The 72,089-nt window shown below is 38.6% G+C and overlaps 1 protein-coding gene across 2 annotated transcripts; it reads right to left on the reverse strand.

Moving 5' to 3' along the window:
* Window positions 1-2,467: 2,467 nt before the first annotated feature.
* On the reverse strand, window positions 2,468-37,653 carry plekhf2 (pleckstrin homology domain containing, family F (with FYVE domain) member 2). Of its 2 annotated transcripts, none has more exons than XM_028817256.2 (3): window positions 37,433-37,653; window positions 6,829-6,891; window positions 2,468-5,726 (listed from the first exon to the last, which is right to left on the reverse strand). In XM_028817256.2, the coding sequence occupies exon 3, from the start codon at window positions 5,714-5,716 to the stop codon at window positions 4,967-4,969; it is 750 nt and encodes a 249-aa protein (XP_028673089.1). In that variant the 5' UTR covers window positions 5,717-5,726; window positions 6,829-6,891; window positions 37,433-37,653; the 3' UTR covers window positions 2,468-4,966. The 2 variants fall into 2 exon arrangements, with proteins under 2 accessions (XP_028673089.1, XP_051791708.1); XM_051935748.1 differs by having other exon boundaries at window positions 6,829-6,875; window positions 37,415-37,653.
* Window positions 37,654-72,089: the final 34,436 nt, after the last annotated feature.

The following is a 72,089-nucleotide window of genomic DNA, read 5'->3' on the forward strand; positions in this document are numbered from 1 at the left end:
TATTTTCCATATATTTCATACACGAGAAAGTAAAAATGTACAGCCTTTGCTAACTTTTGAATCTTTCATTGTGTACTGCCTTTCAACAATACTTTTATCATTGCAAAATTTGATTCATGGAAGTGAAAAGAAAGATGTGAAATAAAAGTAATCCACTGCTGGCCAACTAACAGAAGTAGGTTTATCATTCAATAGATCACTTCTGAATTTTATGGAAATGTCTAATTAAATGAACATGTTTTCTTTAATATATGTTACTTGCCCTATGTGGTTTGTAGTGATGGCAAAACTGAAAAAAAATTCAATCTTATAAATTTTTTATTCTGCTGGAATGGAAGTAAACAGTAACCAATGCTGGACAAAAGAAAACAAGATCAAAAACATCCAGAAAAAGTCACACGTTACTGGTGTCACATAATCCACACGTCAAGTCTTCAAATCATAGGTTAATGTGTAAAGTGCATACATTTTTGGCTAAAACATTGTTACACTAACACCTCCTGAAAAAGCAGACCACAACTTGGAAACCCTTTTGACTCTTCCTCGATTCACTGTTCAAGAGCACAGGTCTTTAATTCTAAAGTGCAACTCCATGTGAACATAAACAGCAAATTAAAGTATGAAGGGAAAGACTTGTGGAATTGAAGACCCACCTCTTCCCCTCATTTGCTGATCAACAGTCCTTTCTAAAATTTAAAAAGTCATTCCCAAAATTCTTCAGTTTCCCATTTCTGATTTGTGCTGTTTATTTCAGAACTAACTTACTATTTCTGCAAAACGCATGCATTGTGAGCATACAACTGAGTAACTGACATATGGATTATGCAACACAAGCAACGCGAGATTTTCATTTTCTTTGGACACTTCTTTAATCTCTATCAGAAGCTTTACTCGCTAGCTTTTCTTCACAAAAGCACACTTTCTACGTTATCACTACAAACTACATAGGATAAGTAATATGGGGGGGGGGGGGCAGCGGGGCGAAGTGTTCCTTTAAATCAAAGAGGGTTTTTCTTCCACAACATGTCAGGCTGAGACAGCCTGTTGAAATGAAAACAATTACATTTTACACCACTTACTGCATAGCTAGGAAAGGTGGAGATTGCAAATACTGCATGTTCTGTATACTTGATTGGTGAACGAATCCAAAGATTTTCCAAAGCTCAGCACAGTCCCTTTTGAAAAATTATGCAACAGACAGGAAATATTTTTTTTATAAGCACTGCATTATATTTTTTTCAAAATTAGTAAAATTACAACAATATGCAGGATTACAATCAGATCTCAGCCCTTTTGAAGTGTTTTAAACATAAAAGCACAAAAATGATGACATCCACAAGCAACAACTTAAAATTTAAACAGTAGAAAACAAGAAAATTCTAGTTTTTCATGAGGTGGGATGTAAGTTATATTCCCCAGGATACACGTCCACCTTTTGCACGAATGTGCAACAATCTATTTTGCTTCTATTGAACGCGGCCCTGTTGTAAGCTAGAAAACAATGGGTGGACCTTGAAAACAGAAAGGATCTGTAACAAAGGCAAATGCATGCAATCCAAACAGGTATGTCAAGACACAAGGACACACATAATAAAGAAATTCTCTTCATAACAGTTCAACAATAAAATCAACCATAACTTAAACATAACGTGCTTCAAAATAAATTAAGACCTTAAAGTAAAACCCAATTTCCTATGTCTAGAAAGTCTGCATATGTTAGAACTGTTACGCAGTAAGAGTAATGAAATGTAAAAAGCTGCTGATATTATGTGATATTGATCTGACATTACTGCTCCATTATTTACTTTAACATCTTCAAAAATGTTACCATGGAGAACAGCTCGGGTGTTTAATTCACCTTAAATACAGAACTCTGTAATCATTGTAAAGTGCTGAGTAAATCCAAGTCAAAATGACAGAAGAGGTACACAAAACTGAAAGCCAAATCTGAATACATTTACAGAACATTTTACAATCATGAGCAAAACCTTCCTGAATTTACAACTCATGATAGAATTGTTAAAGAAAAAAAAAAACACGAAGGACAAAACACACACAGAACTGTCAGTTGACAAAAGGATACCATCTTTAATAAAATCTATTCTGTAATTTACGGTATCTGAAAGTGACCTTTTTGTCAATCCCCCCGCCCCCCCAAGCAGATTTAAATTTTTAAGAGCATAGCCAGCTGGAAGCAGGTCAACCTATGTCTGCAAAGTAAAATGATCGGATTTAGAATCTTGAGTAATGTGCCCCGATACATCTCTCAAAACAATGTAGACAATTTTCTTGGAATACAAAGGCCTCTGCTGTGAAAAGAGAGACTGTATTTATGACACATTGTACAAGACCCCAGTAAAGATTAGAAATGATTTAGAAAAAGGCTCTAGATTTATAGAAAATAAGTAGCAAAGTTTTATCCAACGTGCAATTCTGTTGTAATAAAGAGACCAACAAGACAACAGCATATCATGAAAGAGAAAACCGTGTGTTTATTTTCCACGCAAGGAGGAAAATTTTCATTAACATTACTCTGACATCTCAAATCGGATTCCAAAAATTTTAATCTGTAATGATCAATTCTACTACTCTTTCTCGATACCGAAAAATAAGTAATTTTGCTGTATCTACCATTCTCTCTCTCACTCATTGATGAGCGGGCAGAAATGAATGTTCTCATCTCATGAAGTGCGGATTTGTTCTCCAAGTTAGGGGGCAAGAGAGTTTGCGGGGTCTAGTGTTTTTAACGTTTATTAATCCTATTCTGAGAAAAATTCTGAAAAATGTAAATAATAGTCCTTAGCAGACATTGGGGACTAAACGTCTAAACGTAATAAAAGATGTAACAAGCTAAAGACTTTTAGGAGGTGGTACTCTGTTGTGGAGCAAATGTATACCACCCACTGTGTCATATAAATAAGTGAAAAAATTAATGACAGAATCAAATATGGTGAATATTGCAATTCAATTTTTGAACAAAGCATCTGCTAGCATGAGTTCATGCTGTTAAAAATGACAAGTTACCCCACACTTGGGGGGGGGATTCGGATCTATAGTGTCTGATGTTTTCAATTAAATTTTAATGCCTGTCACGATTTTTTTTTAATATATAAATTTAAGATTGCCTTTAAGAAATTTAAATCCTTTTGGGGTTATAAAACAGTATGCTGCTGAATACTGCACACGTGAACTCTACCATTTCCTAATGTAGTGTTAGAAGCGTTTGTAAAGATTAAGGGTGACTTAAAAGTGCTATTCTGATTAAGGCCTTGCTAGGAAAATAAACTTATCAGTTCACATACGGCCAATGTATTAAAGTTAAAAGTGACACTGTTACCATTTTAACTGATATTTATAACTGAAAATGTTTACATGATGGAAAACTAAGCTGAGGAAAAAAAACACGTCCATTTCTAACACTAATTTATGAAACTTAACCATTTTCAACCTATTTATATAAATATTATTTAATTTACACTAGTGGATGGAGCATACAATTAATAGCACAAAAAGAAAGGAAGAAAGAAAAAGCTCTCTCTGTCAAGCTGGATTTTCTGGTTGTTTAAAAATTTTAAGCATGGCCAAACCATGACGGTTTAATGTATTTTTTGACTATGACTTCAGAATACATCTTCCTCAATTCTGCATGCAATGATCTTTACAGAAATATGACATACGCTTAGCTCTTTGGTTGCTTTATTTCAGTTGTGAACAATTTGAAAGCTGTGGCACAGGCCTGCACTGTTCATTGTTCTCTTGTCAGTTCCTTTGGTATAATATTATTATCTATTTTACTTTATTTTTTCCTAGTTTAAAAAAAAAATCTCTGGCAAATAAAAAAAGACTATCATTCAAAACCATTCATGCAATCAGAATAAGCAGAAGAAGGGTTGAAAAGAGGGAAAAAAAAGAAGAATATCGCAACAAGACAATGCAAAGCTGTCATTCCCTACCTGCAAGGTGATAATTAGGGGGAAATAAAGTTGAGATTTACTGCGTGTACGTGTCTTTATTTAACACCAAACTTTTTCATGCAATACCACCTTTTGTGTGTGTCATGTAGACACATGTGCAATTCCTGCTTTAGAGTTGTCTCATTAAGGCACTTTCTAGTTGATAAGGCCTTATATAAAAGGAAGAAACTTTCCAAAGTTATAGTAAAAAGTAGATTTTCTTACTGTATATAAAATAGTTTTTAAGTTTACAAATAGAAAATATTTGACCTGATTTGTCATCAGCAACGCTAGAAAACATAAGATTTTACTTTCAAAAGTGAAAGAAGACCCCATATTCAGCAATGGTAACATGAAAATATACTAGAAATGGACTTTATTTTGCATAATCTGTGAAGAGAGTTTTAAATACTGCTCTGGAAACAACCGGCGGCACTGTACACAAAACCGCCAATTTTAATTCACCTGATACATTGCAATGTGCCTCTGGAAGAAGAGTTCACATGTCCCTGCAGAAAAGTCAAGTTTTAAAAAGGTCAGCTTTGAGGCACATACCTTTCTTTAAGAATCATGGATTGACATACATAGATATAAAATATTCTCAGAAAATACCTTTAATCTTTCTATTTTCAATAAGCAGCTTGATATAAACCAGAGTACGAAATCAGCATGTAGCTTTTAAAAGAGTTATAGGCTTGTATACACCTTGCATGTAGTGACAACCTTCATGGAACTCGGAGATAAAGCAGCAAGATTCCTATTTTCTCCAAAATAAAAAAAAAAGAAGAAGAATTTGGAGAATTAACTTTTAGCATCTTATGTGGGATAAAATACAAACATTGCAAAAATCTGTAAAATATGGACTGAAGTTGTTCATTCTTGGAACAACTATCATTAAATTACAGAATTAAGCAAAACATGAATTTTCAAAGCACCATCCTCCTTATTCTGACACTTCAACCCCTTAACACCCAGACGTTAATATTCTAAATATTAGAATAAGGCCAATTTCCTCAGTCACTGCTATCATCATCGTCGTCATCATCAGACATATTATTTGTTGAAAATTTCGATGCTCTGCTGTAAGAGTCTGATCTTGTCGGTAGGCTTGCACTCAACTGCCCGCTGGAGAGCTGATGATAGCAAAAGTCGCAAACACGCACTGGCTTGGACGACTGGCTAGGAAGGAGGAATTTCTTCTCAGAGCAAGGCCCACATACAACAAAGCCACATTTACGGCAATGATGGCGCCGGTTCACAGGGGTAAACTTTATTTTCTGACAGCGCATGCACACCGAAGCTTCTGAGTCAGGTACCCACACGGCAGCATGTTCATTATTGGGTGCTTTCCCACTTTTTTCAAGTAGATCAGTCACACACTTGCTAATATGATTCATCCATTCAGATTTCTCTGTGGCAGTAGCAGCGTATACAGCAAAAGATTTTGTTGGTGTTTTTATAAGCCACCCATTACGCAGATCTCCTTCATCCTTAATTGAATCAATTGTTACATTTTCAAGGGGTATTATGTGCTGCTTGTTGTACTTCTTTTTCTGAATGACTATATTGCCATACACAAGGATATCATTAAAGAGAAAAAACTGCCTGGCTTTTGGTTTCTTTCGACAGAGTTTTGTAAGAACGCCTTCTCCAATGAGAACTCGACCAGGAATAGCCAGTGGCTGACCAGCTGCTCCAAAACAGCCCTCCACAACCGCAATACGTTTTGAATTTGCTTCGCTGTTAGCAAGTCGATCAACCATCTTCTGTTCCCTGAAAAAGATGGTAAACCATTAAAAACCAAAGCCATGCCAAAATATGCATCAGAATCAACATTTCCATTCAGAAGTGGCTTTATTTAATGTTATATTGGAATTTAGATCAATCATAAAACAAAAAATAAATGATTAACAATAAAGAGCTACAAGATAACAGAACTGAGGTCAACATCACTACTTTTTGAGGTTATTTATTTTAAAGATTTATCTTCTGCACTGTTAATACTGTGTTCAAGCTACAGAGGTATAGTAAATAAAGAAATATATTACAAAATTACATTGTATAAAATGGATTGCCTCTGTAAACTAAAAACATTTGTTTTTCATTTCAAAATTACAAATCCTAACTTTTGGTTAAAAAAAAGTCCACCACTGTAATGGGATTTTATGCATAAGGTGAAGCAAACAACTTCATTTATAGCAGATCCTTGAAAATATGTTGTGATTTCCATGCACTAAAACTGTTCTTCTTACCTACTTTATAATATACAGTAGAAGCAGCATAGGACCCTGGAAATTTATGCAGGTTATCATTATTGCCTACTGCAATTTACACCAAAACTGGTAATCTGTATTGAAACTGGCGCTAGAAACAATTCAAAACCTGACAGATCTATATAAAACAAGACATGGCTGACTGTTACTAGACCAAGCTTTGTTTAGTTGGGAGTCTAATAAAAAGAAATATTTTTAGTAAATGGAATTCAATAAGCAACCAAGACCACTTACATCTTGATTCAAGTGTTAAAGTAAACATTTTCTCAACAAGCATTCTGGCCTACAATAAACACAGCTTCTTGTTTTTGCAGAACTTTGGCACAAAAATACGCCATCGTGTTTTGAGTGACAGTGAACAGACCACTACTACTGACTGGACTCCATCTACAACTAAACATTTCACATACTAGTCAGCAGTTTAACGTTGCCAACTAAAAGCATTTTTCCTTGTAAAACACAGGCCAATCTATCATTTACTTACATAAGTGAATAAATAATAACAAAAAAAAAAACGCTTTGGATAAAAATATGAAGTTAATGTTACTTCACAGCACACAATAATGTAATACTTATAAGCTGAAGCAGACATTTTGCCTTACCTATAGAGACAGACTTCAAACTCTGCTTTGCTGATCAGGAAAATAAACTGTTGCAAAGGCGGCCTACAAGAAGAAAAGAAGGGAAAAAAAGTCAAACAAAACACAGTCAACAATGCTGTTTATAATATTTATTCTAATTACTGCTGGGAGAACCTCACAAAGTAAGCACCAAGTAAATATTAAAGATGTGCTTTATTTACCATAGGAAAAGCTATCAAGCATGAAATATGCAATGGATTTTTTTATTCTTTATTCAACAATACTAGGTAATCTAGTACTTCAATAGTGAAGTTTTTGGTAGGACTTTATATAAATATTGAAAGGTATTATATATAATGTGCATTAACGACTTGGTAGATTATTATTTTAGGTTTATAACCATTTGATTACCATGTACATTACCTAAAACTTTTCATACTGGAAACAATTTATAATTTTCATTAATAAGTTAGCAATAAATATTACATAATGCTTCAACAAATGATTTGTTCATCAGTTATAGATCTTTCTGAATTACTTAATAAAGCTGAAACTATACATCTGGTGAAAATGTTTACTAATAAAAGGTACGGTTTTAAAATATTTCAAAGGATTGTTTGCTTTTTAGGGCGGCAGTGCCGGTGGCACAGTGGTAGCACTGCTGCCTCGCAGTTAGGAGACCTGGGTTCTCTTCCCGGGTGGAGTTTGCATGTTCTCCCCGTGTCTGCGTGGGTTTCCTCTCATAGTGCAAAGACATGCAGATTAGGTGCAATGGCGATCCTAAATTGTCCCTAGTGTGTGTGTGTGTGTGCGTGCCCGCCCTGCGGTGGGCTGGCACCCTGCCCGGGGTTTGTTTCCTGCCTTGCGCCCTGTGTTGGCTGGGATTGGCTCCAGCAGACCCCCATGACCCTGTAGTTAGGATGTAGAAGGTTGGATAATGGATGGATGGCTGTTCACTATTTAGGCTTAATAAGCAATACATTTTCTAACATATAAAATGAAACAAGTCAATGAAATAATCTTAAGCTACTTTACAGAAGAGACGTGTCATCTATTTGACAATCATAAATATGCAAATCTGTCAGTCATACTGGCAAGGAAGAATTTCACATATGTACTCGGCTCCAAGCATAAAAAAATAATAAAGTCTCACCATGATTTATAATATGCAGCATAAATTATTATTATTAAATTATTTTTAATGAAGTTCTCTCTTATTTCTTGTTATACAGTATGAGAATTTTCTTTATAAAAAAAAAAAAAAATCAAGAATCCTTAGTATTGATTAATCCACACATAAGCAAATACATAGCGTACAGTTAAAACAATGCATTAATGAAAATTTTGCAAATTGTTTTTATCTCTCTGTTTTTTGTGGCATTATAATCATACAAGTAATTGAAAGTCCACTGTAGGGAAGTTCTACTTTATAATGAGAGTAACACAAATAGCTCTACTTTATACGTGAGAGTAAGACAAATAGATTGTGCAGAAAACCAAAAACTATTTCTCTGACCCTTCATGGAATGTGTAAACCAGCTAGGGACAAAATAAAACTTATTTTTGAGAAAATAATTCCATGAAACTGTCTATAGGAAACAAGTTGAAAGCTGATAAATCATGTCATTATCTCGCTTGAACTTGTACATAGTCAATAGACCCAAATTGTCAGAAAATTTAAACAACAGATAACTGTGCTATTGATCATAAAAATCACTGAGGCAGCATTTTGAGGAAAGGAGAAGTGTGGTGAATGGTGATTGCAAGGCCTTTGAAATAACACTGAGGATGCCTGCTGTGACTGTAAATGTAAAACATTTCAAGAGAAACTATGTGCAGTCCATTAAAAAAATCTTAAGAATTCATACTGGATGCCACTGATCTACACTTTTATCAATGATCTGAATCCATCTCCACAACTTCCCTCCTAAATTATACACATGAATAACTAGACAGGCACAAATTGCCTTCAGCTGCAGAAAATGTGCAAGATCAACTGCTGAGACGATTTCCACTTACAAAGAAGGACCTCTGCAACTCTATACACCGCCTCTGAATGAAGGTCTTTAGCACTAGAGGTCTTGTTATAAAGCGGCATTGAAACCAAAGTCAGTTGATAAACTTGTATTTCTGGTGTACAGCCTGCAATTGATAACTATCAAATTAAGTTGTTCAGCCCAATTTGAAGAGGCATTGTGCAAGTTTTCCTACATTGTTTTCTTAATTGCATGATGCACACACTTCAGACAATTTTATTTATTACTAGACAGATGTCCTGTCCGCTGCTTGTGCCTTCTGCTAACTCAAAACTCATTTTTATACAACATTAATAAAAACTTACAGCAACAACAAAAAAAAAAAAAAAAAAGAACACTGCAAACGCTGAACAGGACCTTTAAGGCTCTTTAGAAAGGTGAACTGCTTGCCTGATGAAGGGGCCTTAGCTGCCTCGAAAGCTTGCATTTGTAATCTATGTAGTTAGCCAATATAAGGTGTCACTTTACCCTACTTTCTCCTGTAGAAAAATCAGAAATATAGCCCTTACTTTCCTTTGTGTTCCATGAGAAAAAGAAGCCAGCTTTTGATTGCTGGAATATAGGCTTAAAAGTTCTAGCATAAAAGAGTAGCAAGCTTGAGATGTTACTGTCATAAGTGACAAGATAATTACTTTAAATAATATTAGTTATTGCTAGAACTGGTGATCTAAGAGTCATGCCGTGGAGTAGGAAAAAAAAGTCTCAAAATTCATTGTCAAGTTTTATATTTGAAAAGTCAAAGGCTGCCCATTTTACTAACGCTGTTAAAAGCCAACCTTCTTAATAGGCTGGTCCTGGAAGTGATGCATAAAAACAGGTGCAAGTTTCCCAAAAACAAAGATTAACAAGCAATTTTATGATGTATGAGCACGCAGCTTTTTTGTGTGTTGGACAAAACCCCTTTTTATTGGGGTGAGTATATTTCTTTTTTTAACCCTGTCCTCTAGGTCACATAGAAAAAGACATCACAAGCGGACTGAAAAACAACAAATCTTTTTATTACACTAGCTGTGTCAACCCATGCTGTAAAAAGCCCAGGCTCTTAGAAACTATTGAAATGGTCAGAAAAAAAAATTAAAATGCAGAATCGGTGATTTCGTTTTGCGGATGTGCTCGCCCCCCTGGTCTATCAGTGACTAAGCGAGTTTGTCTCTGACTCGTTAAGTTGGGGCCGCTTTGCCAACTCTTTGAGCTTTATTGCTGTAGCCTTGCACTTCCGGACTGGACAGACAAACACTTCCACGAATAGACGTTTATATATAAGATGGTGACATTTTCAGTACTCTGTTGGATGAAATTTGTGAACAGTAAAATGAACTAAACATTATTTAATAACTATCAAGCAAGGCCCTTAACCTTCAATTGCTCTGGCCTGGGTATGATGTTAATCTGCATCCAGGTCCTCCAACTTACAGGAAAAAACTTGGGGGTTTGTGGCAGGATTGGCACTCCAGCCACTGTAAAAAACCTCACACTGTTCCAGCGTGGTGCTGAGGTGTCCACCCACTGCACTTGGGTTTCAATCCTGGTGGCTCAGCGTGTGGTGGGTGTGGCAACATGCTATTAGCACAGGCTCCCACTGTTTTTCTGGTTGCTGTTTACATTCTTCTGCAAACCAACAGCAACAATGCTTTGCAATCTTTATAATGTTATTGTGGAAAACCCTGAGGGATTATTTTTTTTGCTGGGCATTTCAACAAAACAAATGTAAGCAATATTTGTCCTAAATTTCATAAGCATGTCACCGCTGAGCCCTGCTTCATGACTCCTTGTTCATCTAGAACTGTGTGGCCAGACATTGCTTCAACTCGTCCATTAAATCAATCGGGTGACATCTTCATCAAAACGCTGATCACCAACAATGATAAGACAGCTTACAGAGAAGACACATACTTGCTGACACAATGGTTCTAAGGACAACATCCAATCCCACCCTTACTATCAGAAAACCAAGGGGATGTTCACAGGCTTCAGGAAGCAAAAGCAGGCCACACACCCATGGGGTCAACAACAACAACGTTTATTTATATAGCATGTTTTCACGGCTCAAAGTGCTTTACAAGATGAAGAAAGAAAGAAGAAAAAATATAAAAATTAGGCAATACTAATTAACAAAGAATAAAGTAAGGTCTGATGGCCAGAGAGGAGGTCAAGGAGGTAAGCTACTTTAAAATTTCTTGGAATGTACGCAGAGCATATCCCAGCTGTTAAAGGCAACTCACCAATGACTCTAGCTCCTTAAAACTTCTAAGGGAAGTTTGGAACCCTCCATCTGTCCTAATTAACCTGCCCAGGTGCACAGTGGAGTACATCATCAATGGCTGGCCAACATCCTGGTAAGACACCTGCTTGGCTCAAGAACATAAGGCACTGCAGAAGGTGGTGAAGGCAGCAGAGAATATTATTGGCAACCAGCCGTCTTCTTTTCAAGACGTATAGAAATACATGCTGTCTTAGAAAGGCAGAAAGTATTACTAAACACCTCATCCAACCTGGAGAGGCAGATTTCTCATTTCTCCCTCAAATGGTACAGGGTAATTTGTGCTCATACCAGTACATTCGGAAGTAGGAGCTATTCTCTGGTTGCAATGTCACTGAAGAGTTAATCAAATAATGGTGTGTGTTCTTGCAACACATGCATACAAGAACATTGCACCGCGGTCAAATGGAAGGATCAACGATCTGTGATATACGCACATACAGGTCTAACCAGACACACATTTAACAGGGAAACGGTACAAGTAAAATTCAGGGCTAATAATAAAAGTGCAAGAGAGCTGGATGAATCACAGCTATCAAATGAAAACGCTATTAACGGACATTTGGACACGAAACCGGGCATATGTAGGCTTAAAAATAATGCCACCTAAATAATAATAAAAGACTATGACGAACACCGTCTGAACCCCACATTACTGATTCACCTTCACCACCTCATTTGCTATATATTGCCTTTAATTCCTGTGTGTCTAATCATTTTCCTCCGATGATGACACCTGGTAGGTGTCGAAAGTCAGGAATAAAAAATATTTTAAGATGCGATTCATTTTCTCCCTTTGTGGATTACTAGTTACCCATTATATATACACACACACATACATACCTAAACAAATACACACACACACAAGTATGTACGTGGAATTTTCCATATACTGATGAATGCAGTTATCTTTGTGTGTCTATTCTTTGCTGGTATTGTACTAATGTAACTAATCTGTGGAGACATTAAAGGAAGAATTTTGTTATTCTATGCATCAATGACTACCCTGAATAAACTTGGAACCCCTAAATCATTATGTGCTAATTACCCTAGTGCTTAAAGACACACTTTCACCAATACTCTGGATTGTTAATGCACACTGAATTCAAAGCAAATCGGAAAAGGGTTTGTTAAATTATTCAGTGCTTCTGAGAAATCCAGGCAAAAAGTTTTTAAATGCAAGCAATAAATATTTGTTTTTCCCAGTGATATTTCTCTGTGCAGCCAGAGGCCCAGCAATAACGTCATTGTTAGTCTCTCTTTTATTTAATCTTAGCCACTGTGACATTTTACTTGTTTCACAAGTGAAACAATGGAAATGTATTGAAATGTACTGTGTGTATACTGTAGTGATCGGCAATTGCTGGCTTTATATCCAAAACAACCAACCAAAAAAATAAGTCTGAGCAATTATTAAGAAGTGCAAACATATGCTACAAAACAAAATGTTAAAGTGAAGCACATGAAGATTAGCTACAATGTGAGCAGTGGTTTGATAAAAGCAGCAGATGGACACTTGATAAATTTAGACTTCATTCTTTACAGAGCAAGGTTCTGAGTGGAAGTAGTTGGTCAAGAAACAATTTAGGACTAAACTAATCCAGGTGTTTAATAACCACCAACCACCCCTTTCAGGTTGTTGTCTAAAACAAGATAGAACTCATCTAAATCATTACTTTTAATTACAAATTTACTGTTGTAGACAATGTGCCAACACAGCTGCAGGTTTGGATTAGGCATCCAGGAATGCTTCCAACATAGAAAAAACTCTACCAAGATTTGTGTAAAACTGCCTTCTAGCTTAAGTATCTATGAGTAAGCATCACAGTTTGAGTTTGAAAACTCGGATTTTAAACCATTATAAGATATAAGTTAATTATATATCATTTTTGATGGGATTTAAACCAGCTTCTGCTTTGCTTGATGTGATGGATGCTTCTAAAATGTCCCAATATATAACAGAACCATACTTTCAGGATGCAGAAGCAAAATATTTGACTGTCGATTCAGTATGGTGACCGGAAACATTCCAAGAATTCTTTGGGAAGGAGGGAGTTTTCATTAATGACAAACAAGCCCACCAATCAAAACAAAAGGGTGACACTATATAGCATGTCTGAAGGAATACAATGCCCAAATTGGCACAAGATGAAGCAAAACACCATTCTTAGGCATGTGATTATTGGCTGTTGCTTTTTCTTTAATACTTTAAAATTAAATTACAATCTGACAACACTGAAATGTAATAATATTTGTCAAGTTCTAAAACCTGAACTTAATTTTAATTTCACAAATATTCCACTTGCAATACAACATAAAGCAAACCAAAATTGAATTAGGGTCTGTATTTAAACTGTAAATAAATCTAAACCCCAGAAGGATCACAGCTCCGGGAATCTGGGTTCAACTACAAACCCGGGCCTCCAAAAGTCAGGGGTCTACACATTATATTTGCACACTCAAGTTTTGTCCAAGCAATGAGTTTGTTTCTACTGCCCAAATATGGACACTTTAGGAAAACTGAAAACACTAAATCGTCCAAAAATGAACAAGTGTGCAGAACTAACTGTGCCCCGTTTCCTACCCAAGTTTAGTTCCTGCATTATGTCTGATACAGCGATGATAGGCACTGTGATCCAGTGACCCAACAATAGAATAAAGAGTTCAGAAAATTCATGTACTGATGGAAAATCTCTAACCTGGATGCATTACCAAAGAAAGATAACATGTTGCTTAGCATGCAATTCTACAATAAATGGGTCTTCAAAGATATATATTACTATGGATATGCAATTTAACATATTACATTAGTTTCAGTTTGTTAGGTGTAAAAGGGTACAGAGTGCAGTGAAATTTTTACTTGCAGGTCTGATCAGCAGGAAGATGCCACACTGATGAAGCAGCTGATGCTCACCTGTGATGTGATGACTCAGCTTATAAAAAAAGGGTCTCACATTTATGTAAATTTAGCCAACACAAAATGCACCGTTATTTTTGTTTTTTTACAGGTACACTGTGCCGCTTCACAACTTGGTAGGAGACCCTGCTCACATAATCTCCATTAGGCATTCTCATCTCCTGCTTTTACTCAAGAGGGGCAGTGCCCATGAGGTCTATCCACTTAAAATGTAAAATGTAGCCACCTGCTTCAAAATAGATACAGTCATCTAAACACTGGAGTTCCTGTCCTCCAAGTTTCACTATGTCCTCAGCTTTGGACAGAATATGTGAACATAACACACACTAGTCATTATTGTATAAATTCATATGTCTATTTACACAAGAGAGAAGCAAAGTACAGCATTTTCCCAATCATGTTCAATTTTGCTATAAAATGTTTTGAAAAGAATGCACTCTAGCCATTATGCCTCATTATAAAACTTGCCTTTTGTTTAAATCTGTTTTTAAAGTGTGCTTTGCGTTTGGTACTTCATTCAATAAGCATCAAGTAAAGTTAAGAAGTATTATCCCCGACACTTATTTTTAGTAGTCCAAGGGAGCTATGGTGGATCCATGGTTTAAGAGAAACATCAATTAACACAAAAAGCCAACTTCCTGCTGCTTACTCAACATGTGTGCATAATGACACCATATTCTGCACACAATGTTTTCTTCTATGAACTGCAGTAAAAATTGCATTTAAAACTCCAAAAAAAAAAAAAGGAATGAACATTTAATCTGTTAGTAAATCAATGTGTCAAACACAGCAGTAAATAATTCATCCTGCAAGAGTGCTGATAATTTATTAATAACTTGCATTGGTAAAAGGCAAAAAACAGGCTTATTAAAAAGTTGACATGGACTGATTAGGGTTTTTTTATAGAGTACACAGAAAGGACTAAATTGGCAAAAAAAAAAAAAAAACCATTATCAGGACTGAATGTTATTTTCCAACATAATGTTTAATGATTTAATTATTTGTGTGTGCACATGTGTGTAAAATGGAAACTACTCAACATTAATGGACTCCAGTAACTACAAACCAATTAAAATGTATTTAAGGTTGTTAAACCATTAAGCACTTTATTTTATTAAGAATAGGAACGGAAAACGGTGAGAAAGGAATTCAGAAATCAAGAAGAAAAATACTTCTTGAGAGGCGCAGTGTGCATATAGAATTTCCGGCCAAGCAGGATTATATGTGAAAGTGATAAATAGATCAGGCTTTCCGATTTTTACGTACTATGGCCATGGCATCCTGATAGTTTTGTTGCATGTATCTTGGACTTCCTGGAAATGTGGACGGTAATATGATCATTTTGCCTACACATACGTTGTTATTTTCAGCGTTTGCTTGCAGTGCGTCTGATAGATTACATCAACAAGATCTGCGCGTCGAACTGAGATAGTTGAGACGTGCGCCCTCTGTTTTAACATACACATCTACGACGTACTGTTGGAATAGTTTGCCGCTGGAGTGCAAAATACTAAATGTATTCCTCATTGCTAATCTGTATGCGTAAAATTGGCATTGAGTAAGCCTTATTCACTTAGCAGTTCTTTTTATCGGGAACATGTTGTAAATCTTTGTGCCAGCCAATGTCTCCGTAAGGGAATAAAAGTGGGTAAACCATAGGATCGCAATTCATATTGAGCATGGAAATCTGTTTACAGGAGTTGCCTATTGGATAGATGCAAATGCCCCTTTCGGCAAGCGTTTCGCCATCTTCTCCAACGAAAATTGCTGCAACATCGGTGTGACATGTCGGGGCATTGTATCATCGTAATTCCTGCCTAGGGGTTTCCTTGAAAACCATTCGTACAGATGTTGGATTGAACTGAGCGATTTCATGCATGTGTATGATTTAGCGAAGGGGTTGATGGTTCTGAGCATGGAATCTAGCTGGAGAAGTACATTTTCGCTGCATGCAGAATTTGCTTTATTTTGTAAGTGTACTTTAGTAGCTTGTGCCGTGTCAAAAACATACAACTGTCCATATCCTGGAAAGGCAGAAGTGTTAGCATATAGTGGAGAGATTTGGTGATAAATTTGTCCGTGTATTTTAAAACAGTATGGTCCGTGGCCAGGAGGTTGAGTTATCTGTGCACCCATGGAAGCAAACGCTATAGAAGGGTTGTATTCTCTTTTAGCTTCTGATGTTTGCTGTGTAAGAAGCTGTTGTAAAGACACAGGTGGCTCCCGCAAGGGTGGCAAAGCTACTTTACCGTTGTGGCAGCACCCTGAGTACTTGTTGGATGCATTACGCTCAGCAGGCCAGTATAGTGCATGATATGGAAGAGGATGAATAGGAATCGAGAAATGCTGTGTGGGCGGGACCGGTTTTGAAGTGGAAACAGGACGAACCAGAAGAGAAATATATATAAGATGTGTATTGGAAAATTCTCCTTGTAAAGTGTAACACGGACTTACTTTGAGATGTATTGTTCATTTAATAAACAAAACAGTTGGCTTATAGTGATGGATGAAATGATTGGCAATCACCGACTGATTTACAATGCTGATAGACGCTACTTTGCTGATGATTTGAACCACGTGTGACTAGAACTTCCTCTGACTTGGGGGTTAATGTGGTGGGTGAGCCAGAATTTTGAGAACCTTATGCGTTTCTACTGATAATGAGGATCCACAGAAGAACCCAACTGCTGCACATCATTGAGACGAGACAAGAGATGCAGAGGATGTTCTGTAATGGTTTGTCTGTTACAACTTTTGTCAAAGCCACTAGCTTACTGCTGTCATTCTGGATGCATGAAAGGAGACAAGATGGGTAGAATAAAATCCTGCTTTGATTGTTCAATGACTGCGACTGCCTGTCCAATGTCCATATGTATGCTCTCATACTTTTACACATTCTCTGCTAAGAAGGAAAGACAATGTGATTCTCAATCTATACCTGTCCTAAACCCATGTTGTAGTCTTGCTATGCTATCTTGCCCTTGGTGCTCGCTTTAACAACTTATCCAATTCTCAGTTTGATCAACCGTTCCTCTTAACATCACCGACTGACAATGTTACTACCAGCAGGACAGCATCACCATTTTAACGGAGTAAGCCAACATTGCTACTCTGCTACTCCTTTTAACTTGCAATTTAACAGTGACAATACCCCATTGTTAATTGCCACACACTATAACAAGATACAGCACTACCTCACCTAATACAGCAAAGCACAGATGGCCAAATTGGTTGCTATGAAGAACATTACAGTGGAATTCAACAAATTCAAACTTATTATAACATACCAGATACACGCATTTACTTCAAATCAATTACAATGAGAACAAAGCAAAAATAAGAACACAAGGAAAAAACAGCAGCAGAAACAAAAAGACAAAAACAAAAATAAAGATTCAACCTCCACCCATTAAAAAGAGAGACTCTGGCAAAATGAAACAAGAAACAAAACTTAATAATAAAACAGTTAATGACATTAGACAGTCAATCACAAGCTCAGCATTATTATTCTCAAAATATTAATGAATTCTCACTATGTTACAAAAGTGAGAGTTTCATTTTTTTTTTTCTAATTTGAAATAATATAGAACATTGCTTACCCACTGAGTTATACAAGGTGGGTTGGGATTCTTCCAGTTGAGTCTGCTCCGGCATCACTAGGCGACATGCACTATATTAACATCATTTTGGACCAAAACCTTTACATGCTTCTTAAGCAGATTTGGGGTTACAATCACTCCACATCCATTAACAGCCATATTTAGTGTTCTCCCAAATGGCATTAAAGTGCCAATCAATAGTAACAGTCTACACACCACACTATTAGCATGTGGTTCCAGAGTTTCTAAAATGTCTCTGGTTCCTGAGAAAAGTTCCTATGGTGGGAAAGTGTCTAATTAAATTAGATTAGATAAACTTTTTTAATCTCAAGGGGAATGCGCGTTACAAACTATAAATTACTAGTGCTTTGCATCTGGAAAGAGCACAAAATATAAGCAAGACAGGCACAATGCACCACATCTGTTAAACCTTATTTATGTTAATAAATGATGCTTGCTTTAGACACTTTCACTAAAGTGCCGTTTTAAAGCATTTTAAATATTTTTCTTCCTAAGCTGCATATGTCCGCCTTGAACTCCTACCAAATAGCAAACTTATCAATACAGAAAATGATGAGTTGTCGCTTGGAGTACAATTAAGAAATATCCCTTTTGGTTATAATGATCCATGTCAAACCCTTTAAGGGCAGTGATGGGGGATATGTAACACACCAATTCCACCTCGACACTCATAAAATCCTTATTTCCTTTCAATGCCATCCACAATTTCAAAAATTCACTTCCCTTGTACAAGAGTGATGAAACAGTGGCATGCAAAGGTCTGGGCACCCTGGTGAAAATTTGTTATTGTGAATAGTTAAGTGAGTAGAAGATTAACATTTGGTCTTTTGGAGATCAGTTCAAGATGAAACATTCTTTTCAGCATTTTAAGCAAAAATCGTTTATTTTTGTTTTAAACAATTGCATAGTAAAAAAAATAAAATAAAAGGGAAGGAGCACTATGCAAATGATGAGGTCTCAAGATAGCTTTTTACTAATGTGTCAGACTTTAAATTAGCTGGTCAGGTCCCAGAGTCCTCAAACTTTGTCCTAACAATCAGCAACTACTGTCTTTTATTTATTTTACCAACACATTACACTGATTTTAAAAACCCTACACTGGCTGCCGGTTAGCTTCAGAATTGATTTTAAGATACTCCTCTTAACCTATAAGGCACTAAATGGTCTAGCCCCTGCCTACTTGAGTGTCTTGCTCCGTCGTCACAATCCCCCTCGTGTTCTTAGATCCGCAGATCAGCTGCTCCTAACCGTTCCCAAGGCACATTTTAAAGCTCGTGGTGAAAGGGCTTTTTCTGTCTGTGCACCCAGGCTCTGGAACTCCTTACCTTTAGTGGTTAGGCAAGCCACTTCAGTCACCACATTCAAATCACACCTAAAAACGCACTTCTTCTCTTCACATTGGCTTTTAATTCTTAACCTGTCTTATTCCCACTTGCTTTTTGCTATTTCTCTGTTTTATTGGGTCCCCTGACCTGTTTTTAGTGTCTCTGTTTTAATTCTCTCTTAATGTTTGTTTTTAATATTTTGCTTTTAGTCTTGCTTGTTTTAACTGTACAGCGCTTCGGTCAGTTGTAATGCTGTGTTTTTAAGCGCTTAACAAATAAAAATGGTATGGTATGGTATTTATTTTTTTTAAAGAAGAATAACTGTTTCCCATAAGCAGGAGAAGCTACAAAAAGAAAGCAAAGCATTTTTGGGTAGCTGTTCACTCAAGTTAGTAATGTAATTAAGAAATGGCAGTTAACAGGAATGGCGGAGGTGAAGTTGAGGTCTGGAGGACCAAGAAAACATTACCTGAGAGAGCTGCACGTAGGATTGCTAGAAAGTTTTTGCAAAGTCTGGATTGGTGGTGCAAAGTATAACCTTTGTCCTTCAAAGTCTGGATTGGTGGTGCAAAGTATGACCTTTGTCCTTCATGGAAGAGTCATCAGAAGAAAACATTTACTGCATCCTCACCACAAATTTCAGTATCAGAAGTCTGCAAATATGCAACTAAGTAAGTCTAATGCATTTTGGAACAAGTCCTGTGGATTGATGGAAGTCAAAATATAACTTTTTCGCTGAAATGTGCAAGGGTATGTTTGGAGAAAGAGATCAGAATTCCATGAAAAGAACACCTCTCCAACTGTCAAGCATGACCATGCTTTGAGCTTGTTTTGTAGCCAGTGGTACAGGGAACACTTCACTGGTATAGGGAAGAACTGATTTAATTAAATATCAGAAAATTCTGGAAGGATGCATCACACTGTCTGTAAAAAAAAAAAAAAAAAGCTAAAAAGGTAAAGATGATGTCTTCTACAACAAGATGGTGATCCGAAATACACCTCAAAATCCACAATGGACCACGTCAATAGGTACAAGTTAAAGGATACAGAATGGCCCTCACAGCCCCCCAACATAAACATCATTGAATATCTGTGGATTGAGCTCAAAAGAGCAGTGCATGCAAGACAGCCCAAGAATCTCACAGAACTAGAAGCCAATAAAGACAGAAAGTCTCCCGGCTGGAAACAAAAAGCATTTACAAGCTGTGAAACTTGGCAAGGGGGGTGTTATCAAGTACTGACAATGCTGGTGCCCAAACTTTTGCTTCAGGCCTTTTTCTTTATTATTATTATTTTAAAAGCTGCTAATGACGGAAATAATATATTTGTACTTAACATATTAAAGAAATGTGTCATCTTTAACATTCTGCTGTTTGGAAATCAGATGATCTTTTACTTGCTTAGCTATCCACAAACAGAAACAGGAATTTTGACCAGGGGAGCACTATTATATTTGACAACGATTGCCTTTGATATTCTTCCAATTAACAGCACTACAGTGAAATGTGTATTTTGTCTTACCAATTGCATGTACTGTACTCTCTCTCTCTAACTATATATCGATATATTATATATATATATTATATATATTGTACAGTAGAACATTTTGCAGGAAACCATTTTAAACTGAAATTTAGTATTTAATACGGTTTTTATTTTTACAATAAAGATAAAGCATGCTTTAAAAAAAAATTTGTTATAAAGGAAATCAAATATACTTATTTTTTTATTTCAGAATTATTTGTAACACCAACATTCAATTTTTTCCCCCAAAACAAATGCTACTAAAAGAAAAAAAATAAATAAAAAGTCATCACCATCACGTACCACTTAAAATGTAAAAATGCAGAAAAACATTAAACATAAGAGTGTGCTTGGTGTGTGGGTGTGTTTGTGTGTGTCCTGTGGTGGGTTGGCACCCTGCCCGGGATTGGTTCCCTGCCTTGTGCCCTGTGTTAGCTGGGATTGGCTCCAGCAGACCCCTGTGACCCTGTGTTCGGATTCAGCGGGTTGGAAAATGGATGGATGGATGGATGTTAAAATGGGGCTCTATTATATTTGTCTATTAAGAAAACAAAACATGCAGGAGCATGTAAAAATGTATGTACATTATAAAATCTTAAAATAGCAGTAATGGAAGATTAACAAGTGAATATAAACAAACTGATAGTTCTATTATACAGGTATGTAAACACATTAAATGTATTAATATATAACAAGCTGAAGAAATATTTAGATGGTAGCGCACTGTTCAATGCTGCTGCAGAAGCACTGGTGACCGGCCCAGACTCAGTCCAGTCCTTGACAAGTTAGTTGTGTCCCAGTTCTCCTCATTTAAAAAAAGCAGCATTGCAAGCATCTTCTTTTCAGTATAAATTCCTCATCAATACAAAGAAATGTTACACTCACACCTGTTTAACCACAAAGTTTTGTTGCATAAAGCAGAACTTGTTTCAGAGACAATTCTATTTTAAATTTAATAAAGGCAACAACTTTGAAAAATTAGTTGCGGGAGGGGACGATGTTATCTGTTGCCCTGAGTGTTTATTAGTTTTTTATTTTTTTAAACCTTTTGCATGCAGTTATAATTGGAGCCTTGTCTTTGATAAATTACATACAATGTTATTTTATTTGAATCTGCTTTTGATGGATACAGACCTGCATTACAGCATGAACACGTAAATATTATCTGTGTCGCTGTCCTAATGTTACTGGGACTTAATACTGGTGGGTTATCTTTCATGCAGTCACCATTATGAATTATGTGGTGGAATTTTAGAGGGTTGCATAAATGTTTGCTTGCAGTGCTGTGTTGCTTTGCATAGTATTTATTTTAGACTAGACATTAAGCCCGTTACAATAATGGGCGCTAGAACAGTAGTGCATAGTGTTGCATCTCTCCAGCAAGTACTGTGCAGTTCCCTAGCAAGTATTTTAATCTGTGCTGACGTGCAGCTGATTAGTGTATGTGTGGCGTCTCCCCAGCAACAGATTTTATGTGCGCGAAAATAAACCCACTTTTAAAAGTCATCCAATTGCAATATCATGAAAACTCGTATATTTAGGAAAACCCCTTCAACGACTGACACTTTACTGGGCCAAGCGGACATCCTCAGAGTGAACACTTGCACAACAACAAACACTAATCCCACCTCTTTGGGGAAGCTGATCTCCGCGTCTCAGTACCTCATTGGATTTTTCGTGCCTCATGTTTTAGGTCTTACCTCATTTACCGAAATCCGATTGGATCTGCCGCGCGATATTTTATAGGTCCTGCCCTCTCTGTCTTGTGTGTTGTGTCAGGCGGCCTTTGAAGCATTGCACTGTGCCCCGCACATGCGCACTTCACCAGAAGATACACACACACGGACACTGGACGCAAACAGGGGTTTTATTAAAGAGGATGAGAATCATTGCTATTGAAAACAAATAGATAATTTTCTTCATTTTGGCACTAAACTTATAAAGTGTCAGGTCAACATTACTTTTTTTTTTCCCCATGGAGACAGCTGCTGCAAAATTTAGAAAAAAAAAAAACATTTTTAAAAGTATTGTTAGAGATCCTCAACTCCTAAAAATACATTCAGGACAGTAATTATTCAAATGATTATCAATGCTTCTAATCCACAAACACACTTTTGCTTACTGAATGTGTCTGTGCTTGACTACAACATTCAACTGCAGTTTAGAGAAGTTTGTAACTGGGAAAGCTTAATGCCTGACAGAACTAAATGGAATGCAGTAATTGACACTTTTCGTGATTAGTGTATTGTGGAAGCCGTAATCATAATCTCAAACTACTAGGGGGCTGATCAGGGAGCACAACACACTTCCTAAAACACATTGGCTTACTGATGGCTTTCTTACTCCAAAAATACTTAAGGTGTCAAAGCCAGCACCACTGGGAAGAAATCACACCAATACTGCAACAGGCTTTTCGATGGATGCACTTGTTAGAAATCTAATCTCTTCTTCTCAGAAGAGACTCCAATCTTTCACAAATACTTAATGTGAGGCCATATACGAGTGGGTATATAACAGGAATCTGTACCTGGCGCTCACTCTAGACTTGGCTGCGAATTTCGCTGCTAGGTGTAGCATACTTACAGTATTCCGAGGAAGTCTGCCAAGGGGCATTCCGTGTCGGTTTCTCTTGGTGCTTATTAAACGTGTTCTGCGATTTTTGTGATGGGTGATCATAAAGAACGAGTTTGTGTTAAATTTTGTTTTTTCTTAGGGAAAACAGCTGCTGAAACTGTAGTGATGCTTGAAACTGCTTTTAAAGAGGAAGCATTAGGAATGACGAAAATCTTGAAAAAGTTCACAATGCAATTTATGAAGATCATCGTCAGACTATTGAAGAGATTTCTGAATTCACTTGTGTGTCTTGGAGTTCTTGCCACCTTCTCTTACTTGCCTGATCTTGCTCCGTGCGACTTTTTCTTGTTCCCGCCTGTGAAAAAAGAACTCAAAGGAAAGTGTTTTTGTACCATGAAGGAAGTCAAAGAAAAACCGCTGCAGGCCTGGCACAACGTTACTCTTCAGCAATTCCAAAAATGCTTCCACCAGTTTGGAAAACCGTTGGGACAAGTGCATTCATTGACATGGAGAGTACTTTGAAGGAGACTAAAGTTGCAGTAAGTAAAAATTATTAAAAAAATTTTTTTCAAATCTATTTTTGGGTACCGCCTCGTATATGAAAACTGGACAGTCAAGCAGGATAAGACAGACACACAGAAAGCACATTAACCAAGAAAAGAAGTGAAAAGTATGGTCCCCAGGTGCAAAGGCACTTTTTAAATAACTTACACTTGCTTGTCATTCAGCGATTTATTTCTTAGTTTATTTTCAGTCACTAGAATGACATTGTGGTGACATGTACATATTGAGGGTAACCTTTTTATCCAAATTTTAAGAGAAATTATACTGTAAACTGATATGCAGTTAGCTTATTAACTCTTTTAGGGCGGATGTCGACTTTTGTCGACAGGAGGGGTTGAAGGCGAATGTCGACAAAAGTCGACATCCAGGGATAAAGGGTGACAATCAGCTGTTAATGGCGACAAATCTCACTGTCACGTCACAGGCATTCCCTCTGTGCTTGGAGGAATGCTAGACTCGTTGACTCGGCAAATAAACATTGCGTGTGCATGAGTTGTGAAATGTAAACAAAGGCAAGATGGCACCGACATGTGAAAAGGCAGCGAAGCAAGTGCAGAAAAGAAAACACTTGGCAGACGTTGTTTTGCGCATTACCGCGGAGTCGGACTCTTGATTTTTCAGAATCGGACTTTATTGGCAGTGATCAGGAGATCGAGCAAGAGAGTTAGAAGCAGGCATCAGCTGATCAGACACCAGCCGATGCCGCACGAGCGGATCTGCTGCCAGTTGAGTGCCTTCGCGCAGCCGATGCATCTACGGCAAGGTTCGCATGGGATAAATACACATACATTGATCCGTTGAGAGCCGATATGGCTACCGGAGTTTACAAGACGGCATGGCTTGCTTTTGGACACGACAGATCACCAGCTGCTGTACTTCAACTTCTCTACAGTACTGTAGGCATGAGCATGTCCTGCCAAGACACTGGAACAGACTTTGGCTCGTGCGGCCCTTCCCTAGATTGAATCTGATAATGAACGAATGGATTTTACTAAATGTTTTTGATCAAGTGTTACAGCATCGTGCAAAAATATTCAGACCTATGTTACTGAGCAAATCCTACACTGAAATTTTACTCTGTAAAATGTTTTTAATTTACAAAACTAAACATCAATTTAGTTTTGTTCAATGTGACTTTGTTGGAAAAAAAATTTAAAAAAAGGAAATGGGCTTTTTCGCAAGTATTCAATCCACACACTTAACACTCTGTACAGCAAATTTTGTGTTAAAATTAAGTGTTTTGGGGGTAAGTATGTACCAGTTTTGCTTACTGATTCACGGGAAGATTTTCCTCCAAATTTCTTTTTGTTTATGCATTGCAGTTTTCAAATAGTGCTAAAGGTTCTTATTTTGTTTGAGGGAAGGGTTTTGATTGGGCAATTGTAAAATATTCACCCTGTTTTCCTTTGAACGACTCCAAAACTTCTGTTCTGTTACTTCTGGACTGTTCTGCTGAAAGATGAACCTTTATACCCACTTCTCTCTTTGAACTCTGGCCAAAAAGCTCAATCTTGTTCTCCTCTGGCCATGAACCCTTTTCCCTCATTGCAACAGGGTAATTCAAATTCTTTTTTTAGCAAGCTCTAGACACGCTTTCACATGATTTTTTCTGAGTAATGGCTTCTTTCGTCACACCCTCCCATACAGGCCAGTGTTATGCAGAGCCCCTGATATGGGTGACCGATCCACATTTACTTCAGGCCCAGCTATTGAGCTATAAAGCTCTTTCAAAGAAATTGTTGGCCTTTCCATGGTTTCACTCACAAGTCTTCTTCTTGTTTGCCATGGCTTTTGCAGAACAACCTTTTCTAGGCAGCACCTTAGTGGCTTGACACAGCTTCAACCCTCCTGATAATTAGAGCAACGTAGCCCACTGAAACAACCAAACAAATTGTTTGTACCTCTTTCCAAATTAGTGCATTTGTATTATTTTCTCTCTTAACTTTTATGGAATGTTGTATAGTCTTAACTTCCTTCAGATCCTCGTCAGAAATAATTATCTCTTTCAATACTTACAAAAACAGCATACTTTCTTGTTTTTAGAACACGAGATTTAAAAAATAATCCGGCTTGTGATGGCAAGATTTAAGCTGTTTTGATGCCAGCAGTTAGTATCTGCCTGAACAATAATATGGGTGAACCAGTATCTGTCACTATGTCAAAAGCTGAAAGAGGAATAGCAGAAGTAATTTCACTTTGATATGATTTAAGAAAGGAATATGACAACTCAATTGATTTCCACTCTTACCAGCAAAAAAATGACGTAGAATAACGGGACACAAGCTGGTGGAAGATTTCGGAAAAATACTGGGTGAGCAAAATGGAATGAGGTACACAGGGTACACATTCACCACCAGAAATTGCACCAATAGTAGAATACACTGCAATCTATATACACCAACATCTAAACTGCAATAAATGTAAAATATTTTGGAATCCTCATATGCCAGCATCTTCGTGTAATACAGTACATTCAACACCTTTTCAAGTCCATGGAAAAGGAGGCCACCGAGTTACTAGATAATTGGACTCAACGATACATTTTGTTTTTCAGTCTAAGAATTAAAGTATGGTCAATTTCCTATGCATAAAATATTCAAGTTTCTTTAACCAACTAGTTAGTGCAACCACATAAAACAAGAACTAGCAGTTTTTGTTTCCAATTTCAACTATAGCGGTCCAGTTTAGGACAGCTCTGAATTTAACTTTATAGTCCGGGGAGGCCAACTCCAATCCTGGAGAAATGCAGTGGCAGCAGGTTTCTGTTCCAACCCAGTTGCTTAATTAGAAGCCAATCCTCACCAATTACAGATTTTATTTACTTTCATGGCTTGTTAATGTTTTAACTCTACCATGTCAGTTCATTCTTATATCAATTTTTTTTCTCTTTTTTAATGATACATGTATCATCTAAGTGATTGAAGCCTAAAATGGATGATTCATTTTCAGTTTTTCACTTTCTCTTCAGTTTGTTTCTGAGTACATAATTAAACCAAATAGTAAATGATGAATACACACAGGTGGAAATGGAGATAAGCTATATGTATAACTGCTGGTTCCTTTGTCATTTGCATCTTATTGCTAATAAGGAACAGTTAAAAAATTGAACACAGCTGTTTACTGAGACTATTAAGGGTTCAAAATTTTAACAAGCAAGACAACTAAAATGAAGCAGAAAATGTCATTTCAGCAATAAATGTGTCATCAGCAATCAATGAGTTCTCCTGCAGCAATTGGGCTGCAACAAAAACCTGAAGCCACTACGGCTGTCCAGGACCAACGTTGCTCAGCCCCGATTTAAAGGGTCCGAGTTTTAAATAGCAAATCAATAAAATTAAGCTAATTTGTAGCAAAAACGAGTCACTAAGAAAATAGGATGAAAACCTGTAGCCACTGTGGCTCCCCAGGATTGGAGTTGGCCACCCCAGTATACGAGGTGAGACACAAAAATAATCGGGCTGGGCTTTCCTGTAAAACTGTGTGGAGGTCGGCCGGACGTGAATCATATAACTATACCCCCTCTCAAACTACCGACCGGCTAGGTATTACCTGTGAATAGCCCAATCAGTATTTGGATAACAATTTCTACACGGGTTGCCACTATAATGTCGGGAGATAAATAAATAAATAAACAGCAATTCAACATCAAATTTTTCACAAAATTGAACAAAACAGCCACAGAAACTTATGAAATGATAAAAACAGTGTACGGTGATTATAGTTTGTCTTGCACACAAGATTTTGAGTGGCACAAACATTTCAAGGACAAGAAAATGTGGAAGACATTCAACGTAGTGCTGGGAGGTATACCGGTTCATACCGAAAATTGTTTTTTATTTTTGTTATGATATGTATTTTTCTTATACCGCAATACCGGTTTAAATAGCCTAAACAACGTTCGAAACATGGAGCAGCGGGAAACTGTTTAAGGGGGGACTTTTTTCACTGCTACACCGCTAAACACGCATGCAATGGAATACATGTGTTAGTGGAGGTACTGAGTGGTGAAAATTGACAGAGAACATTCTGAAACTGAAGCTGTAGCAGACAATAAAGTTGAACATGATGACACACAAGAACTTTTGCCGAAAAAAGAAGCCACGTCTGTTGTCTGGAGATTTTGGTTTTAAAGGGTTGGATGTGGACCAAACAACTATTTACTATAAATGCTGTTGAGCTAAAGTTGTCGCTAGCGGCAGTAACATGAGCAATTTGCTGTACCACCTTAGCCGCATACATGGTTTGGAGTACCATGAATGTATGGAACTAACATTGGCACCCTCCACATCCTCAGGTAAAACTGAAAAAGCTAGAGGACACTCGAGTCAGACGTCACTTGTAGACGTATTTGCTAGAGGACTGCCTATGACAAAAAAAGCAAGCGGTGGATCGAGATAACCAACGCCATTACAATCCATGTAGCTAACGTGTCAGTGGACAGAGATTGTTAACATTAACAGAAAGTGTAGTTGGTTTACAAAAAATATTTACTCTTTATTCCTTTTCTAAAACATGTTCAGTGCAATACAATGTTTGACAAGCACCTCTGATTATTTTACTAAGTCTAAATGCCTCTTTGGATGGTTGAAAATATGTTGTCAAAATTATAGTTTTAAGTTGTTTGCAAAATTTGTTCAATAAAATGGTTCTATATTTTGACTGCAACTGTAATGCAATGTGATTCCTTCTCTTCATTAGTGCCACCCTCTTGAAAACTATGCACTACTTGTGTGCATATTAAAATGTTTTTGTACAATGTACAGTTCTCATGACAGTGGAATAGGTTATTCTTAGCCAGTCTACTGCAGTAATTACAGTGGAAAATGTGGTTAACATCCACTCACGCATGGGGAAAAAAATACCGCTGAATTAGTGCTGGGCGGTATACCGGTTCATACCGAAAACCGTTTTTTATTTTTTTTTATGATATGGATTTTTCTTATACTGCAACACCGGTTTAAATTGCCTAAACGACGAACAGTTTCCCGCTGCGCCACGTTCCGAACAAGTGGGGACCTTTTTCACTGCTACACCGCTAAACACAGATTTGTTGCACTAGGGCTCTTTTTCACTGCTACACCACCAAATAGTGGGCGGTAGCATAGGTATGCCGCGCGGTGAAAATGGACAGAGAGTCGAAAAAAAGCAGTCACATCTGTCGCCTGGAGATGCTTTAGTTTTAAAAGGTCAGATGTGTAAATACTGTTTCTATACTACTGGATAATACTGCAAGCCAAGTTGTACTTGTTTTATTTGTTTTCAATACAGTGTAATGTACCTGGGTACTGTGTAATAGTGTGACGACATTTTGACTTTATTCTCGACACTTCCACTTTAATCTTGATGCTTATGACGAGAATATATTCTTTTGACTTTATTCTCGTAATTTGTCATTAAAGTAGAACATCGTAAACTAAACTTCATCATAAAATGAATATTTAATTTACTAGATTTTCTCAAACCCCGTCATAAGTTATATAGCACATTAAATGCTTTGTGTTAAGTTATTCGTTCAGAGATGGGCGCAACTCTGAATGGATGGCATAATTAAACATGTATAACGAAGATATTTTTAAAGTTCTGAACACTCCGTGGGCTAAGTTTATAACTAGTTTTAATTTCACAAAGACGTTTATCGTGTGGTGATTGGTTATGTGGTGAAAGAAAAAGGAAGGATAGGAACTGGGGTTTTGGTAGCCTACGTCAGATAGAGACAGCATGCATGCAATAAAGATTGCCCGCTCAAAAGAACATGCATTGAATTCTGTGTTTGTGTCTCCGACCAGCAGATCACAAACCCAACATTTACACAATATTTAAGTTAAACCTATGCGATAGCTACTCATACATCCAGTTTTTTGGAGCCTTGTCACACCTGCCATAAAGTTCTCTACACTGAACATACACCTGGGGACCCCTTACTGCGAGGGAGCAGCACTACCGCCTCACTACCATGTATGTGTAATACCTGCTTTAAAGTATTTCATCATGAAAATGAAATCAAGTATTTATCTTAGCATTCTAAATTTTCAGAAAGCAGGAATATAATGAAGTGAATGGATTCTGTATGGTGATCGCTTAAGAAGTGTAGTGATTAACCACTAGGTCGGGGAACGTAACACAAAGCATTTAATGTGCTGCATTAATTTATGACGGGGTAAATTAAGTAATTGATTAAACATTGATTTTAGGAAGAAGTTTAGTTTACGACATTCTACTTTAATTATGAAGTAAACTATGAGAATAAAGTGGAAATGTCGACTTTAATCTCGACATAAACGGTGAGAATAAAGTGGAAATGTTGACTTTGTTCTCGACATATAGTTTGTTTTCTTCTTCCCAGTATAGCTTAGCTTGAAGCAAGGTCCATATTAATGCAGTTTGCCTAAATGATGGTTCAGCTGGTAAAGATGTCATCACCAAGTTGCACTTGTTGTATTTTATTTTAATTTGGTGAATACTGTGTAATGCACCTGGGCTTGAAGTCTTGAAGTAATAGTGTAACTATCAGTAATAATACTATTATTTATTTTATTGTTATTATTTATTAGTTTAAATATTATGCAGTTTAATGATGATAAAGTTGTTTAAAAAGTCACTTTAACGTGTCAGTGGACAGAGATTGTTAACATTAACAGAAAGTGTAGTTGGTTTACAAAAAATATTTACTATTTATTCCTTTTCTAAGACATATTCGGTGCAATACAATTTTTGACAAGCACTTCTGGATATTTTACTAAGTCTAAATGCCTCTTTGTATGGTTGAAAATATGTTGTCAAAATTATAGTTTGTTTTTGCAAAATGTGTTCAATAAAAAGGTTCTATATTTTGACTGCATCTGTCATGCAATGTGATACCTTCTCCATTAGTGCCACCCCCTTGAAAACTATCACTTTATGGGGCAATGCAAAACTGTATTAATACTTGTGTGCACATTAAAATGTTTTTTTTTGTACAATGTACAATACTCTTGACAGTGGAATAGGTTATTCTTAGCCAGTAATTGCAGTGGAAAATGTGGTTAACATCCACTCATGCATGGGGAAAAAAATACCGTCGAATACCGTGAAACCGGGATAATTTAGAAAAATACTGTGCTATAGAATTTTGGTCATACCGCCCACCCCTATGCTGAATACTGTGAAACCTGGTATAATTTTGAAAAATACCGTGATATAGAATTTTGGTTATACCGCCCAGCCCTAATTCAATGCTCAGGTCGATTTGGGTGCTTCACCAAGACAACGCTCCCATGCACAATGCTTTTTCCGTAAAGCAGTTTTTGACTGACAAAAACATTCCTGTCCTTGATCATCCTCCTTATTTGCCTGATTTAGTTTCCTGTGATTTTTACTTGTTCCCAAAAATCAAAAGTGACCTGAAGGGAACACAGTTTTCTTCAAAGGATGAAGTGAAGACAAAAACGGCAAGCCTGTTGAAGAGCCTCAAGCAAAGATGACCACCGGCACTGTTTCCATCAATGGAAGATGCGTATGGAGCGGTGTAGAGATCGGGAGGGCGAGTATATAGAAGGTGACAACATTTAGAATGCTGTAATTCATTAATAAACATTTTTTTTACCAATCCGGTTATTTTTGTGTCTCGCCTCGTGGTTTGTTACTAGTTTTTTGGGTTCATCTCATGAGAAAAAACACAGAAACATGGGGGGGGTGTTAATCATCAGGGTTTGTACCAAGAAAAAGTCTTGGGGAATGGGGTGATACAGATTTCAATACAGATTGAAAAGGCAGAGTGTGACGTGGAGAATTGCAGCATAAAGGAATTTGGCATGCACTGTACATTAGTGAAAATAACACCCTAATTATTAACAATGCCACAATGGTGAAATTAATGTCACAACTTAACGAAATAACGAAACATAAACCACATCAAAATCACCATAAAAAAGTAAACATTTTACTTAAGTTGCATTAAACAGTCCTACTTCTTTCTCTAAAGAGCCTTTCTGAATTGAACTTCTGCTGGCCTATATAAATATATGTTAATGTCATTCTCATTTTAAAGTTCCCACATTTGGCATTTAAAATATTAACACAATATTTTTAGTTTGTTATTGCTTTTCTATATATTGTACTATCACATGTAAAATCTGGGTGTGGCAGCATTTGTACATATGATCTGCAATGTATTCATGTATACAGATGCTTTCATTTCCCATTTCATACAAGATGAAATCAGTTCATGCAATAGTTTTATAAATGAGGCCCATGTATTTTACTATTTTGTCATACTTTCCTTTAAAAGAAAATTAAAAAATTCAGCCAGTATTTAATGGATATCTCTTTGGCGAGTGATCAGATTAAGGTACAAGCTCTTAATGGGTCATTTGCACACATCAATCTTCCTAGTAGTAGTATGACTGTCATGTGTACAAAGTACTGTGAAATTCTTACTTGCATGTTTCACTGTACTTTGTACAAATGGAAATTATACTACTACATAAAACTGGTGGTGCTACTAATGGCTCATATTTCTGGAGGACATACACAACGGTTATGGTATGCAGGGGCTGGGCAGCCACTGTGTTAAATTTCTATACCTGCATTGAGGCTGCTGCAAAATTCAATACTTTCATCGCTTCACTGTGATATCCCTCATTTTGTTTTGGGATGCAATATTTAATTTGAAACTAAACATCTGGGTCAAATGAGCTAAAAAAGCTGCAAAGACTGATGTGGCTTAAAGCCTCCATCCATGTCATCTTTTACAGATCAATGTGTGTGTGTTCATTTCTTTCTCTTCATAACACAGCATGTGCTATACTTGGGCAAACAAGCCGTCGGCGATCTTCAGTTATAAGTTACTTTCAGTGTAAGTTACCTTCATGTGCGTATGTGTTTATTTAAATAAAGTTATGAATCTCAAACTACTTGAGCAGAAATTTGGCAAATCAATAGGCCTAGTCCTATAACTAAACAGTAGACTGCAAAGAACATGTTTAAATTAAAAGATTTTTACAGCAGTTATCATTGGACATACTGCAGGTCAAATCATTTTTGAAGGATATTGATATACAGTGGTGTGAAAAACTATTTGCCCCCTTCCTGATTTCTTATTCTTTTGCATGTTTGTCACACAAAATGTTTCTGATCATCAAACACATTTAACCATTAGTCAAATATAACACAAGTAAACACAAAATGCAGTTTTTAAATGATGGTTTTTATTATTTAGGGAGAAAAAAAATCCAAACCTACATGGCCCTGTGTGAAAAAGTAATTGCCCCCTTGTTAAAAAATAACCGAACTGTGGTGTATCACACCTGAGTTCAATTTCCGTAGCCACCCCCAGGCCTGATTACTGCCACACCTGTTTCAATCAAGAAATCACTTAAATAGGAGCTGCCTGACACAGAGAAGTAGACCAAAAGCACCTCAAAAGCTAGACATCATGCCAAGATCCAAAGAAATTCAGGAACAAATGAGAACAGAAGTAATTGAGATCTATCAGTCTGGTAAAGGTTATAAAGCCATTTCTAAAGCTTTGGGACTCCAGCGAACCACAGTGAGAGCCATTATCCACAAATGGCAAAAACATGGAACAGTGGTGAACCTTCCCAGGAGTGGCCGGCCGACCAAAATTACCCCAAGAGCGCAGAGACGACTCATCCGAGAGGTCACAAAAGACCCCAGGACAACGTCTAAAGAACTGCAGGCCTCACTTGCCTCAATTAAGGTCAGTGTTCACGACTCCACCATAAGAAAGAGACTGGGCAAAAACGGCCTGCATGGCAGATTTCCAAGACGCAAACCACTGTTAAGCAAAAAGAACATTAGGGCTTGTCTCAATTTTGCTAAGAAACATCTCAATGATTGCCAAGACTTTTGGGAAAACACCTTGTGGACTGATGAGACAAAAGTTGAACTTTTTGGAAGGCAAATGTCCCGTTACATCTGGCGTAAAAGGAACACGGCATTTCAGAAAAAGAACATCATACCAACAGTAAAATATGGTGGTGGTAGTGTGATGGTCTGGGGTTGTTTTGCTGCTTCAGGACCTGGAAGGCTTGCTGTGATAGATGGAACCATGAATTCTACTGTCTACCAAAAAATCCTGAAGGAGAATGTCCGGCCAACTGTTCGTCAACTCAAGCTGAAGCGATCTTGGGTGCTGCAACAGGACAATGACCCAAAACACACCAGCAAATCCACCTCTGAATGGCTGAAGAAAAACAAAATGAAGACTTTGGAGTGGCCTAGTCAAAGTCCTGACCTGAATCCAATTGAGATGCCATGGCATGACCTTAAAAAGGTGGTTCATGCTAGAAAACCCTCAAATAAAGCTGAATTACAACAATTTTGCAAAGATGAGTGGGCCAAAATTCCTCCAGAGCGCTGTAATAGACTCATTGCAAGTTATCGCAAACGCTTGATTGCAGTTATTGCTGCTAAGGGTGGCCCAACCAGTTATTTGGTTCAGGGGGCAATTACTTTTTCACACAGGGCCATGTAGGTTTGGATTTTTTTTTCTCCCTAAATAATAAAAACCACCATTTACAAACTGCATTTTGTGTTTACTTGTGTTATATTTGACTAATGGTTAAATGTGTTTGATGATCAGAAACATTTTGTGTGACAAACATGCAAAAGAATAAGAAATCAGGAAGGGGGCAAATAGTTTTTCACACCACTGTAAGTACAGGACCAAACTGAACCACAAGCAACAGACCTGTAGACTGTAACAAAACAAATAGGGTGTAAATTGATTGAAAAAGGCAGGTCAGTTTATCCGTAGTTTCATAGTTGTACTGTACATAGGTTTCCACAAACATGCATTCACACACCATGCTAAAAGCCAACCTTTTTGACATTTTGGACATAATTGAAGTCTGAACTAAACTTGATAGTGAATTTGACCCCATCATCAAACTTCCGTTTACATAAAATTAAAACAATCGAGTAGTCTGCAGTTGCTCTATGCTAGTTATCCTACATGGAAGAGTACTTGCCACTCTATTTGTAATGCAGTCAACACTAGTATCTACAAAACTGACTCACAGACAGTACATTAATAAACTGAACATCGGTTCTTCAGTAAAATTAAAGCAACAGTGCATCTCAGACACTTCTCAATTAATCAAACGTAATGTGGAAAAGGCATTTAAGAATGAAGTTCTAATAAAATGTATAGTTGAAACCAGGACTATGGAGTTCGTACACAAAATCTGATTCATCAATTTAAGGTAGCACTGACTCTGAATCCTCAATTTGTAATTTGACTCATACTCACTAGGTTGGTTGAAAGCACACAACACACAAGGAATTTCATCACTGCCAATGCAAATCAAAGGCTATTTTTTAGCACCCTATCGTATTAAAGTTTGGCTATGTCCAAGAAGGGCCAGAGCACACTATACTTCCTGAGCAGACTAATGCATGTTAATGTAAAGAACAAGCTGCCTGAAATGTTCTACTAGACCATAAGAAGTCAGTGTATTGTTTTATGCTGCGGTCTCCTAGGGAAGCAACTTGAATTCAAAAGACACATAATGCCTTAAACTTATCAGAAAAGCCTGCTCCATCACAGGGCTAACCCTGGACATACTGGAAGCTGTTGTGGAAAATGGGATGCTACCAACAGTGGAAGCCATCTTGAAAAATCCCATCCATAAGGTGCCCTCTTGGAACACTTATAGCCACTTTCTCATTCCACTATGGTGAGCTAAGTAGAACCTCTGTGTATAATTTCTGCCTGTTGCTATCAGGCAGTTCAATGCTTCCTCCCAATGTTCCAAACTAAATGCTTATACTCTCTGCTTACTTTTCAGTTTCTGCACAATACCCATTTATTTAACTATTGATTGCATAATTTGTACTGCGAGTCTGTAGCTTTATGTTTCCAATGTTGTATGCATCTAAATTTCCTCTTGGGATTAATACAGTTTATCTAAAGCAATCTAATCTTAAGGCTTTAGTGATGCCATTGTGGCTTATTTATATTCGTTATTAAAGAGGTTACAAATATCGAGTAACATTAAATACAGGACAAACTTACAAACAGTAAATAAAGGCTACATTTTATCAAAGGGCTAGAAGAAAAAAAATACTTTAATTGAATTAGTACATGCAAAATTGGATGTTTTAACACATATTACAATTTACACATGGTCAGAATCAATACATTCTCACAATAATTGTTTCCGACTCTGACGCCACAGACATGGCTGAAACATCTGTTTGGCCAGACAATATACACCTATACTACTCTAGCTTTATTTCCTATTTTTCATTATTTTATATATTTGTGTCTATTTTTATTTTCTATTGAAATTACCCATGTTAACATTTTGAGACCAATGTGCAGACAGCCATCTTTGAAATAAATAAAATTAAGTCAAGATAAAGAAACACTTGTCAGTACCTGAATACGTGAGGCCAACCCACAAGCACACGACTTGCAGGATATGCTACTTTGTATATAGGTAATGGAAACCACGGTACTTGTCCGAAAAATTAAAATTATTTGTCATTTTGAAAGAAATCACTTCTGTTTGTGTGGAAACTGTTGAAACAAGTTTACTGGAGTCAAATGAATCAATCACCTACCACAGACACTACTTACCAAATGCGTAAGATACAAAACCGACCAAAACACGCACGTTGGTTCAAAATACTTAAAAATAAAACAATCACGAACAAGGACACCTGCCACGCATTTCCTCTTTGGAGCTTTCTGCAAAGTTAACGTTAAACACTTGAATGTTCGCCATGACAGGTGCGATATAAAAACGAGTCTGCATCCCATTACTGCGATCACTGTGTGGTTGTCACCACGCTCTGCTGCAGAAGTGGGCGAGTGACAGGTATGCCGTTAAATTTGATTAGTACAACCACGTTAAGCCAGACAAATCTCACCTATATATATATATTTTTGTGAGTTACATAACACCTAAATTTGCCCTGATTGGTAAACCCATTTCTGGGAAATAACATATCATCGTTAGTTTAAAATGATCACCAAAGGTTAATAATACTGTTCTGCCCAGCTTTTGAAATAAAGTTTCAAATGTCATTCGATTACAGATCTGGATCCCGCACAAATAAACCAGCAAGGCGTCTGCACCAAAAGTGTGCCTGTCAGCAGTTTAATGTGCATGCCTCAGGGGATCAGGTGTAGTTAAGACAGCGCTTTGATATAATTAACATGCGTGTGCAACAATGTAAGCGGTCGGCCAAAAGCGACTTACGAACTCACACCCATGTTGCGCGTTTCGACAAACTTTTCAATAACACACACACACACACACTCACTCACTCACTCACTCACTCACTCACTCACTCCGGACCTACAAACAAACCAAGAGGCGACAGCGCCTAGTGTGATCTATTGCTTATCATCGTAAAAGAAAAACTCCGCTTCGATTAAAAGCAACATTGTCTATACTTTCTTAATACGAAATCAGCAGCACGTCCACATTTTTATTTAAAAAAAACCTGAAGGCAAACATTCAGAAGTGCAAGAACAGACCTGCCCGTGTACAGCAATACGAAGGTTGAGCTCGTGAACACTTCCCCTTTCACCAGATTCCAAAATAACGTGGCGAATTTCTGCTTTTGAGACGGGTGGCGAGCCGAGGCCACACTGCTTACCCAGAGCGTCGAAAAAAAAAAAAAAAAAAACTTACAAGTGCATTAAAAGTTAAAATTAAGAGAATCGAAACGGAACTGGAGACAACCCACGCTCCGTCCCGATGTCACATCCCACTTACTCACTCTCACTTGAACTTTCAAGCAACCCACTGCATTAGAAAACGTAAATACTGCACTTTTGCAAAACCACCTACCTCTTTCTTTACCCTTCTATTAAACAGCGGAACTTGTTCTTTACCATCTGTATTTCAGGGAACTGAAAACTGCCTTCAGTTAAGAAAATAAAAAAACACAAGCTCGGAAACATGAACACTCTTCTAACTCCACGTCAAACGCCCGCTTCTCATCCCTACTATACTTTGCCGAAATAACAACATGGCTCCTCTAAGCGAGGACGCCGACGTAAAGACGCTAGAAGTGGGTGGGACACGAGGCAAAGCAAAAAGCGGAGTAGAGCAAGAGGGCGGGGCGGAGCGAAACGAGTTTGGAGGATGGGCGGTGCCAAACAGAAAAACAGATGAGCGGTGGCCTCATACGGAATTGGATCGAAGAAGAGAGAGGTTGAGATCAGGCAAGGTTGGAGAGAATTTTACAGAGGAGGGTGTAAATAATGCAAATAATTATCTGTCTTTTACTGAAAATGGGCGTGGATATGTAAATTACATGTATTAAATAATGTTAAACGAATGCGGCTACAACTATGTGCCCTTCCTGCCAAACAACAGCGGCGCTTGGCAGATCCCTGGGTGTGGAAACTTGAAGTTCTCGCTCGAGCTTGCCGCGTGACTGGATGTTGAAATAAATTTCCTTAATGTTATGAAGAAAAACAAGAAGAAAAAAATAAATAAAACATAAGTAAAATACTTCATGCAATGAACGGCTTGAGGCGATAAGAACAACTCCCTTCAGAATGCTCGGTCTGCACAAAAACATTTTATTTTGTACGGAATATAAATAATGTATAACCTCGTAGCTATCTTATAATTTTATCAAAATCAAAAATTTAGAAGTTATAGGGTTATTTTACTGCTTAATTTTGCCGTAAATATTTTGTCCATCAAATTGCAACATGTATTCAGACAGTAATTGTATGGATTATACAGTACTAGTCAAAAAAAAAGTCAGGACACACCCAGAAATGTCCCATGTTATTGACAGAATTTGATTCTAACTTGATTTTAAAATACAGTCATGATGTTACTAGTGTTTCTAATGGACTAATACTGGCATCCTTTCATCGGATTGGCTGGCTCAGCACTGTTTCAGCCATGGAATTGCCAAATGGGGGAGACAACTTGATGGATGAGGTCTCCAGGACTCTAAACATATCCAAATCTTATTATGTGATATCATCTACTGTTAACTTTTGCTCTACTTTATTTTTATACTGTATTGAGGATTTCTTCTGTGTATTGTATTGTATTGACCCCCTTCTTTTGACACCCACTGCATGCCCAGCCTACCTAGAAAGGGGTCTCTCTTTGAACTGCCTTTCCTAAGGTTTCTTCCATTTTTTCCCTACAAGGTGTTTTTTTTGGGAGTTTTTCCTTGCCTTCATAGAGAGTCAAGACTGGGGGGCTGTCAAGAGGCAGGGCCTGTTAAAGCCCATTGCGGCACTTCCTGTGTGATTTTGGGCTATACAAAAATAAATTGTATTGTATTGTATCTGTTAAGAATTACTTATGAACACTATATGAAATCACTTTTTTAGTCCAGTGCCACCGGGCTCACCAGCCCGAGAAAATCCTACATATGATATACCAATCGATGTGTGCTGATGTCTAGTTATGCAAGTTCCAGAGCTTTTTGGGGTTTCCCCTTATTTTTGGCTCCGTAGACCCCAAAACCCCTCATTTTTAGTTCACTTTTGGACCATATTTTGTGCAGGAAATTACGCCCTTATGATAAAGTGTAAATCAATAAGTGTCTTCAGAAAAACGATCAGAAGAATCTGAAGTTGTGCATGCCACATAAACCGACTCCAGAGTTTCACCCACTGGTGGGATACAAGGGGTCAATGTTACTCTATTTCACAAAACTTTGAAAAAATATCAATAGTATATAACCATTGCCATAAAGTTAAAAATGACAGTTTTCAAACATGAGCATGTAAAGGTATCATTTTAGAAAATCAAAGATTGCACATACGACGATATGTTTAATCATATTCTAATATCTAGCCCTCTAATGAACTCTATCAGAGGGTAATAAGTGACAAATTCCTATTACAATCAAGAAAATTTAGACTTTAAACTTTTAATTTGAAGCACACATTTTAATATTACAAACATATGATGTAAATTATTCTTGTTTATTATGTACTTCTACCTAATGAAGCAGATCATTACATTTCTAATGAATGCCCTGAATTAGGGTGACTTATGCTCATTCAGACTTTTTAAATTTATTATTCCCATGTGACTGCAAAGGCTCATTTTCAGCAGCCCTTCCTTCAGTGTCCTAATGTTCAGCTTCCTTAGCTTACCATTAATTAGTGGGTTTTAAATGCTAATTGGTTATTAATTCTTTGTAATTGCATTAGCACCGCTGAAACCTGTTATTCTGTTTGCTTGGGTTGCAGGGTACTGGCATTCCCAAAGTTTAGTTTTGGATTCAAAAATGTCCAAAATGAAACAGCTTTCTCAAGAAACATATAAGTCTATTGGATTTATTTTTTCAAAAGGCAGGTTATTTTATGTGACAGATTGCAAAGAAACTGAAGATTTCGTACAAAGGTGTCAATTACTGTCTTGAGAGAAGAGGGCAAAGTGGATTGAACCAAGATAGTAAAAGAAGAGAAAGACCCAGGTACACAACTGCATATGAGAATATGGACATCATAGTGTTACATCAGAGATCGGCTCTGAGCCCTTTCTTATTTGCAATGGTGATGGACAGGTTGACAGATGAGATTAGACAGGAGTCCCCGTGGACTATGATGTTTGCTGATGACATTGTGATCTGTAGCGATAGTAGGGAGCAGGTTGAGGAGACCCTGGAGAGGTGGAGATATGCTCTAGAGAGAAGAGGAATGAAGGTCAGTAGGAACAAGAGAGAAAATATGTGTGTAAATGAGAGGGAGATAAGTGGAATGGTGAGGATGCAGGGAGTAGAGTTGGTGATACTTGGGATCAATAGTACAGAGTAATGGGAATTGTGGAAGAGAGGTGAAGAAGAGAGTGCAGGCAGGGTGGAATGGGTGGAGAAGAGTGTCAGGAGTAATTTGTGACAGACAGGTATCAGCAAGAGTGAAAGGGAAGGTCTACAGGACGGTAGTGAGACCAGCTATGTTATATGGGTTGGAGATGGTGGCACTGACCAGGAAGCGGGAGACAGAGCTGGAGGTGGCAGAGTTAAAGATGCTAAGATTTGCACTGGACGTGACGAGGATGGACAGGATTAGAAATGAGTACATTAGAGGGTCAGCTCAAGTTGGATGGTTGGGAGACAAAGTCAGAGAGGCGAGATTGCATTGGTTTGGACATGTGCAGAGGAGAGATGCTGAGTATATTGGGAGAAGGATGCTAAGGATAGAGCTGCCAGGGAAGAAGAAAAGAGGAAGGCCTAAGCGAAGGTTTATGGATGTGGTGAGAGAGGACATGCAGGTGATGGGTGTAACAGAGCAAGATGCAGAGGACAGAAAGATATGGAAGAAGATGATCCATTGTGGCAACCCCTAACAGGAGCAGCCGAAAGAAGAAGAGTGTGTAGTGTAAGAAACAAATGCCTTACATCTCCTCAGTTGGCTGCTTCCTTAGATATATGTCAAATACCAGGGTTGTCTGCAACAGAGAAAAAAATATTCCAGGATTCTGGGCATAATATTCTTTTCCAGTCATCTTCCATCCAATGTCTGTGTTCTTTTGCCCATTTAAATCTTTTCTTTTTATTTATCAGTTTCAGATATGACTTTTTCTTCAAAATCCTGGCTCTAAGGCCTGCACCCTAGAGTCGTCTTTTCACCAACGGCATTGCTTCACATTGCTTACCTGTGTGGTAAGTGACACCTCGATCTACCACACTTTTTCCCAACTCCATGAGCCTGAAACTCTGCTAGCGACCTCGCATCTACACCAATAGAGCTTACTAAATGGAGAAGTGGTGGTGGAGCTGCAGAAGCAGCTGTCTCTCAACTGTTTTCCTTCCTGTACCGATGCTGCAAACAGCATTCCAGATCCCCAATATCAGTCTCAAGACTCTCCAGCACCTCCTCAGAAGAGCCCAAGAAGTTCATTTTAGGTCTCTGCATACATGGTGGTTTGCTAAGTTAAGGCTGTTGGCCTTTTCCTTATCCCACTGCTAACACCAATATAGGACCAGTGTTGAGTGCCAATAGACTCTTGTCTCTTAACATGGCTGTTTTGGGTAACAATCCTTAGAAGGACAGCTTGCTGTTGCCATACTAGTTGGAATTCTTGTACAGTGGTACCTTGAGATACGAGTTCAATTCATTCCGTGACCAAGCTCATAAGTCAAAATGCTCGTATCTCAAATCAGTTTTCCCCATTGAAATTATTTATTTATTTTTATTTTATTAATTTTATTGTAATCATTCATACAAATCAATCAATTTTTACAAAAAATAGGATTGAAAAACAAGTCGACCCCCACCCCTGAGAGGGAGAGAGCATGGCCAACGGGGTAAAACTTAAGGCTTGTAAACATACCTAAATTGATGAGTTTAATAGGCCAGTAGAGATGAATGGAGAGGAAAAAGAAATGCAGAGATAATTACTTCCTCTGTGCTTTAAGAGCTTATTCTAAAATTTTATTGATTATATCCTGCCAGGTTTTTAAAAAATTCTGTACAGATCCTCTAACTGAATATTTGATTTTTTCCAATTTCAAATAGTATAAAACATCGGTTACCCACTGACTTAAAAGAGGAGAGTTAGGATTCTTCCACTTTAGCAAAATAAGTCTGCGTGCCAAAAGTGTAGTGAATGCAATCACAGTTTGTTTGTCCTTCTCCAATTTAAACCCATCTGGAAGAACACCAAACACAGCTGTTAATGGGTTAGGAGGGATTGTGACACCAAGGCTGTGTCTGAGAGGCACTGAAAAATTTTGGTCCATTGAAATTAATTGAAATGAGATTAATTCATGCCAGCTCCCAAAAACCACCCCAATTTTTGTTAAATGTTTTCAAAATAAGAAAAATGTATTTATAATGAACAAATGTTGCATACAAACAAAAAAAATGTATTTATAATGAACAAATGTTGCATACAAACAAAATGAAACCTAATACATAAAAGAAAATCTAAAGAAATAAACAGATGTTGGCGGAGCCAATTAGCGTATTGTATTATTTTTTTCTTTCACTTCACTTGTGCTTAACTTAATTTTCTTCTTCGCTAGTTTTTTTATTTTTTGCCATGCTTTCGTCACTTTCATTCGCGGGGCGTTTCAATAGAAACCTGTCCAAGGAGCTTTGTTTCTTCCTCCCCTTTTGAATGTTTCTGAATTGAGTTAGGCAAGTGTCATTAAATAGCGCAATTGTAACTTTTTCAGGATGTTTCTTTTCAATAAAGTCCGAAACTCTTTCCCACATTGCCAACGCTTCCTTTATCTCACTTGAAGAGATAACCTCCTCCGCCTCTGGCTCCACTGTGATACCAATCTCCTGCAGAACCTCCGTATGTTGCTGCGTCTGTAGTTCCGTCAACTCCTCCGTCGTCAGTTCCTCGGAATGTGCGGTGACAAGCTCTTTGATGGCTCGTATCTCGAATTTTGGCTCGTAACTCAAGGCAAAAAAATCAACCTAGTGACGGCTCGTATCTCAAAAATCTTGTATGTTGGGGCACTCCTATCTCAAGGTACCACTGTATGACTTTGGAGGCTTGTCATTCCTATAGGCTCCCCTGCAGATGGCTCTAAAGCTGCTCATTTTCATGATGGAATGCCAGCTTATTCTATTGATGATTCATTCCTGGACTGATGCAACTTGTGAGAGCAAATAAAAAAATACTAGTATAACAGTAATAGGGTGCCTTGCAAAACCTTATAAAACAGTCACTTACAGAAATACTTTAAATCTGCATGTCACCTGCACAGACAAACGTGTTACTATTCAGTGAGAATGAGTTGTTGTAGAGTAAGAGAGTGTGGAAGAATGGGAAATATATGTATATATAAATATAAGTATATATTAAATATAATATAAATTTATCTCCTTTTTTGTAGCTGTTTCATTTAAAATAATGGTACATTTGATTTGTCTTCAAATGTTACAGTAGTTGATAATATACTGAATTACTTGCTTAATACTTTTCATGTATGACTATTCATCCATTTTCATTTCTGCTTAGTACAGCAGAGTTGTCATGAGCTGCAGACTATCCTGCAGAAACTCTCCATGGGTCAGTTTAGAGACATCAAATGACCTAGCATTAATATAGGCCACTTATGTAAAATTAATAAAGCAGCAGTATGGACAAAAATCAAAAGAAATCTAGACCTTTTTTTTTAAATATACAGCCCAGACTTTGGGTGTTTTATTGTTTGTCTGAATGTTGCGGTAACAGCAGTGACTAATTTGCAGAAAGCCCTCATTCCTCAGGCAAGGCCTAAAATGCTGAGGGTATGGAATCTGTGAGTTTTTTTGGATAGTTCTCAGCTTTATATTCTTCTAAGCAAAGAAGAGTTTTTCTTCTGTGACTGTTTTCTATTTTTATTAACTGCTGTCTTATACCTAGTATGTTATGTATATGTTCCCAGACATTATTTCAGGAGACTCTCGTCAGATTGTAAAAGCTATTTTTTTGTATTTTTTTTATTTCATTCCACAGATGTGGTGTAATGATTCCCTGCCCAACTTCAATGACTCTCGTTTTAGAGAATCTTTCAAGTACAAGAATACTGATTGTCACATGACCGAAAGTGAGCTTATTTTCCCACTAAGAGATTCTTCATCAGTGTGCAAAATGTCCCTCCCATATGCAAAATGAGTTTTGAATAACAGTCCACAAATCTGAATTGGAATAAGTTTGAAATAGATTAAAGGAAGGATTGTGGCTTATCCATGGAGAATACCAAATGGCACAAAGTATTTTAGGATGGCATTGTGGTGCAGCGGTAGTGCTGTTGCTGTAAGGAGATCAGGGCTCCCTGAGTGGAGTTTACATGTTGTTTGTGTGGGTTTCCCTGGGTGCTCTGGTTTCCTCCTACAGTGTAAAGACATGCAGGTGAGGTGGGCTGGCAATACTAAATTGTCACTAGTGTGTGGCTGGTGTGTGTCTTTGCCCTGTGAAGGACTGGCGCCCTGTCCAGGGTATGTTCCTGTTTTCCTCCCTGTACTAGCCAGTACAGGCTCTTGGCACCCCCGTGACCCTGTTCAGGTCTAACTGGGTTAGAAAATTACTGACTTACTAACAAACTATTTTAAGATTTCAGGTATCATACCTCTCTTGTAAGTCGCTTTGGATAAAAACATCTGCTAAGCAAATAAATGTAAATATAAATATGTGTTTCATGATAAAGTATCTTAAAGTACTCACTGTGTTTTGTGCATGAGTGCTTCTGCCGCTGGAACTTGTATCCCATCCATGCTGGCACCCACCTTCCATTAAGCACTGCTGGCAAAGGCTCTGGCTATCCACAAACCTGAAATAAAAAAAGCTGCATTTTATTATTTTAGGATGGCAATGACCTGGGATCAAACTCAGAAGAATCATCTGACTCATGCACACTGCCACACTCAGTCACACAGGGCCAGTGTGGAGCCACCAGGTGGGTCCTTTTTGGGATGTAGGAGCACACGTTTTGTTATTTCAGTTATGGCTGTAGCTATGACAGGGCGGCACGGTGGCGCAGTGGTAGCGCTGCTGCCTTGCAGTTAGGAGACCTGGGTTTGGTTCCCGGTATCTCCCTGCGTGGAGTTTGCATGTTCTCCCCGTGTCTGCATGGGTTTCCTCCCACAGTCCAAAGACATGCAGGTTAGGTGCATTGGCGATCCTAAATTGTCCCTAGTGTGTGCTTGGTGTGTGTGTGGCTCCAGCAGATCCCCGTTACCCTGTGTTAGGATATAGCGGGTTGGAAAATGACTGACTGACTTCTAAGGGGTTGAATACTCTTTATAGATAGTGTATGTGTATTATCTGGTGTAATTTTTAAAATAAAATTTGGTAGTGATGGTCTGCTGATGTTATTATATGATTATCACTAGACTGTGGGAGACATGCGAGTTACAACATCAGGGTACTTTGTGCAGATGCCAGTAAACATGAAATCGAACTTCAAATATTTTGTAATTATTGAAAAGCAGTTTGTGACAAAGCTTACTAACTTGAAGATTTATCAGTGTTTTACTGTACTTTACTCTGTTTATTTTATTTATGTTCAATGTATGTTTTAATGTAAAGCACTTTGGCTTCACCATTACTGATGTTGTTTTAAATGTGCTTTATAAATAAATTGACATTGATGTCTGTCAACATGCTCAGATGTAGAAGGTGTTATAAGATAAAAATCTTGTTGTTAACTTCAATTTAGTCAATGCAAGTTCAGCCCTCAGTAGTACTGAATTGGATAAAAGCAAGTTGAATAATGGATGGATGGATTCTATACAGTAAAGCTGGATTGTGCACCACTGTGTAAGACACTACTACATCATTGTTACGCTAGAAATGTACAAATTCAAAATCCTGCAAGACTGTACTTATGGGGTATATTGATAAATGAAATGAGACAGAGGAGAGGAGTCAATGGGAGAACTTTGTTTCTTGGTGCCAAGAGAAGTGTTATAGACTTTCACCACACCAAAGAGCCTGTATGCCTGGTCACTATTCAGGGAGTGGATATAGAGGTGGTCCACTAGCATACAAGTACTTGGTAGTCCACATCAATGACAGGTCTGGACAGGTCTCAGAATACAGAGGATCTATAGAAGAAAGGGCAGAGCAGACTCTTCTTCTTCTTCAGGAGACTGAGTTCCTTTAATGTATGAAGTGACATCCTTCACATCTTCTATAACTCTGTGATGGCCAGTGCAATTTTTTATGCTGTGTTGTGTTGGGCTTGTAACATCACTTCAGAAGAGAACCACCAAATCAACAAACTGACTAAGAAGGCAAGGTGAGTTATGACTCTCGCTCTGGACCACCTGGATGTCGTAGCAAAGGAGGGAATTAAAACAAAACTGAGTGCCATTATGAGCGATGCTGCACATCCTCCCTCTAACACACTAAGGACTTTTAACCAACAAATCATTTAGCAGAAGTGCGTCAGGAAACGATACGGGGGCTCCTTTATACCAACAGTGATACACCTGTAAAAGTGCCTCACTGTGACTGAGATTGCTAAGTCCCAAGTCAGGACATTTTCTTCCTTTTAAGTCATTCTGGTTTTGTATTCAAACCATAGTGTGCAGATATATAGTGTACCAAATACCAAAGGAAAAAAAAAAATATATATAATATATAATTATAAATATTAAAATTATAAATATAATTAAACAATATATACATATAATTTAAAATTATAAATATTTATATATATAAAATTATATATATACTAGCCATCCCCTGCGGCATCGCCCGCATAAGTGAAACAGGACAGTGAGAAGGGTCTGGCCCAGCTCTCTACTCCTAACGTCACTCTTTCCCCTCCCCTCAGCCCGCAGCCTCTGTCTCGGATTAGCACGAATATATTGCTTCTGCAAGCAAACTATGATTCTTAGCGCAATGAGAGAAGTCGCAAAATCAACCGGAATGTTCAAGCAAATTATACAATAAAAAAGATCTAAATACGTTAAGTAGTTCTCTCGTTCTCTAACTAAGCGTAGTTAAGGTACGCCCCGAGGCTGACGTGTGAGTCTCTTTTGGATTCGCGCTAATAAATCGGTACGGCATGCGAACTATGATACTTAGCACGATAAGAGAAATCGCAAAATCCATGGAATATTCAAGCGCAAAAAAACCCTAATCTAAATCCGTTAAGTAGTTCTCTTGTGAAAAGCGGACAGACATACAAAACTAAAAATTTCACGCTTGGACTATGAAATTTTTTAAACCGTTTCTTAGCAAGCTCCTGTGGGCCAAGGGTAACCTATATTGCAAATTTCAAGTCCCAAGTCTTCATAGTTCGGGAGATTCCTTGATGAGTAAGTCAGAGGTACAGTGGAACCTCGGGTCATGACCATAATTCTTTCCAAAACTCTGGTCGTAACCCGATTTGGTTGTGACCCGAAGTAATTTCCCCAATAGGATTGTATGTAAATATAACTAATCAGTTCCAGACCGTACAAACTGTATGTAAATATATTTTTTTAAAGATTTTTAAGCACAAATATAGTTAATTATGCCATAGAATGCACAGCGTAATAGTAAACTAAATGTAAAAGCATTGAATAACACTGAGAAAACATTGAACAACAGAGAAAACTAACATTGCAAGAGTTCGCGCTATAGCACTACGAACCGCTCGCTAAAAACACTTTTTTTTAATGAGTTTTAAGCACAGGGAAAATAATGAACATTTGAAAACTCTGTAATTTAATAAACAACCAAGAAAAGTAACATTGCAACAATGCACACTACGAACCGATCACTGTAAACAGAAGTGAAGTGGAGGTTAAAATCCAATAGAAAAAAGTGTTCATTAAATACAACGAGGTTAAAAGAATGCTCGAATCAGTCTCTTTAAACACAAGCAGGTGCATTCTTTAACTGCCTTCTGGCCTTATGCGGCCAGCACTCTCTCTTGCGCACACGTGTGTGTGTCTCTCTCTTGCGCGTGTGTGTGTCTCTCTCGCTCTCTCGAGCGCTGCACAGGGAGAAACTGAACACGTGCGGAAATCATCGGCGCGCACAAACTGAAAGGGAAACTGGCTTGTTCGTATACCGAGTGTGTGGTTGTGAACAGATACAAAAGTTCGGCAAACTTTTTGGTCGTAACTCAATTCCATAACTTGGCAGAAAAGTGGAACCTAGGTTCACGAATGTCTGTGAACACGTATAAATAGGGTTACGACCAAAAAGTTCGCCAAACTTTTGCATCTGTTCACAACCACACACTCGGTATACGAACAAGCCAGTTTCCCTTTCGGTTTGTGCTTACCGATGATTTCCGCACGTGTTCAGTCTCTCCCTGTGCATTCCCTGTGCACCGAGCGAAAGAGAGAGAGAGAGCGTGAGAGACGGACACACACGCGCGCGCGCGCGAGAGAGACACACATGCGCGCGAGAGAGACACACACACACACGTGCAAAAGAGAGAGAGGGCTGGCCGCATAAGGCAGAGAAGAAAGTTAAAGAATGTAACGGGGTTGTTTTTAAAGAGACTGATTTGAGTATTGTTTTAACCTCGTTGTATTTAATGAAGACCTTTTTCTATTGAATTTTAACCTCCACTTCACTTCTGTTTACAGCGATCGGTTCGTAGCGTGCATTGTTGCAATGTTACTTTTCTTGGTTGTTTATTAAATTACAGATTTTTCAAATGTTCATTTTTTTCCTGTGCTTAAAACTCATTAAAAAAAGTGTTTTTAGCGAGCGGTTCGTAGCACTATAGCACGAACTCTTGCAATGTTAGTTTTCTCTGTTGTTCAAGGTTTTCCCAGTGTTATTCAAAGTTTTTACATTTAGTTTACTATTACGCTGTGCATTCTATGGTATAATTACTGCTGACTTATTCAAGATTGTTCATAAAAAGGCAGAATTTCATGTATTATTCAACAACTCTTCCCCTCCGACTGATGTCAGAGCTGAATTGCCTGCTGCATAAATGAAAGAGCACAACACAATACCAGGTGTGTGGTAATACCAACAGTCCCCTCGCCCCCCAGCCACCAACACCACCATGCCCCTGGATCCTTCTGCACTTTTAAATGTAAAAACAATATTGAGCATTTTGCTTACATCATAAGGGCCAGACATTCTTAGCTTTTCTCATCATCACCTGATTCCACTGGTTTTGGTTTAAAGGCCACCGCTGCCACAATATTAGTGTGGTTCCAAACAAGAGCCCTGATATTATAAACAGCAGAGCAGAACACATGGGTCAGACCATCATATCTCTTCCATATCTAGCTGAATAGAATCTCCCTGGATTTAAGCAGTTTTTCCAGCAGTTGTTATTGAAGTTCCCTGGCCTCATTTATGTATGAAAATTACATATACAACGTCAATTCTTAATAAGTTGGGACAGTATGGAATATCCTAATAAAGCAAAGTGAAGTGATTTTTAAATTCTTTTCACCCTGCTCCATTTTGAAAGCAGCACAATAGCACATTATTTGATGCTTTTCCTTGCAAATTTGTTTTTTTTGACAATATACACTCATTTCAAATCTGATCACTGCAACAAGCACCAAAAAAGTTGGGACAGTTGAATGCTTTCCACTATGTCACATCACCATTTCTTGTAATATATAGATACAATAATAGAAGGACAGGCATCTTGTCTGGCATGAGGAACAATACATTACCCAGCCGGGAGGTCACAATGGACGGACTGCATAATTGGAGGTGCAACCTGGCCGGAATGGCGCTAGGGTCCTATTCCAGTTGGGACAGTCATATAATGGATGGACTGGGGGGGGACTGATTCTTGGGGATAGTTTATCTCCCAGGGTGATGGTGGCAGTGCTATTCTGGTAGGGTTCCATTTGACCAGTAGTTCAGAAAAGTAAATCCTATTGGGGTCCCTAGATGCTGCCAAAGAGTGCTGCAGGGAAAAAGGTCTCCCTATTTTAGGGATCTTCCATAGGACCCGGAAGTGCTTCCAACATTTTATGTTGTGACATTGGAAGTAGTCCCAGGTCCAGCATAAAAGGAGTCATCTTGTTTCACTCAGGTGAGTTGCAGTCGGGATAAAGACGACAACACTCAATGTGGAGGATGGAGACAGAAAGACGTTTAAATTACTGGATTATACCGTGTGGACTGACCAAAAGCCTGTCAAGGTATTCTTAAGCAATAAACTTTCTTTAAACTTAGAACTGTGTCTATGGTAGTTGTGTCTGGTGTTCTGGGGTCACTGGCACCCTCTAGAGTCCACAAATAACAGTTGCTAAGTGTTTGGGCACTGAAGACTTAAGCTGGTTAAGTTTAGTAAGAATGATTTTCATCCATTATGCATAATTGTACCTTCATTGCCATATTTTGCTCTTCATAATGCGTCACACAGGTCAGGACTGTAAGCAGGCCAATCTCCTCATACCCACATTCTCCACTTACACTGCCATACACTTGTAATCTGGACAGGATGTAATTTGGCCTTGTCCTGCTGGAAAATGCAGGGACGTCTCTGGAATGGCAGCATTTGTTGCTCTCAAAATGTGTACATATCTTTCTGCATTAATGGTGTCCTCACAAATGTGCACGTTATCCATGCCACGAGCACTGACACACCTGCACACCATACTAGTGGCTACCAGTGCATCTGTAGGACTACAAGAAAAGATACTGACAGAGCCAGTCTTATATTTTACACCCAATGGAATGATGAGCAGCAAGCACATGACTGAGCGTCTAGTAGCTTTAATCCTTCTGACTGTTGCTCAGTTACTTTGTGAGGATTGTGAGGTAAATTTCTAGCAAATTTCAGGTGAGCTTTGAAATATTTCAGCTTCTTCTTTGCCATCCTGAAGCACAGGCCAATTTCTTTTTTCTTCCAATAGTTCTTTTTATATTATTGATTGAAGTTCTTTTAAAGTTATCGTTAGAGTCTGCCCTCATTTGTTTCCTTTTTATCATTCAGTGGCTATGAGGAGGGTGATGAGGTCAATATTAATTTTTAGTAATCAGTTTCTTGACAATATCCACAGACAGTAACCTGAAGAAGCAGCCAGCTAGAGAAAAGTCAGCACTTCCCTGTAAAATTTGTGCACTAAAAGAATTTTTTTTTCTAATACAACAGTTGCATGTACAGTGGTGTGAAAAACTATTTGCCCCCTTCCTGATTTCTTATTCTTTTGCATGTTTGTCACACAAAATGTTTCTGATCATCAAACACATTTAACCATTAGTCAAATATAACACAAGTAAACACAAAATGCAGTTTTTAAATGATGGTTTTTATTATATAGGGAGAAAAAAAATCCAAACCTACATGGCCCTGTGTGAAAAAGTAATTGCCCCCTTGTTAAAAAATAACCTAACTGTGGTGTATCACACCTGAGTTCAATTTCCGTAGCCACCCCCAGGCCTGATTACTGCCACACCTGTTTCAATCAAGAAATCACTTAAATAGGAGCTGCCTGACACAGAGAAGTAGACCAAAAGCACCTCAAAAGCTAGACATCATGCCAAGAACAAAGAAATTCAGGAACAAATGAGAACAGAAGTAATTGAGATCTATCAGTCTGGTAAAGGTTATAAAGCCATTTCTAAAGCTTTGGGACTCCAGCGAACCACAGTGAGAGCCATTATCCACAAATGGCAAAAACATGGAACAGTGGTGAACCTTCCCAGGAGTGGCCGGCCGACCAAAATTACCCCAAGAGCGCAGAGACGACTCATCCGAGAGGTCACAAAAGACCCCAGGACAACGTCTAAAGAACTGCAGGCCTCACTTGCCTCAATTAAGGTCAGTGTTCACGACTCCACCATAAGAAAGAGACTGGGCAAAAACGGCCTGCATGGCAGATTTCCAAGACGCAAACCACTGTTAAGCAAAAAGAACATTAGGGCTCGTCTCAATTTTGCTAAGAAACATCTCAATGATTGCCAAGACTTTTGGGAAAATACCTTGTGGACTGATGAGTCAAAAGTTGAACTTTTTGGAAGGCAAATGTCCCGTTACATCTGGCGTAAAAGGAACACAGCATTTCAGAAAAAGAACATCATACCAACAGTAAAATATGGTGGTGGTAGTGTGATGGTCTGGGGTTGTTTTGCTGCTTCAGGACCTGGAAGGCTTGCTGTGATAGATGGAATCATGAATTCTACTGTCTACCAAAAAATCCTGAAGGAGAATGTCCGGCCATCTGTTCGTCAACTCAAGCTGAAACGATCTTGGGTGCTGCAACAGGACAATGACCCAAAACACACCAGCAAATCCACCTCTGAATGGCTGAAGAAAAACAAAATGAAGACTTTGGAGTGGCCTAGTCAAAGTCCTGACCTGAATCCAATTGAGATGCTATGGCATGACCTTAAAAAGGCGGTTCATGCTAGAAAACCCTCAAATAAAGCCGAATTACAACAATTTTGCAAAGATGAGTGGGCCAAAATTCCTCCAGAGCGCTGTAAAAGACTCATTGCAAGTTATTGCAAACGCTTGATTGCAGTTATTGCTGCTAAGGGTGGCCCAACCAGTTATTAGGTTCAGGGGGCAATTACTTTTTCCACAGGGCCATGTAGGTTTGGATTTTTTTTTCTCCCTAAATAATAAAAACCACCATTTACAAACTGCATTTTGTGTTTACTTGTGTTATATTTGACTAATGGTTAAATGTGTTTGATGATCAGAAACATTTTGTGTGACAAACATGCAAAAGAATAAGAAATCAGGAAGGGGGCAAATAGTTTTTCACATCACTGTATTTAATATCAGACTCATTTAATCCATCATGGGGTCGTTTGAGCTAATGTCTATCCTGGCAGCCTCGGGCGTAAGACTTTCGCCATACCTGAAAGATGCCATAGTCTATGTGCTTTCAGTCATCCTCTTTAAATTTTAAAATTCATAACAACGTAATTTTTTCTGCATTGAGAATTCTGAATAATCCCTAGTTGGTAGAGATGGTTTGTTTCTAAATTGGGTCTATTTTGAATAACAGCAATTCCAAAAACGTGATTACTAAGTCAATGATCATCATGGTAACACTTGTCACAAACGAGTGCTTAGGAGGCAACCAACAAGTCCTGAGGAGGGTGAACTATCACGAGACAAGCGGGTGATATCAAGTATTAACGCCTCTCTCCTTTTTTCACCAGAGTTGCTGAAGAAAAATAATAATATAATTCACTCACCTCCAAAAGCCCCGGATTCCCAAAATGGCTTACTTTCCATCTCATCACTTCCGCTTCCGGCTCCCGAAGATGACGTCACTTCCAGCATCCTCTGATGACAGCACTTTCTGGTCGCCAATCGATGACATCACTTCTGTCTTCCAGTTATGACATCATTTCCATCAGTACTTCCGTCCGGTTGCCATTTTCTATATAAAGTCACATCCAATTTCTGTTTGCTGTGAAATGTTATGATTTTGATCAACTTTTTGCTTATTTTTTTCTGCAAGATCGCCGGACATAATAAGGGGACAATTCCCCAAATCTTTTTTGAGTCTCTTGTCAATTCATTCTCCTACCCACTTTATAATAACTTTCATTAGTAAGTCATGAACAAACATAGGACATCAAACAGATTATTGATTCTTTTAGTGTACATCCACAAGTTATTTATATTATTCAGTGATTCAATAGATTCATAAAGTATTCAGACCCCTTCATTTTCTGTATACTTTATTGCGTTATAGGTTTAATTTTAAATGGTGTCAGGTCTGTGAGCTTGGAAGGCAACTTAAGGGTTCTGTTGATGGTAATTACCTGCCAAACCAGGTGTTGGCATCATCCTGGAACAGAAAAGGTCCTTCTCCAAACTGTTTCTACAAAGCTGGAGACTCACAATCATCTAAAATATCTTTATGTGCTGTAACATTAACTGTACCCATCAGTGGAACCAAGGGGTCTGGTCCAAACCCTGTAAACAGGTCCAGATGATTTTCTCTCCACCAAACTTTACAGTAAGTGGCATTCTGCTGGCATATGCCAACCCTACATTTATCCATCAAACTGCCAGATAGTGAAGTGTGGTTCATCACTTCAGAGAACATGTTTCCACTGCTCCACAGTCCAATGGCATCATGTTATACACTTTCTCCAGCCATTGCTTTGCATTGCATGTAGTGATCTCAGACTTGTGTGCAGCTGCTCGGCCATGGAAACCCATTTCATGTAGCTCTCGATGCACAGTTCTTATGCTGATGTTGCTCCCAAAGGTAGTTTGGAACTCTGTCATGAGTGATGCAGCAGAGGATGGGCAATTTTTATGCGCTCTGTGATTCGTGATTTGTCACTCCATAGAACACATTTCCACTACTCTGTCTGATGCTTGGCATTGGACTTGATGATGTGAGACTTGCATGAAGCTGCTTGGTCATGGAAGCCCATTCCATGAAGCTCCTGCTGCACGGCATTCGTGCTTACATGAATGCCAGTGGAAGTATGGAACTCTTCATCTATGGAATCAGCAGAGCACTGGCAACTTTTAAGCACCATGCACCTTAGCACTTGGTGGCCCTGCTCTGTGAGATTTCATGATTTACCACTTCATGGCAGAGCTCTTTTTGCTCATCAATGCTTCCACTTCACCATAATAGCAGTTACAGTTGATTGGGGTAGATCTAGATGAGTAGAATTTTCACATACTTTCTTGTGACAATGGTGGAATCCTAGGACAGTGCCATGTTTAAAGTCACTGAGCTCTTCAGTATGACCCATCAACTGCCAATGTTTGTCAATGGTGATTGCTTGACTATGTGCTTGATTTTATGCACCTGTTAACAATGGGTGCAGCTGAAACTCCTATATAGTATATGACTTACAGATGATGGTCTTTCATTAGTAGTTAGAAGCCAGTAAAGAGCATCACAGTCTAACATAAGGGGATCCCACATGGACGGTACCTGTATATGAATATAGTAGATCTTTGTCTTCACTGTGTTTGGTAGAACGTGGATCTGGAGGACAGAAGAAGTTGCACAAACGGTGGTCAAATGAGAGGCCAGCTAGAGAGTTTTCGTATGTTTACCAGCAACTGTTGGGTAACTGAGTGTCACTTATGAAGAGGAGAAAGGCCTAGTGAATATAATCGATAAAGGACGCTTGTCCTACCTCCAGCTAGGGCTGACATTGTAACCAAAAGCTTTGCAGAGAATGTCGGCATGTCACAAATTCTCGAGTGCCCTCTCTAGCTCAAGTACAACATATCTGTTTATCTGCTAATGCAAATGTTGTGGTAATCCAATAACAGTTGGTTTGGGCTTATTGCAGCTTTTAGCTAACTTGTTTTGATTGGGTACTGGGTACTATGCAGAGCTGAAAAGTTTTTAAGAGGAAATAAAATATGCTCATAGCAAGCACTAAAAAGAAACATGTCTTTATGTGGAGTGTCTGTTCCATGCAGCAGTTTAGTGCCTGCTGTTTTAATATCTTCACAAGTGGATGGTGCTGGTTAAACCAGACTTCAGTGGCAGAAGTAAGATACTTGCGGAAATGAAAGGTGGGAAAACCTGATAAAATACACATGGGAGGCAGCAGGGGTGTCTAGCTAATGCTGAAACGCAGGTACAGGGGGTAATCAGGTGTATTTCTCCCATTCTTACAGGAGCAGTAAGGCCTAGTCCTCTTCAGGCTTCAGACCACGCCCCCTGACGACCTCATTTCCGCTTTCCCTCCAGACGACCTGCCTCTTCCTTTCCTTCAGCTATAAAAACCCACCACTTTTGATCTGGAGTCAGTTCTTGTTGGTGACTCAGTCTCGACAGACGACTCGGCAGAGTATTAACGCAGCTCTTTTTTCTCGACCCAAATCCTCCAATATACAGGGTAGATCCCCAAACCTTTTTGTTTGTGTTTGTCTCTCATTATAACATACAGAGTTCAACTGTTCGCTCTATATAAACCCCCTAAAGAAATGTCAAGAAAGATTTTTATGGGATTGTAAATGTTAAACATAGTATAGGAATTTCTTTATGTGTATAATAACTGCTGTCAAACTGGTGAGCTTGGCATGTTACTTGGTGAGCTCAGTGCAGTGGAAGGTGTAGGCACTGTTGGGCACAAGATCCTAGTTAATGGGCAAGTAAGGCATATCGGTACTTATGACAAAGTAAGTGGTTTGTACAAGGTTTCATCTGGTGAAGATGACATGATATCTGGCAAGTAAGATATCCTCAAAGTTAGTCTTAGGCAAAAAATTGTTAAAGGATGAGCAGGGCAGAACAGAATTTTCTAGTTACAAGAGACTAACTGGTGAGCATGGCATTGTAAATGCATACAGTAATACAGTAAGTGTGTAAGGTGCTAAGTGGTGAACAAACTGTAATTAATAGTGGGCAGAAGATGCTATTTGGAGAATATGACATAAAAAAATAATTTTTAGAATATACTAAATGTCCGTCTAAGTCTTTTCTGCCTGTGTCCGCAACTAAAACTCCTTACAATCTTCTGAATCGTGGACTACCCATCCAACAGACAGCAGTGTTAGGCTGAGGTACTGTGTGTCAGAAATGGTAGTGTGTAATACTGGAGCACCTCAGGGAACTGTCCTGTCTCCCTTCTTGTTTGCACCTCAACACAACAGACTTCCAGCACTTGCCACCTAGAGAAATTTTCAGTATGACTCCTCCATCATAGGCTGCGTTCATAATGGAGATGAGTCAGAGTAGAGGAAGGTTTTGGAGGACCTTGTGTTGTGGTGTAGTGACAACAATCTGCAACTCAACATCAGCAAGAGAGAAGAACTAGTGGTGGACTTTAGGTATGCCAAGAAACCTCTGAGACCAGTCACCATTCAGGGGGAGGACGTGGAAATGGTGCAGAGCTACAGGTACCTGGGGGTTCACATAAACAACAAACTGGACTATTCTGACAATACAGTGGTGCTTTACAAGGAGGGCCTGAGCAGACTGGACTTGCTAAGGAGACACAGGTGTTTTGATGTGTGCAGCAAGCGGCTGGAAATGTTCTTCCAGTCCGTAGTGGGAATTTGTGTCTATTCAGCACAAAAGAGTGATGTTTGACAAGAAGACCTAGCCCACAATCAGCAGTCTATTTAATCCAAAGGTGTTTGATAAGGTTGAGGTCAGGGCTCTGTGTAGGCCGCTCAAGTTCTTCCATGTCTTCATGAACCCGGCTTTATTCACTGGAGGACACAGACATGCTGGAACAAAAATTGGCATTCCACAAACTGGTGCCACAAAGTTGGAAGTGCGCAATTATCTAAAATGTCCTGAAATATAGAATTACCTTTCACTAGAACCAAGGGCCTAGCCCATGCCTTGAAAAACATCCCCAGACCATTATCGATACCCCACCAAGCTTTTCAGTAGGCACTATGCAGTCCAGAAGGTGGCCTTCTACTGTCATTTGCCAAACAGATTCATCCATCAGACTACAAGATAGTGAAGTGTGAGTCATCACTCGGGAGAACACGTTTCCACTGCTCCAGAGTGCAAAGGCAGCCTGCTTTACACCACTCCAGCTGACACTTGGCATTGTCCATAGTAATCCTGGGCAAGTGTGTAGCTGCTCATCCATGGAAATCCATTTCATGAAGCTCCTTTGTCAGAGTTGCTTTCAGAGGTAGTTTGGAACTCTGTTGTGAGTGATGTAGCAGAGGAGCTGTGATTTTTGCACGCTATGAGCTTCAGCATCCAGCGGCCCTGCTCTGTGAGTTTGGGTGGTCTACCATTTTGTGGCTGAGCTGTTGTTGCACCTAGACACCTCCACTTCACAATAATAGCACTTAAAGTTCATGAGGCCAGATCTAAGAGAGCAGAAACTTCATACACTGCCTTGTTCAAAGGTGGCATCCTATAACAGTGCCATGTTTAAAGTCTCTGAGCTCCCATTCTACTGCCAATGTTTGTCAATGGAGATTGCATGGGTATGAGTTTGATTTTATACACGGGTGTAGCTAAAATGCTTGAACTTAATGAATTGGAAGGATGTCCACATATTTTTGGATATATAGTTTATATCTCTGGGGCAAGAATTCCAAGTAATTTGAACTTTTGCTGTTATTTTTCAGACCGCGTTCTTGAGTTTGCATTTTGGTTTGTGCTTTGGTTTGTATTCTGCTCTTAACACATACATTTATTCTTGGCCTTTTTGTTAATTCATCTCCTGATTTTCCAATCTTGTTAATTAGACGGTGGTCTGTTGTGTTCTGTCATAATCCTTACAGTTAGACCTCCCATTCAGGAGAATTATACGACCATGCTGCCTTACCTACGAATGCCACTTCATTGTAATTCATTTCTTCACTTTACTTTAGAGCTGAACTGGCAACATACTGAAAAGACAAGACCACTGTGTCTTCAACCAATTCTTGCATCTCCTCCTGGGGAATTCCCAAATACTCTCACGCCATCTTTATCCAACATGGGCACATGCTCACAGGGAATGTGTTCTGTTAGAATGGCAGCTCATACTTGAACCTTTACATATCTCTTCCTGGTAGCCACATTAAGACAAGAGGAATATAACACAATAGAATGCATGTATTTACAGTAATTATATATTACATATCTTATATATACAGCACTGTATGTGCTACAGTACATTATGTAACATCAACCCAAGAGAAGCTTTTGAACTATACACTTGTCTTTCAGTTCCTCGGCGGGGTCTTTGATGATTGTACATTCATCTTCAGAGAAGTCAGAATCATACATAGATCTGAAGAGAATCTTTTGGGCAATACAGTTGTCTTAAAATTCTTCAGTAGGGTCTTTGATAATTGTGTGCCCATCTTCGGAGTAGACAGAACAATTCCTCACTGGCACAGGTCAGATGGGATTTGTTTTGTTGAAGCTGTGAGGGAAAAAGTAGACAAGACCGTTAGCGACAGTACCCCCTCTCGCCCCTGGGTGGTACTATTTACTTTCAGCGAACCTGGAAGGCGACCCTCCGGCGCGCATGTGTGGCACTATATGTCTCTAAGCTTTCCTGTTTTTACTGAAGCTTATTTGTGACCAAGTCTTTCTAGCTGTGCAGTCTCCTTGTGTTGTACAGAAGGTTCCCCTTCATGCAGCTAAAGTAAGACAAAGGAATCCCAGAGTACAGTGGGAAAAGTATCTCTCACTCAACATCTCAGAAAAGGAATGGAAGGCAGCAATGCACAGAATTCACTCGAGTTCCATATGAGCAAAGCATAGAATTATTCACCTTAAAATTATATATTGAACGCATCTCTCTCGTTTACAATTGTCCAAAATGTTTCCAGGGTAAAATCCAACCTGCAAACGTTGCGATCGAGTTCTGGCCTCACTGGGCCACATGTTTTGGGCCTGCACCAAATTAACATCATTCTGGACCAAAATCTTTAAATGCCTTTCAGACAACCTGGGCGTCCCAATCCCTCCTAACCCATTAACAGCTGTGTTTGGTGGGCTCACAGAAGGGCTTACAGTGGAGAAGGACAAACAAACTGTAATGGCCTTTACTTCATTATTGGCATGTTGACTTATTTTGCTCAACTGGAAGAATCCTAACTCAGCTCTTTTTAGTCAATGAGTAACTGATGTTATATATTATCTAAAATTGGAAAAAATCTCATTCTCACTTAGAGGATCTGTACAAAACTTTTTCAAAACCTGTCAGGATCTGATTAATAAAATTTTAGAATAAGCATTTAAAGCATTGAGGAAGCAGATTCTCTCCCCTCTTTTAATTCTATTCATTTTTATTCATTTAATTATGTACATATTTTTTCTATTATTAAAGTTTTACTCTGCTGACTTAGCTCTCTTTCTCATGGGTGGGGGTCAATTTGTTCTGAACCTAGTTTTGTAAAACTTGACTTGCTTGTATGGAATATTATTCGATTTTAATAAAAGTAATAAAATGATAAAAAAAGAGAAAGGAGCAGTTAGATTTAGTAGATTTGTCTTTATTTTCATTAATGCTAAAACATTTCCATGAATGCCGTTTTCTTTAAAATCCTCTGTGCTGTGTCATGTAGGGTGTGTGAAATGCTTCATCAGAAGGCCCTGTGGCCTTGCTTGATGTAAAGTTTGTGTCATTTTTAACATCGGGGGAAATCCCAAGCACTGCATCTGGCCTTATGTAAAAGAAAAAAAAATGCTAAAAAAGCCTGCAGGTCAGACAGTCGTTACAGAATCTACTGTAGTGACATCCAGACTCTTCTATGTGGCTTGAAGGGGAAAACAGAATTGTGTGGTTTAGCAAAAATAGAGCCAGACAGTTAAGTTATGTAGTCTATTACCACAAATAAGTCAGTGACACTCAAATGAAGGAGAACTGCAGAATAATTCAAATTCTCATGCTAATAGATAAAAAGGCTGGTATTGCGAGAACAGACTTTATTTAAAAAAAATAATTTTCTGTTAATCATTTCTTTTATTTTATTCTGTATATTGCCACACATGTGCATCGGAGGATCTCCTTACGGGCTCAATCAAGGTATGGGATGACCCACCAGGGCAAGAGTGGGTGCTGTCGCTAACATTCTCTTCTCCTTCTCTCCCTGCAGCACCAAGAAACCGCCCAGTGAGGGCACTTAGCTCCGCCTCTTCCTGTTCTTAAGGTGCACCTTAAGAAGTCCGGCTGCCGGCAAGGAGGCGTCATTTCCACAATGAGCGACCTGCCGGACGGAGCTCCTGTGAGTGGCCCTTATTGTGACAGCCTAGCACTTATTATTTGTAGTTTTGCCTGAGGGGATTTTTGCTTTATCACCTAAAGGTGTGATTGTTTTGGTTTGGATTAAGCATTAAACTGGACGACTTGGCTGTTATTTCAACTTTTCCTTTGTTGCTACAATCTCTCATTCCTGCACCCAGCCACAATATTTGATAAAATGGATTTTGTTTTCTGAATATAATCCGGCATCCTTTAATCCATATTGTTCAATATAGCACCTTTCACTGTGAGTTGTGGGCCATAGCTAGAGGAAAACCATTTTCACCCCAGCAGAAGCTAGAGTTGATGAGATAGGCTCCAGCTCCTTACGACCATACAATGTAAAGCAATCAAGAAGTGGATGGTTGTGAGTTTTTCTAAAGCAAAGTTGAATACTGTATCTGTTTAAACTGGATCGCATGCTCTGTGCACTGGTTATCACTGCTTTACGATGTAGTGCCTTGTGTTCTCTTATGATGTGGGTTTGTTCCACTTATGTTTATTATACATTTTAAACACCTTCTTTGACTCTTTTTTCATTATTATTTTTCATATTTTTTTCATAATTTGGCATTTTTGCTTATATTATTCTGTTTGTTATTATTTAGTGTCTATGTTTTATGCTCTGTTCTTTATGTTTTGTGGGTGGAACCCCAGGAGGCGGAGTCCCCATGATGTCACTGCTGAAGGACCTCCCTCTACTTTTATATTCCTAAGTGGAGAACAGTGACTCACTGTACTGATTTGATTGTTTTAACTCTCCCCAAAAAATATTGTGTATAGCATCCTGCCAGGAATGTCACGGCGACAGGGTGTGCTGCTGTTGGAATCGATGCCACATAAATAAACCATCACTGGAGAAATCTACGCTTCCAAAATGAAGCAATTAATTTAGACCAAGGGTGTCCAACTTGGGTTCTGGTGGGCCGCAGTGGCTGCAGGTTTTCATTCTAACCCTTTTCCTAATCAGCGAGCAGTTTTCACTGCTAATTAACTCCTTTTCCCTTCATTTTTATAGCCCTGTTTTAAAGGATTCAGTTCTCCGAATTGATTTGTTTCTTCATTAAATGGCAGCCAAACAGAAATGAGATGTGAAATGAGCCAAAAGATGACCAGCTAAAGTGGAACATCAAACTCCAACCAATTTCAACCCAACCAGTTTGTTAATGAGAAGCCAATTCTTGCTGTTAATTAAAGCCGTTATTGAATATCACAACTTGTTGCTGCTCTCGTTCTGCCGCATTAGTCTGTTGATTTTCTGTTTTTTCTAAGACCACCGTCAACATGTTTTGGTGACCTGAGCAGACCAACATGACCGAGACCTTCACCTTTCTTTATTTTCAGGTTAGCTGATTATGTAGCGGCTCATTTTGTTATTGTTTGGCTGCTCATTAAGGAAAAAGAAATAACTAAGGGGTCTGAGTCACGTCAATTAGAACTAAGGCAAAACAATTTAATCAGCAGCAAAAACGGCTCACTAATGAAGAAGATGGTTAGAATGAAAACCTGCAGCCACTCTGGCCCACCAGGATCGGAGTTGGACACCCCCTGCTTTAAGCCATCAAACAGAAACATTGTGAGAAGCTGTCCGCAGATGTGTTGTCACTTCATGACAAAGTGTCACAAATCCCAAAAATTGAAGGCATGTGTGCCACATCAGGGAATGTGGCTTCATAGAGTGTTCACTGTACAGTACAGTCCAGATCTGGATTATTTTCTCTTTCAAAAACTGAAGGCATTCCTATGTGGATGGCAATTTCCCAGTAATAATGAACTCAAACAGGCGGTAATGAAAAGGCTGGAGGACCAAGATGAATCCTTCTATTCCAAAGGGATTTAATCACTGGAGGCAAAGTGGACCAAGGGGGGCTACATGAAAAGCAATGAGGTGAGTTTGACTTTCAGATTTTATTTTCATAGTCAACTACAGTTAGGTCCATAAATATTTGGACAGAGACACCTTTTTTCTCATTTTGGTTCTGTACATTACCACAATGAATTTTAAATGAAACAACTGAGATGCAGTTGATGTGCAGACTTTCAGCTTTAATTCAGTGGGGTGAACAAAACGATGGCATAAAAATGTGAGGCAACTAAAGCATTTTTTGAACACAATCCCTTCATTTCAGGGGCTCAAAAATAATTGGACAATTGACTCAAAGGCTATTTCATGGGCAGGTGTGGGCAAGTCCGTCGTTATGTCATTATCAATTAAGCAGATAAAAGGCCTGGAGTTGATTTGAGGTGTGGTGCTTGCATGTGGAAGATTTTGCTGTGAACAGACAATAAGCAGTCAAAGGAGCTCTCCATGCAGGTGAAAGAAACCATCCTTAAGCTGCGAAAGCAGAAAAAACCCATCCGAGAAATTGCTACAATATTACGAGTGGCAAAATCTATAGTTTGGAACATCCTGAGAAAGAAAGCAAGCACTGGTGAACTCAGCAACGCAAAAAGACCTGGACGTCCACGGAAGACAACAGTGGTGGATGATCGCAGAATCATTTCCATGGTGAAGAGAAACCCCTTCACAATAGCCAACCAAGTGAACAACACTCTCCAGGGGGTAGGCATATCGATATCCAAGTCTACCATAAAGAGAAGACTGCATGAAAGTAAATACAGAGGGTGCACTGCAAGGTGCAAGCCACTCATAAGCCTCAAGATTAGAAAGGCTAGATTGGACTTTGCTAAAGAACATCTAAAAAAGCCAGCACAGTTCTGGAAAAACATTCTTTGGACAGATGAAACCAAGATCAACCTGTACCAGAATGATGGCAAGAAAAAAGTATGGAGAAGGCGTGGAACAGCTCATTATCCAAAGCATACCACATCATCTGTAAAACACGGTGGAGGCAGTGTGATGGCTTGGACGTGCATGGCTGCCAGTGGCACTGGGACACTAGTGTTTATTGATGATGTGACACAGAACAGAAGCAGCCGAATGAATTCTGAGGTGTTCAGAGACATACTGTCTGCTCAAATCCAGCTCAATGCCGTCAAATTGATTGGGCGGCGTTTCATGACACAGATGGACAATGACCCAAAACATACAGCCAAAGCAACCCAGGAGTTTATTAAAGCAAAGAAGTGGAAAATTCTTGAATGGCCAAGTCAGTCACCTGATCTAAATCCAATTGAGCATGCAGTTCACTTGTTGAAGACTAAACTTCAGACAGAAAGGCCCACAAACAAACAGCAACTGAAAGCCACTGCAGTAAAGGCCTGGCAGAGCATTAAAAAGGAGGAAACCCAGCATCTGGTGATGTCCAGGAGTTCAAGACTTCAGGCTGTCATTGCCAGGAAAGGGTTTTCAACCAAGTATTAGAAATGAACATTTCACTTCCAGTTATTCAATTTGTCCAATTATTTTTGAGCCCCTGAAATGAAGGGATTGTGTTAACAAAATGCTTTAGTTGCCTCACATTTTTATGCAATCGTTTTGTTCACCCCACTGAATTAAAGCTGAAAGTCTGCACTTCAACTGCATCTCAGTTGTTTCATTTAAAATTCATTGTGGTAATGTACAGAACCAAAATTAGGAAAAAGTTGTCTCTGTCCAAATATTTATGGACCTAACTGTAGATAAATCATTGAACATCCCTTAACTAAAACCAGTAAAATGAATATGCATGCATCAACGAGACAAGAGTATGAAACTAAAAGCAATTCAGATAGGAAAAAAAAGTCAATTTTACAATGCATGCTGAGTATTGAAAATGAAGTCATGTAGCAGACAATCAGTAGGTAATGGCAGGGAGCCATGAAGATGACTGGGTGTTCCTCAGACGAAGGAATGTAGCAATACTCAGAAGAATGAGAAGTAAAACTTCAGAGGATCTTCAGCACTAGCATGGGATAATCTGTGCAGACAGTTACGTATTCTGCCTCCAGAATGTTGTGATTACAAGGCATTATAAATTAGTAGCATAATCTTCTTATATAATACGCTACCGTGGCTGTCCGTTTGCCTGTCCAGGATTTTAAATCACCTGTAGCTCACAAACCTTTTGACCTATTGACTTGAAATTTGGTACACATACACTACGTGACCTCTTCTGTCCACTTTCGGGGTGATGATTTTTATTACTCCTTTTATTTTTATTTTATTTTATTGTAGAATCAACTCTCTGGGCGGCCATGTGGCGCATGTGTACAGATGCCATTCTCTTCCCTACCACCTTCGCCGTCACTTCCCCTACCTCTTCATATCTTAAATCATTCTTGAGGCAGATTGAAGCCTTTAGTGCCAGCTTAAGTGAAAAATTAAGAACAATGTACTAAGTAATTGCAATACAAACACTGACTTAATCAGTTTTAACACAAAAAGATGCTGACGAAAGAAGAGAAGAAGCGGGCCGCTAGGGTGGAGAAAAGAAGAACTGCTCAGGAAGCAGCAAGCGCATCAACCTCTGAGCAAACTAATGGTAAACAGAGACGGAGAAAGAGGATGAAAACTATAAGTCAAGTGAATTCACTGCACTTTATTATGCAGTATGCCATTAATGGTTTTCAGTATGATTCTAAAGCTGACAAGAAGCCTAAGACATCTTGCTTGTGCCACAGCCAAAGCAGTTGTCCTTTCAATCATTCCACCTTTTTCAGACCTGTTAGGAGAAAACTGCAGTTAGATAACTGAAAGATATTATAATCAAGGCAGTGTGAAGCACTTCATTAGATACACCTAACTAATCATGAGGTGGTCCCTGTTTTGTTCTCTGGGTAGCCTGCTTTCAAAATGGCATGGACTCATCAAGATATCATAAATTTGGGAAATGGAATGGGGTCGTATTGTCTCCAATGAGTTGTATAGTGTCACGTTTCAGCTGGAGCTTCATATATACTGTAGCTCCTCATTCCATGAGAACATTTCACATAACTCCAGGGTCAGTGCATGCCATTCAGCGTTTCAGCTGCCATTTTGAATTAGCAACATTGAAAATTACACATAAGATCGATTTGTCAAGAGTAAAGATTGTAATGCTTGGGCACTTGGACGTTCAACAGTCATTAAGTGTGGAATGAGACACCTTGAGTCCCACTAGGTTTCTGAAGTTTGAATGACTGGTCACCACAGCAAACCCCTCACTAATACACCAGCTCCCATACTCGTCAACAGGCAGAAATTGGAAGTGTATGGGAAACCAGTTCTATACAAACCAGAACTTTAAAAAACAGAAATGTTTTATTGCATTAATGATACTATCACATTAATGATGCTGACATTTCAGAATTGTGTGCACCTTCATGGTTGCGGAGATCATCAGTTCATGCTCTAAAGAAGATGAAACCAGCCTGTTAAGATAGTGTCATCATTAAAACCATCCTGTGTCATCGTGCAGTATGATTTTTATTTATTTTTTTTTTATTAGTTTTTGCTTTGTCTTCTTTTGAAGTCACATAGATGAGAAACCTGGGGGTACTCTGAATGCTGAGACAATATTTTAAGAATGAGTCTTTGTGTTGGAGTACTTGCTCTTTTAACAGTGTTTCACACACAGGATTGGTGTCTCCTAATCTGACTTCTGTATGTGTGTGCCAGGGGTGTAGCATTGGGGTGAAACGTTTGTTCTCGCAGTTTCCGTTGAGACCTCTCTAGAATGGAAGACATCCAACAGGAAGAAGCCTGCAGCTTGGCCCAGTCAAGATAAAAATGACCAGAAAAGCTTGTGCAGCACAGATGCTTCTGGAATTGGTTACTGGCTCCTCTAGAGGGCGCCAAAACCACCCTTTTGTGTAAGTTTGTTCTTTTTACTTTCTCATATACGGAGTATAGGGAAAGTATTGCAATCATCCAAAAATTTGATGTCGAGATTTTGATGAATCTCGATGTTTTAGACCTCCCTGACTTTCTCACATATGAAGTATAGGGAAAGTATTGGAATCATCCAAAAATTTGATGTAGAAATTTTGATGAATCTCGACTTTCTAGATCTCCCTGACTTTCTCGTATATGAAGTATAGGGAAAGCAATGTAATAGTCCAAAAATTCGATGTTGAGATTTTGATGAATCTCAACATTTTAGACCTCCCTGACTTTCTCATATAGGAATTACTGTGAATGTATTGGAATCCTTTAAAAATTCCATTTCGAGATTTTAATGAATCTCAACGTTTTACACCTCCCTAAGTCCAAAAAAACATTCTTGGAATTATATCTGTATGTCTGTCTGTCTGTATGTGTGTGTGTGTGTGTAAACCCGATAACCTGAGTACGCTTTCACTTAGATCAACCAAATTTTGCATACAAGTATTAGGTACAAAATGTAGATTTCTTTCAACTTTTGGGCTATTTCTGCTAACCAGAAGTGTCACTTTACCTTTTATTCATGCAGCTGCAGAGTCCGATTTATAATAATTGTTCAATATATTATTAATTTGATTTGATTTGTTGTTGATGGTTCTTTAATGTTCATAATATAAAAATATAATCATTGTCTTGTGGTTTACTCCTCAAACATCCATCACCATATCTGTGTATATAAGAAAGTCTGGGGGAGATCATTCCTGATTTTTTTATTTTTATTTATTATTTTCCATTTTCACAAGTTAATCAGGTGTCTCCCAGCTGGAGCCCCAAAACATTGTCTTTGCTACCTACATCTTTCTTTTCCAATAATCTCCTCTTTTTTTATTCATACCCAAGCAGTTTTGGATATTTTAACACTTTTATTTCGTCCATCGACAGTCTCTCTCACCCCACTGAACAGAACATGGCTGGCCCAAGCTTGGATTAACACGTTGTTGAGCATGATTGTGTTATAATGAGTTAATATCTTTAATTTTTTGCCCTGCCTCTCTCTGGTTGTTGTCCAAATATTTTGTATGGATTCTGAGGTTTTGAACTTGCGGAATGTGAATTTCACCCTGATTTTGTAAAATACACGAGGATTAATACGTTAAGATTGGCAAGCCTTGTGGAGCTAAATGGCCTGTTCTCTTCAAAGCTTTTCTAATGTTCTAATATTCTACATTTTGGATATAGCACTTTTCATATGTTGAAAGAAGCTTAACGTACTTTATAAAAAAAAATGAGATGCATACTGCACATATAAGTCCTTATTATTAATCTCTGCCACTGGTCATTCATCCCATTTGTACATGACACCCAAAGCCATAATTCTTTGGGTTGTAAATGTAAACAACATTTCAAGGGCATCAATTGTGGAAAGGCTGGAGTAAGATGGGTAGAATTAAAGGAGTGGGACGATTGTTAATAGGTAAGGGGCACAGTTGTTGTTTTCATTAGGTTTATATCTCTGTTCTGTTACTCCCTTCCTAGTCATCTTACCTTCCACAGTAAAACCCTTTCTGCTGAACTCTGGAAGTGTATGAGCAGTTTTTGGGGTACAGTGCCACCTCAAGTGCCCCCGAAAGAGGTGTCAAGGCCACATACAGCATATTCAGGTAGACATCAGGGACAGTAATGAAGGAAAAAGGTGCATCTCCTTTCTGTGTTGTTAGATTAGTCTTGCAGGAAACCGCTGACATTTGCACAGGAAAGCTTTGCCCTGAGTAGCTGCTCTGCTGCTGATCCTCAAAACAGATACAAATATTCAAAGAAGATTTCTAATCTAATGTGTGTGTGTGTGTGTGTGTGTGTGTGCGTGTGTGTGCGTGGGTGTGTGTGTGTGTGCATGTGTGTGTGTGTGTGCGTGCGTGGTGCCGGATCTCAGATCAGCTATTGCACTGGATAAATGATGGACCCACAGTGGATGAATAGATTTAGGGGATGAAGCCTGCCTCTCTCCTAACTTGTTCTTCTGCCATTCTGCTGTGTGTGATTTGGTGCCTGGGAACAATCAGCCTAAATTACATAAATGATCACATATGCCTGTTGGGGTTCTGGTACCACCAAATAACAAAAACAGGGGAGAACTTCAAAAAGATCAACAAAAAAAAAAAACATGCCAGAAACCTGACTGGCCAGCCCCAATTTAGGCTTCACCTAAGCCAGCCTGACTCTAGGTGATGGGGAGGCTTTAAATCAGTCTGGGGACCAAAATGGAAAACAAACCTCTAAAGTTCAAATCTGATAGCAAAGAGTCTCAAAAAGCTCAAAGGATGTCTCCGTTCTACTTAATCCATGATTTCTCCCCTGGCTGGTACTCAAATTCCTTTTTTATTTACATTTTCTGTTCATGTTGATTCCTTTGCTGATGTTAATATTGTTATTGATGTGTTTTATTTGTATTATGAAGTGATTTTTACTTGTTTGGTGGTTCATTTAGTTTCTGTGTGTCTATGTTTGTTCTGTTATGGCCCATGTGTTTTGTGGGTGGTTCCCCAAGGGGCCGGGCCATCTGTCAATCATGGTTAACAGACTGCCCTTAGCATTGTAAAGACTGAAGACACACACTTTGTCTTGCAGTACATTGTATGCATTATTGTTTGTCAGTTCTCTTGATAATTGCTTTAGATTTTGATTGCGTTTCTGTATTTATTTTTTTACTTTTCGCTCTATTTAGACCATTTTTTTTAATTTTGTATTGGGACTTCTTTTCTACTAGATTGCTTTTTGACAGGCAACTCTTTCCATGTGTTTTGTACTCCTCTGAGGTATTTTTGAAAATAAATCTTTTATTTTATAATGATTAGTCATCTGCCCCTTTAGGTTTTAAGCCAAAGATTGACAGATCTTTCTCTTTGTGGGGCCATTTTTCCAATATTTTTTGGGACTTTGTTTCAAAAGAAAATCTAAAGACAATAGCAATAATCACAGCAATAGCAAGAATATTTATGTAGTGTCTTTAAATTGCCTCTATTTTATTAGTAGTTCCTCAAGAGGCGGGGACATCTGTCCATCATAGTTGGAGGACCGCCCTCAGCCCTATTAAGGCTTATGGGAAATGTAGTCCTTTGCTGCTCATTGAATATTCTTGTAGTGAAGTGTTGGCATGGTGATGGATAGATGGTCCCACCTCTTGGAGAACTACCAATAAAATGCTGCCAACTTAAAGACATTTAAAGAAACAGTACATAATTCTGGAACATACCAAAAATAATAAATATATCATCTAAATGATAAATGAACATAACAATATTAATAGAATATTAATAAGCATGCGGCTGCATCCCTGGAGGTGTCCTGTGCTTTGAGGGTATGTGGTACTGGATCTGCTGTTGTGGGCTACTTCATCACTGTACTTTCAGAGCTTAGGTCACATTGCCAGAAGTTAGAACACCAGGGCTGCTCTTTGTCATCAATTCTGTTCATAATTTTTTATAGACAGACTATGTAGATGTAGCTAGGGCATGGAAAGTGTTGAGTTTGGGGACCTTATGATTGCATCTCTGCTTTTTGCAGATGTTGTGGCTCTGCTGACTTCTTCAGGCTGTGATCTCAGACCCTCACTGGGACAGCTTGTAACCAAGTATGAATTGGTCAGGCTGAGGATCAGCACATCCAAGTCTGAGGCCATCGTTCTTAGCAAAACAAAGGTGAAGTGCCCTCTCCGGGTTGGAGAGGAGGTGCTGCCTCAATCAGAGAAGTATAAATATCTTGGGGTTTTGTACATGAGTGAGAGAAGAAGGGAGCAGGAGATCGACAGGCATTTCAGGTTCATGCTTGGCCACCAGCAGTTACCACATTATAATTGTCGAAACTTATATAGATCATATTGAGATTCAATGATTCAGTAGTGGGCAGGATTTGCACTGTGGATGGGTGGAATGTACCAGTGGTGCTGTGCAGACGTTGTTGGGGGTTGAGTGAATAAGAGAGCTAGGCTAGCATCACCAGGAAGTGCTTCCGTTTGCAGTAATAACTGGTATTCCCTGTGAGTCCACTCACAGGAGCTCTCCTACCAGCTCACACTGTAAAGGAGTTGCTTCTGTGGGCCTTTGAAATCCAGAAATCATGGGTTTGTAGTGGGCAAATGCCAGTTACCACAGTGTAATTGTCTAAACTGGTATAGATCATGGTCTGCTCCCAGATTAAAAAAACTAGTGTAGTCGGCAAGATTTGCACTGTGGGCAGGTGGAGTGCATTCGGGCCGAGCCTCCTGATGTCAACAGAAAGTGCTTCTGCTTGTAGTGTGTTTTGTCTTGGTAGAGTAACATATTACTCTACTTTCCCCTTTTGTATTATTAATATGTAGCCTTTGTCAGAATGCCTCAAATCTCCCGCTTACCACTGTTTATAAGGTATTATAGTATATAATTTCTCCCCACCTTCCCTCCTATATCTATAACCTCAGGCAATTGGGTGTAGTAAAAGACAAGCAGGAGTTACGTTACACATGAATAATGTATTATTGATAATATTCATAAATAATAATTGAATATTGGCAACAATACAACCTGATTAAATGGTGATGTGTAGTTTCAGGTGGCACACAGACTTGTTAGTTACTTAAAAATGTCTATAGTTAAGGCATCATTTTGTGGTCAGCTTTCTTCAGAACAGGCCGCATGCCTGTCTCGATATGGCTGCCGAGCTGTGCTCTTCATTGTGTGTCCTTTTCAGTTCATGCATCAGTTTGGTAAGAGAAGGAGAGTGAGGGAGTGAGCAAATATATAGATTCTCTGTCCAACCCCTACAGCCAATAGGACGCCATGGTACTTAAAGGCTTCTGATACAAGCCAGTTCCAAACGGCCATACTTCAGACCAATGGGGGAATAGAACACCTTCACACCTGCTCCCAAAACTATATGTTAAGGTAAAGCTTGGCAGTTAGGCAGCCTGGCATTCTTGCGGGGGGTTGAGAGAGAGACTTTAGCAGAGAAACACTTGCCAAACTGGTTTAAGGCACTTCCCCCAAATCCTGTCGTAAAATTCAAAGAGACTCAGTCTCTTGATATAGCACTTTTCATATGTTGAAAGAAGCTTAACGTACTTTATAAAAAAAATGAGATGCATACTGCATATATAAGTCCTTATTATTAATCTCTGCCACTGGTCATTCATCCCATTTGCACATGACACCCAAAGACTCAGAGACTGGTGGGGGGGTTGTAAACATGAATGCTTCTCACTAATGTAACACTAATATTACATCGCTTTGCCTAAGTTACAAATAAAGACATACAAAATATTTATCAACTTATATGCAAAATCTCACATCACAACATAGTGCTTACAGGCAGTCAGCGCGTGCACACTCACCGGAGATCTCCTATCAGCTCAGGCTATAACAGAGCTGCTTCCAAAGGCCTTTGTAAACCAGAGGTTGCAGGTTTGTAGCTGGCTAATGGCAGTTATCACAGTGCAAATGTCCAAACCTGGGTGGATTATGGTGGATCATAACGTGATTCCTTGACAAAACAGCAATGAATTCCCATAACCTTGAAACTGAATTAAGTACCGTATATACTCGTGGATAAGTAAGGACTTGATTTTACTGTATAATTTCTGGTATTTTATAACGTTGGTCATATAAGTCGATTGCGGAAAACTCACGGTATTGGTCCAAGAGATTATGACATGCTAATGCCCACCTGAGAGAGTAACCACGGAGCACACTGCATTTTATTTTTCTA

Source organism: Erpetoichthys calabaricus, chromosome 13 (genome assembly GCF_900747795.2).
Source record: "Erpetoichthys calabaricus chromosome 13, fErpCal1.3, whole genome shotgun sequence".
NCBI lineage: Eukaryota > Metazoa > Chordata > Cladistia > Polypteriformes > Polypteridae > Erpetoichthys > Erpetoichthys calabaricus.

Bases quoted from the DNA above. Each gene is read 5' to 3' on its own strand.
- plekhf2 (XM_028817256.2), bottom strand. From the start codon at position 5,716: ATGGTTGATCGACTTGCTAACAGCGAAGCAAATTCAAAACGTATTGCG.